The sequence below is a fragment of the Cajanus cajan genome, chromosome 9 (genome assembly GCF_000230855.2).
Source record: "Cajanus cajan strain Asha chromosome 9, NIPB_CcT2T_4, whole genome shotgun sequence".
NCBI lineage: Eukaryota > Viridiplantae > Streptophyta > Magnoliopsida > Fabales > Fabaceae > Cajanus > Cajanus cajan.
The window spans coordinates 14,131,866-14,203,954 of NC_138525.1; the positions used below are offsets into that span (position 1 = coordinate 14,131,866).

A 72,089-nucleotide genomic window follows, 5' to 3' on the forward strand; every position below is an offset into this window, starting at 1 on the left:
GCACTGAATGTATATGACCATTGCAGCGATATTAATGACAGAAACGGCGCGTGCTTCCTGTTTGTTTACTGTTACCAAAATATTTTGGCGGCTGTTACAATCATTTAATTCGAATTTTTCCTTGTGGGCTCATTTACCTTAGGCCCATTAAAACCCTTTTTACCTTGTGTGAAACTCATTTTTACCATTGTTTTTCTTCGCGCCCAAGCTTCTTTTGCTTTCTCTCTGCCTTTTCTCTAGATTTTCTTCTCCGGTGAATCCTGTGCTTTCTTCTCCGGCGAACCCTGCGTTCCTTCTCACAATCTTTACTCTTGTGACTCAATGGCCTCTTCTGCTGCTTCCAGCTCCGCTGCTGTGATCTCTACAACTTCTCCTGCTGCTGCCTCTACCTCTACTCCTGTCTTAGCCACAACCGCCGCGTCCACTATGGCCACTGTCGCTCCTACTCAGGGCACTCCTTTGCTCATTACCAATGCTCAGGTCCGCAAGGTTCAGGGGGGCGATGATACCTTCGTTCCTATCCCCGGCATGGAGGAGGCCAGTTTGAAGATATATCAATCTCAGGTACTTCTTCCTTTCTCCCTAGAGAATGGTTCTATCCATGCTTTTCTTGGTCCTTTTGCCGGTCAAAACAGCAAGAAGTTTGGTAATACCCTTCTTCCTGAAGACGCCACCACCATCCCTTTCATTTACTCACCCAAGATAGACCTAAATCTCTTTGCTGATACCACAAATTTTTTTAGAGCTTTTCCCCCTGTTAAAGAAAGGCATTTATCCTGGCTAACCCGTATAGAAGCCTCTATGTCTTCTGAATGGAAAGAGATAGGTATTTTTGAGTTTATCCAATTAGCCAAGTTTGACCTTCACCTTTTTGATCCTCAAATGCTCCTTTTTGCCATTTTCTTTTGGAATAGAGAAACTAGGGCTTTCGAGTTCCCTTGTGGTTTTGTTTGCCCCACTTTGCTCGACATTGCTGCTATAACAGGGTTACTGCCTCTTGGGGAGAGGTTTCATCTTAATGCTTTTGAGGAAGAAGTCTCGATCAAGGATATCTCGATCACCTGGGATAAAAAAACCTATCTGGCTTTCATTACTGCCCATATGGGACAACCTGGTACACCTGTTTCCTCTTCAGAGCACATTGCTTTTCTAATGTATTGGTTGTCGGCCTGTGTTTTCTGTACTCCTTCCCTCCAAGTCCCAAAATATTACTATGTTCTAGCTCAGGCCCTTCATCTGAAGAAAAAGATATGTTTGAGCAAGTTGCTTCTAGCTTCCCTATACGCATGCCTCGACGAAGCTTCTGAGAGTCTTTCTCGAGAGTCAGGGCCTCGAAATCTTTCCGGTCCATTATGGCTGCTCCAACTATGGCTCAACGCCATTCTCGAGAAGAGACTCTATTTACCTTCAACTCCAATTTCACTCTGTGAACTCGAAGGAGCTTGTTTGACTACCCTTACCCCACGGAAACGTCTGGTAGATAATTTTGAAAAATATATTAGAGCGTTTCTTAGTTTCACTGAGTTCACCGAAGATTTAGCCCCTTTTCTTCGACAAAATTTAATAGGTCCAGTCTGGCTACGTCAAAATAATCAGGTTGGGAGCATCAATCCTTCTTCAACTGACATTTGGTTTGGGTTCTTATCATGGGACGACATCTTCTCAGGCATGAGGCAAAAAGATGTTAGACTCTACCCTTACCAACCTCAGTTATTCGCTCGACAATTTGCGCTTTGTCAAATGAAGCCTCTTCCTCTTCGTCGCAAGGAAAGCATCGATGCAGATATTTGTGTCGACGAAGGGAATTATGAAGAAGTCCTCAATTTCATCCTTCGACCTGACAAAGAGCTCAAGCTTACACCCTCCATTTTTTCTCCTTCTTTTTTGGTTTCACAATGCTACCTTCGATGGTGGTGTTATTATGTTGTAGATAAACTCATCAATTTTGATGGTTTTTTGAAGAAGCTGATTAATTCTCCTCTCTCTTGTTCGCAGGGTCCTAAACAATCAGGTACTTTCAAGAATCAAATTATAATTTATCAATTCGAGCAATTTTTTAAAGTTTGTTATCGACCCGACAATGTGCATCGAACCATCTTTGATGCTTCTATCTCCTTATCGAAAATGGTACAAAGGAACATCCGCTCGAAAAGGGTAATAAACCCTCGAGGTAAAACCGTTTTCGAAAAATTTTGTCCAAAACATATACCTCATCTTCCAAATGCTCTTTTTGGTTTAGTTAAGCATTTATCTCACCCTCCATGGGTGAAAACACTCGACCCGTTTTACCTCGAGCGCAAGGAGATTCCCGTAAAAAATCGAGTTACCTATGCGCGATGTTCCGTGTATGATTTTCCTCGAGGCAAATGGTGGCCACTATGTTGGGTCAATAACGTTAACCCTCCTCCTGGTAAACAACTTTGGCCAAACCCTTAACTAAACATTCGATTTTGTACTTGTCTCATCTTTTTCCCTCAAATTTCGCAGATGTCATTCCTCAACGTGTTCCACAACATGTTGAGCCAACTCCTAACTGGGAAAGTGATGATGATGCCCAAAAACCATCATTGAAGGGTCGGAAAAGAAAGACTGCTTCTGAAAAAGCCACTCTTCGTTCTGAGGTACAGTTTTTTACTCACCATCTCTTTGAGCCTTTTCGATTAATTCTCTTCATTCATTTTATCTTTTCCTACTTTTCGTATTTCAGAATATCGAAATTTCTAAAGAAAAAAAAGTGGATTCAAGCAGTACTAAGACAGTAAGAGAGCTCTTTTACCTTGAATTTTCTTATCCCTTTAAATCCTACTCATTTTGTTTCCTTACTTTCAGGTTTCGACCACGAAGAAGCAGGATAAAGGAAAGGGAAAGTTGGTAGTTTCTCTTACTAAAAAAACTCAAAAACCTCCTACTGGGAAGCTTCTTCAAGATGCTATGAAATCAGTACCCAAGGTATTCAACCAATAATTTGTTTCCGACTGGATTTTTGTTAAATCTTTCTAACACTATTTACTCATCAGGGTATTGATATCATTGATGTTGATTCCTCTCGAGACATCTCGAGAAATATTCCTCCTGTCACTGAGGCGTCCCAACAGGTTTACTCACGTTCTTTCCTATTTCATCGTCTGGCTCGAGATTTGTTCAATAACCAAATGTTTATGATCTTCTCTTTTGTTTATAATTGGTCACGTCTCAGTTGAATGTTACCGAGATGGCTTCGATAATGGCCTCCATCCAAATTCCTCCTCAAATCAAAGAGGATAAGGTTCCCCAGTCGGAACCTTTAGTCAATGCAGAGACCTTGCACGACTCCGTTTAAGGTGATCCTTCTTTTGAGCTACAACCTCCCTTGAGTCCGAACAAGGGTATATTTCTTTCAACTTTACAACTTTATCATCATTTTTAATGAAACCTTCTAATATATTTTCTTTGTACAGGTTCGACTGAATCGCCTCGACCCTTCACAACTTCCCCTTCGACTCAAGGCGGGGTCACTTCTTCTGTCCAAGGTCTTTCGTCAATTCCTTCTCCGGACCTGGACTTGATGAGCTTTTTCGACGACGAAGATGAAGATATCAATAGTATCTTCAAGGTCTTGGATAATTGGACAAGTGGTCCTTTTGGGTCGGAGAAGGAGAAAGAGAAAACCGTCGAGCACGTCTTTGAGGTTCCTTCATATCAATCTTTGCTTGATTCTTTTCGAACAAAGGCATATGTTGATGATCTTGATCAGGCCTTCCTTATTCCTGAGTTCAAGACAGAGGTTGAACAAATGATGGACGATCTTTTATCTTACTCGAGCCTTCCTCCTGAGGTCCATTCTGAGTTGCAAGAGTTTGTCAAACCTTTTAGCCTCGCATGGGACCTTCGATCTCAATGGTCCACTTCCTTTCAAGAGGTAACCCATGTCGAGGTTGAAAGCGAAGAAGACCGTGCTAAACTCGAAAAGCTCCGAACTGACTTGCTTATGATCAAAGACTCAACGGCGGAAATGGTGTCTTCTCTGCAAAAATTACAACAAGAAGAGAAGGATATAGAAACCACCATCAAGTTTCTCCAACATGAGTTAGAGAAGGCTCGCTCGAAGAAAGATGCTATTAAGGTTCAAAGTCAAGAGATCAAGCAACGTCAAACGGGTCTCAAAGAGGAAGGCAAGGTTATCTCTTCTCGACTTGCGAAGACCTTAGAGCAGAAAAAACATTTGGAAGCTCAAAGTTCCTCTCGAAGAAAGCGTTTGGACGAGGCTTACAAGGCTTTCAATGATTTTAAATCAAAGTTTTGTAATAATTAGATTTCTTCTATTTACCCTTGAACAATCAATATTCTATCCTGTTATGAAAGCACTTTAAATATTTTCCATTTATTACTTTGCTTGCACTCGAATTTACTTCTTTGATCACATATGCATTACTTGAATATATTTGCTCGACTACAAAGGGACCTTCCCAATTATAAGACCATTTACCTAGATATCGAGATTTTTGCTCCATGGGAAGAATTACTTTTAACACCAAGTCACCCACTCGAAAACTACGTGCTTTGACTCTCTTATTGTATGATTTCTCGACTCTTTCCTTTTGTCGAACAATATTTTGCAACGCAATTAACCTTTCCTCCTCTAAAGAAATCAACTCATCATACATTAGATTCCAATAATCATCAGTAGGTAATTCATTCTGTTTCTGTATATGAATTGATTGTAAGTTAATATCAATAGGAAGGATAGCTTCATGCCCATACACTAACTTATATGGAGTAGTTTTTGTAGCATCTCTCGGAGAATTTCTATAGGCCCATAGTATTTGAACAAGAGTTTCATGCCAACTTCGAGGCCTATTTGATACGTGCTTTTTAATTAGCCTAATCACTACTTTGTTAGCTGCCTCGACTTGACCATTTGCTTGCGCATAATATGGTGTTGAAGTTATCAACTTAATCCCTCTAGATTCTGTATATTGAGCGACTTTTCGACCTGTGAAAACTGTACCTTGATCAGTTGTAATTGTTTGGGGAATCCCAAACCTTGTAATAATGTGATCTTCGATGAAATTAATTATGTCATTTTGCTCAACATCTTTTAAAGAAATAGCTTCAACCCATTTTGTAAAGTAATCTATGGCAACCAAAATATATTTGTGATTTTTCGAAGAAGGTGGGTGTATTTGTCCGATTAAATCCATTGCCCAACCCCGAAATGGCCAAGGTTTGATGATCGAATGCAACTCACTTGCTGGTACCTTTTGTATTGGTCCATGTTTTTGACACTCCTCACAACTTTTTGCGAATTCGATACAATCTTTAATCATAGTTAGCCAATATAAGCCTTTCCTTGACAAAACCCATTTCATCTTCTTTCCAGCTTGATGTGCTCCACAAATGCCTTCATGAATTTCTGCCATTGCTATATAACCTTCATGGTCTCCCAGACATTTGAACAAAACTCCGTCGAAGCCTCTTTTGTACAATTCATCGTTTAGTAAGAGATAATTGAGAGCTTGGAGTTTAATCTTCCTTTCGACCTTTATATTAGGATTTCGCAAGTATTCGATCAATTCGCTCCTCCAATCTTGTTGACTTGCTGAACCTATACTTAGAATTTCTCGATGGTCTAACACTTCACTTTCTGTATGAATCAGATATTCAAGACACTCTTTACTGATTTTATATCCAGAGGCTATCTGAGCCAATTCATTTGCAATAAGATTTGAGTCCCGAGGAATGTGTTGTAACTCTACTTCACCAAACGTGTCAAGTAACTGCACAGCTCGAGTCTTGAATTCAATTAATTTTTCATTTAAACACTTATACTCTCGAGTTAATTTTTTGATGACCAGTTGTGAATCTCCCCGAATTAATACATTTCGAGCACCTAATTCTTTGAGGATTTCGAGTCCTGTTATTAATGCTTGATACTCGGTTTCATTGTTCGAGTATCCTTTGTATGTCTTAAATGATAACTTAGTCGGGACCCCTCCGGGAGAGATGATTAAAAGACCTATTCCAGCGCCTAACTCGTGTTTCGAACCATCGAAATATAATTGCCAAGGCTTGGTGGTTAGGTAATTAACTTCTTCAGTTTCATTCGAATGATCTGCAAGAAAATCTGCAATTATTTGTCCTTTAGTTGCTTTTAGCGGCTCGAAAGTTAATGAGTATTCAGTTAACGCGAGTGCCCATTTACCGACTCGAGAATGTAACACAAGTTTACACAACATATATTTTATCACATTACTTCGACAAAGTATTACAACATCACGAGTCCTAATATAGTACTTCAACTTAGTACACGCAACATAAAGACTTAAACATAATTTCTCTAAAGGGGTATATCTAAGTTCTGCTCCTACTAACATTCGACTTAAATAGTAAATGACTCTCTCGATGCCATTTTCATCATCTTGCGCCAGCATGCCTGCAATAGTCGAATCATTAGCTGAAATGTACAACTTCAGTTGCTTCCCTTCAGAGATTGGTGCAAGTACTGGAGGATGAGCCAAGTAATCTTTGATATCATCGAACGCTTTCTGGTGCTCTTCATCCCATCAAAATTCTTGCTCCTTTTTTAAGCGTACAAGAGGAGAAAATACTTTAGTTTTACCAAACAAGTTCGATATGAATCTTCGTAGAAAGTTTACTTTACCTAGGAGAGATTGAAGTTCCTTCTTGTTCGATGGAGGTTTAGTCTCCATGATGGCTTTCGTCTTATTTCGATTAACTTCAATTCCTTTCTGGTGTATAACAAACCCCAGAAATTCTCCTGCAATTAGATCATGGAATATTAAATTCATTGCCCTCTGATAAGTAGCACCATCATTTTTTAGTCCAAATGGCATCATCACCCATTCATAGACGCCTAAGGCACCTGCAGCGGCATCTATCATAGTTTCAGCAACGGGCATAGGGTACTCATCCTTGGGAGTTGCCATGTTGAGATCTCGAAAGTCAATACAAACTCTGAGTTTTCCATTTTTCTTTATAACTGGCACTATATTCGAGATCCAGTCAGGGTATCTCGAAGTTCTGATGAAATTTGCCTTCAACAATCTCTCAATTTCCCCCTTGATTTTCTCGATTACTTCAGGAGCAAATCTTCGGGGACTTTGCTTCACGGGTTTCTTTCCTGGGATCATGGGTAGCCTATGCTCCACCAATTCTCGATCTAGTCCTGGCATTTCATCATAATCCCATGCAAAGCAATCTTTGTATTCATGCAACATTCGAATTATCTCCTCTTTCAGCTCCCCTTGCAAGAACTTGCTAATATAAGTGACTCGCTTATTCTCGACGGTTCCCAGATTAACCTCTTCGAGAGGATCTTGGGATTCTAACTTATGTTCTTCATTAGCGGCCTTTTCGAACCCCAAGGGTGAATCATCGAAAATACAGTCCAGTTTGAGTTCTAGCTCTTGCTCTTTACCTTCTTTTGTCTTCTCGACCTCTAGGTCTGTTTTTTCTTTTTTGCTTTTCATTTTTATCTGAGACTCCTTGGTCCCTTTGATTTTCTGTTTTTTGTTTTTCTTCATTCTTCTTTTCGATTTCGAAGTCTTTTCCCTTCCTCTTTTGTTTTCCTTTCCTTATTGACTCGAAATCCGTCTCCTCTTTCTTTTTTTGTTTTTCTTCGGCCAAAATGGCCGTGCTAACCTCATTGTCAAACTGATCTTTTGATCGGCCACATAGGCCGATATTCGAGCTAAGAAGCTCGAGTAAGGATCTTCTTCCTTCATTCATCCAGTGGAGCCGAATTCTTTTCGGCTCGAATCACAAATCCTCTCTTCACGTCCCAACAAAAGGTTTTCTTGACGCCTTCCTCTTCATCCATCACCCCAGAATTATAGGCGTCGAATGGTTTGGTCTTGGCAAATGTTGTCAGTTGTTGATCAGCAAAATACATGCCAACTTCATAAGTCTTCTGATCAGCCTCGAGAACCTCCAATCCTTCATCTTCATTCCAGAAGAAAATCCTCTGGTGAACCGTGGAAGGAACAGCACCTACCCCATGTATCCATTCTTGACCTAGCAGGACATTAAAATTCGCCTTCGATGGCGTCACTATAAACATAGTAGTCCTCTTCACACTCCCAATCTGCACATCCAACAAAATCATACCTTCAGGGTGTGAGGACTTTCTTGCGTAGTCCGAGATCATGATGTTGTGAGGCTTTAAATCAGCCAGAGATTTTCCAAACCTTTTCAACATTGTTTTGGGCAGGATATTCACAGCGGCGCCTCCATCGACTAAAACCTTATTCACCTCCTGCCCCTCAATCATCAAAGTTAGCAACAGGGGCTTGAGGTGTCCTTTCATTTCCTCGGTGGGAGAGTCAAACACAGCTGAATTGAATTTGGGTACGACCCTCGAGATTTGATTGACCCATATAATCTTGGACTCATAATTGGGGTCCTCGAAGACGTCTTCCTTGTTGATATCCTCTTGTTCATTCACGGATTCCATAGCACCAGCATACTCCGAAGGTAAAATGGAAACTACCCTGCAAATATCTTCGAGAGAATCCTTGAAACCGCTCGCGAAGCAGTCCGTTATCATGTCCTCATCGTCTTCGATGAACTTTCCGGAGGACTCCCCTTTTTGAGGAACTGGAATCGAAAAACGATTTCCCCCCATACCTTCAAAGGTTGCTTTTCGCATCCTTTGCTGCCTTCCCCATTGGGTTTTCGTTAAGTTGTTAAATGGCTGTCGGAAGCCACGTCCATATCCCCCAGCCGGAATTCTAACATTCCCAGTAGTCAAATTTGAAAATTTTCCTGCATTTCCATGCACCGGATTCCCACTGCCAGTCATTACTTGATTACCTCGACCCATAATAGGCCTTGGTGGTGCATTCCATCTTCCAACAGGTACATTCGCATTCGGCACAAAAGTATTTCCGAACCTAGATGAGTTATACATCTCCATCTTCCCAACAAGGGCATTATATTGTGGCATATGAACTTGCCTCATGGTCAAACCAGCATTCGACCTAACATTGGGTTTTGCCTTCTCACGCAGCTTTTCAGCTTTGTAATTCTTCATCATTTTTGACTCCTCGAAATCCTTAGCCGCTGCCCTATCGAAGACGGCACTGCATCGAGGACACAACATGACCTCTTTATCAGCCTCTTTTTTCTTCGACAGAAACTCCACCAGACTATCCCCTTCCTTTGGGTATATAGGTTCTTGCTCTTTAGCAAAGTCCTCCATTAACTCCTCGAGCTTCTCGTCAGAAATAGGTTCAATGCTATCATCGTCCTCAGCAGCGACATCCACCATGTTGATGGGCATCGAAACTGGTTCAACGTAGCCAGTATGGGCAGCAAATGGATCAACATCCACCTTCATTTCCTTTTCTTCAAAAGCCAGGCGACCATCAGTAATCGCCTTCTCGATGAAATCCCTGAAACACACACAACTGTTAGTCCAATGTCCATACATATTATGATATTTGAAGAATCTCTTTCCTTTTCTTTGCTCGAAAGGTGGAATTTTATGATTCTCTGGGAGTATAATCTGTTTATCTTTTAACAAGATATCGAATATCTTTTCTGCTTTACTCACATCAAAACTATATTTCTTAGTCGAATTCCCTTCTACATTATCTCCCGGTTTTAACATTTGACACCGATACGTAGGTCCAGGACGTAATTCTGCTAAGTTAATCTCGAACTCTTCACTCGAAACCTCACAGTTAGAATCCTCGCTAAGATCAGAATTTTCTAGATACGCTACCTTCTCCTTTCGAACAAATTTGTCAAATTTTCTTAACCTTTCTTTTTCTAACTTAATTTGTTCGATCATTCTTACCTTTTCAGCAAGCTGGGCCATATCCCTCAATTGTTCATTTACTAATTTCTTGCGTATCGAAAAATCTAGCCCTGTTGCTGCAATTCTAACTAATTCATGTTCAGGTATATTAGTATAGCATCGAGACTTCAATTGCCTGAACCTATTTAAATAGTCATCTAAAGTTTCATTATTTTGCCTTTTAATGTTCATTAGATCGACTATACTAACTTTCGTTTCCTCTTTAAAGAAATGTTCATGGAAGCTACCCTCTAACTGTACCCAAGTATGTATCGAATTAGGAGGTAAGGTGGTAAACCACGTAAAAGCATGCTTGGTCAAGGAACTATGGAAATACTTCATTTTCAAATATTCATTATTTGCTAAATCCCCACATTCGACCCCGTACCTAGCTATATGTTCGACTGTTGATTCAGTCAATTCTCCTGCGAATTTCGAGAACTTTGGTACTTTTACTCCTCGGGGTAGTTCTACCTGAGTTATATAATCCGGGAAGGCTGACACAAAGTGAAGACGCTCGTTTCGACCAACATCGAATCCGTGCCTATTCAGTATTCTTTCTACCATTTCGTCTAAGTTATCATTGGGATTCCTATTAGGTCGAACTACGTTCTGATGAAAATTTTCATGCCCCCCAGGGTTTTCCATTTCATTCAGGTTTGCACTCATTGCTCTCGAAGGAGGTTCATTACCGAATCTGTCCCCTATTTTGTTTATCAACTCGTACAGAGGAGTCATAATATTGTGCATTTGAGTTGACAACAAATTGACCATGTCATGATTACTATGATCCATTTGTTGTCGAAGGGCCATCATAGCTTGATTACTAATACCCGTAGGTACATAACTGCCTTGTCGAATTAAAGAACCCTCCTGACTTGTTCCTATATGCTGGTACGGGTCTTGCATAACAAAACCCATGCCATTCGGCCTAGGATTATATCCCTGTGGGGATACATGCATTTGTGAATTGGGTCCTATTAACGGTATTGGCATTTCGACATGCACAGGTTGAGTATTTCGCCAATTTTGTGGCATGCCCCAGGGGTATTCTCTAGTAACATTCACCAATTCTTGAGTGACACTATTTTGCCTAACATTGTTTTCGAGCAACACAGGAGGAGACGTTGCCCCCCTGGTCACATTGGTGGCACTATCAGGATTAGGGTTAGGTTGTTCTACATCTGCATTATTATGGTTTGTTTTTTGGTTATTAGACGTAGACATAGTTCTCTCACTCCTTAATCTCATGCAATTCACACACCTAAAACTAGTCCAATTATGTTCTGAATTAAACGCGTCCCACCGGGCGTGCCAATTTGTTTACGGTGAAAAACGTCGTTTAAGGGTTCTTTTTACTCGAACTAGCACGTAAATGGTTTCAATTTAGGATTTGTGATTTAAGAACAGGAAAAGGAGTGAACAACTTTAGTAATTATTTGTTTCTTAAGATTCTTCTATAATTAACAAGCAATAATTTTCACACTTATAAATGCTAAGATGAACAGAATGAATAATTAAGATACTTGCAATACAAATCATAGTTCAACTTGCATAATGTTCCAGAGTTACAATATCAAAGTAATATAACTACGTGATTAAAGGAAATAAATAAGAGAACTATGCTAATTCTACTCCTAAAAAGTAAAAGAAGAGTGGCCGAGAGTCAGTCATACCCAAAAACGATCTTGTGCATGAAAGCCATATGTATGTGTAGGCAGAGAGTGCTTCAGAAGTTAATTCAAGTATGAGTTTTTCCGACCTCTGTCACGGTCCGTAATCCTTGTATTTATAGAGCAATCAAGAGCGGTTAATTTTGTGCACGTACATCTCTAACTCATAACTGTTATCCACTATGCTTGCTACGTGGTCTTGAGTTATAACTTCCTTTAACCGTCCTCCCACGTTCATATTAACCTCTCGACCTACCTGTCCACACATATGTTAACTTCTCGATTTAGACGTTTGACCACCTTCATGTGACCATTGGTACTACACTTTCACTAGTTTTCGAGCACAACTCTTCTCGATCTCGAATATTTGCCACTGGAAAGTGTCCATCTTCATATCATTTTTCGAGGAATCTACATGATTGTTTCAACTTGTTTGTAGTTTTTCGAGTGGGTCCAACAATATTAGATCAATATATTTCTGCTATTGAGAGTCAATTTGAACAATTTTTAGAATATGAAACACATGTTTGGTTTTTTATTTGATTCAAATAAATTTAAAACTTTAGGGGAAGATGAATTGAAAAAATATTGTATCAAACTTGAAAAGATTTTGAGTTTTGATGACCATTCTGATATTGATGGTCTTGATTTATTTTCAGAATTAAAGTTATTCAAAGAAATTCTAATAAATGAAATTAACACACCATTAAAAATATTGAACTATATAAAAAAATCATGTTGTTTTTCAAATACATACATTGCTTATAGAATATTATTAACATTATATATATCTGTGTTGACTGCTGAAAGAAGTTTTTCAAAATTAAAATTGATTAAATCATATTTAAGATCAATTATACTATAAGATAAATTGAATGGTTAGCTATATTATCTATTGAAAGTGAGATGTTATAATTACTTCATTATAAAACTTTAATGAATAATTTTGAAACTCAAAAAGCGAGAAAAATAACATAAAAATTATTAAGCTATATTAACATAGGTCCCTCTCTTAATTTTTGCCTAAAGCCCCAAAATTCCTAGATACGACCCTGCACGAAAGCCGAGTAGTCTAAGAGTGCATACCAAATTTAGCCATCATAACATTTTTACTAGAAAGATATATTATTAGGGTCTCTTTCAGATAGTTGAGTCGCATAAGATACACCCTATGAACACAATAGATGAGACTGAGACTTCCCAAAATCCCCAAACTTTTATACATATAATAACGTGAAAACCATAACCTTAGGCAAGTTAAAAGTTGTTTTACTTTCCCACTGCGTAGTAATAACCATACTATAATGAGTATAGTGGCCTATTGGGTCGTTACATCCATAGTTTTAAAAACCGGACCGGTCATCGAACCGGTTAAGGTACTGGGTCAGTGGGTCAAAGGTTGAACCGGTGGGTCACTAGTTGAACCGCATGACTCGGTTTTTATTTATTTTTATTAAAAAAATATTCATATTAAATATATTTTATACTTATAAATTTTAATAAATTTATATCTTATTTTAAATTTCAATTTTTCTATCTTATTTAAAATTATTTTTATTTTTATTTTGTAAAAAATATATAAAAAATTACATATTAAATTGTATATTAATACAAATTAAAAATATAAATAATATGTACATATATAATATGCTTGCAATTGATATCACAAAATAATATATGTAATATTTACATATATATTATATTATTAAATATATAATATAAAATTAATAATATACTATAAAAGTTATTTAAGTTGTATATTATATAAACAAATACATTAGAACAAGTAGTTATTGTTATATTTAATAAGAATCTTTGTTCTTCTATTAAAAGATTCAATTTTCATTATTATTTTTGTGGTTTATGGTCCCTTAAAAAATAAAAAAAAATAAAAAAAATAAAAAATAAAAAAAAAGTGGTTGAACCGGTTTGACCCACCGGTTCACCGATTGAACCAGAAAATTGACCGGTTCAATCCGGTTTGAAACGGGTCGACTGCATAACCGATCCAACTTAAGGTTCGGACCGGCTGGACCACCGGTTCCCGGTCCAACCGGTCCGACCGGCCGGTTCGGTCCGGTTTTTTAAACACTGGTTACATCATATTATACTTAATATCATATATATTGAATTTCACATTATTTAAACATTTTTAGATATGTTATCAAAAAATAAATATTTACATATTTTTAAATATCATATTATACAATAAAATAAAGTGATGTAATGAATTATTAAATAATTTCATAATCATGTAAAATTTGATATATATGAACTTGAGATATCACATAATTTAATAGTTAGATCAATTCAATTTACATTATACATAAAGTTATTGAAAGTATAAGATTTGGTATAAGTTTTTAGACTTACACCTAATGTTAATGGGTTTTGATTCATACACACATACACTTATATAGGAGAGATTTACTTACTCAAAGAGAGTTTGAATATACTTGCTCAATATATATATATATATATATATATATATATATATATATATATATATATATATATAATTTTTCAAAAATCTATTAATTGAAATTATAATTTTATTTTATTTAAAAATTAACTAAATTTATATGTTCAAAAAGTTATATAAACATATTTGTTTATTATAAGTTTTAATTATAATACAATTTTTTTTATTCCAAACTATTTTTTCTGGTGATTTTTTTAATTATATAAATTAAAAATTTGTCTTATGCATTTCTCAAATCAAAATATTAATTATTTTTTTAAAAAAATTGTTTTTTGAACACAGTTGAATACATACTTTTTTTGTGAATACACAGTTGAAAATATTTATCTCCTAAATATATTTCTGTTTTTCTAAAATTTCGTCCTACGCACAGTTGAAAAGAAAAGAAAAAAACAGAATAAGAAAAAGAATATCTAGCTGTTTCTATACTTTATAGTTTTTAAAACTTAATAAAATTGGAATGAACATTTAACTATCGAGTAATGTAGATTTATTTTAAAAGTCTACGCTCTACTCAACGTCCACGGTCCATGCTCGATTAAATTTCTACAAAGACCAAATGTGTGTTCGTATTTGTATTTGAAACTTCAAACCCAATTGAGTCTGCAGTTGCAATCTTCCAATGGTGCTTAAAATTGATTGGTACCACTCGCTCTCACCTTTTATTCAAACTTCATTGTGGACTACTCCACCCTTTTGTGTTGGAAGATAGTAGTAAATTTAATTAAGAGAACAATTCCAAATGTTTCCAATACATATTTTAACATTGTTAATTTATTAAATAGATGAATTATTAAACATTATCTTAAACTATACTACCTTGTAGTTATAGATGCACTGATTTAGATATATATTATGATTATAATAATCGTACCTTATTTATAGACATACATTAGAAATAAAGTAACTTTAATTTTTTAAAAATGCGTGCAAGGAGTAAGAGAGAGACACTTTTGTCACCTATAACTAAAAGTCCCAATCACTCACCTGCAACTGCAACTGCAACTCAAGAGCGCACCCGCGCCTGAACGCACGCTTCGTCTCATTCACACGTGCCACAGAAGCGAGCGGGACCCCATGGTAGCCCCGTGAGGTCGCCCATACCGTATTGAATCATATGACCGGTCGCGGCAGTACCGTTTTAAAAAAATTGTCCACTTTATCGGGTCACACCAAACAGAGCAGAAAAAAAGTGAAATCAAATGAATATTGATTTCACGTCCGCTTCTGAACTTCGAACCCAAACCATTCAAACGCAGAAGATGAAGCTGAAGAACCTTGAAGAGAGTTAGTTACTGTGAGGCTTGGCTTCTCTCAGGAAACGTTCAGGGTAGTAACGGTGAGGGCCTACAATCTCAACCGTTAGTTTTTTCTAGCCGCCGTGGATGGGCCAATCTGCGTCCTCCGCTGCTGTCGCTAGCCGTCGCGAGAGGGACCAAGGCCAACGCTCCGTCAACGTCTCCAAGACCAGATCCGCCGCCTCGGTTTCGCCGATGGTAACTTATTCAGCCGGCGAAGAAGACAGCGAAAACCTTAGCGTCGAAGCAGTTACCGATGGAATTGCTGACTACATCTCCGATCTCCCGAACGAGTGCGTGGCTTCGGTGTTTCAGTTTCTCGGCTCCGCCGATCGTAACCGCTGCTCGCTCGTTTGCCGGCGGTGGCTGCAGATCGAAGGACAGAGCCGTCACCGGCTCTCGCTGAACGCTGAATCGGATCTCCTTCCGGCGATTCCGTCGCTCTTCTCTCGCTTCGATTCGGTGACGAAGCTCGCGCTGAAGTGCGACCGCAGATCCGTGAGCATAAAAGACGACGCGCTAGTGTTGATCTCGCAGCGGTGCCCTAACCTCACGCGCCTTAAGCTCCGCGCGTGCCGCGAGCTCACCGACGCCGGAATGGAAGCGTTTGCCAAAAACTGCAAGGGATTGAAGAAGCTCTCGTGCGGATCGTGCACGTTCGGATCCAAAGGCATGAACGCGGTGCTCGACAACTGCGCCGCGCTGGAGGAGCTCTCCGTGAAGCGCCTCCGCGGAATCACCGACGCGGCAGCGGCGGAGCCCATCGGTCCCGGCGCGGCTGTGTCGTCGCTCAGAACCGTGTGTCTGAAGGAGCTCTACAACGGCCAGTGTTTCGGAACGCTGATTCTCGGCGCGAAGAATCTGAAAACCTTGAAGCTTTTCCGGTGCTCCGGCGATTGGGACCGCCTCTTCCAACTGATGGCGGCTCGAGCCGCGAACATTGTTGAGGTCCACCTCGAGAGGCTTCAGATTAGCGACGTTGGATTGCAAGCAATCGCGAATTACTCGAGTCTGGAGATTCTGCATCTTGTAAAGACTACCGAATGTTCTGATATCGGACTTGTTGCTATTGCAGATAGGTGCAAGCTTCTGAGGAAGCTTCACATTGATGGATGGAAGGCGAATCGAATTGGCGATGAAGGGTTAATAGCTGTTGCAAAAGGTTGCCCTAATTTACTTGAACTAGTGCTTATTGGGGTTAACCCTACCAAAGCGAGTTTGGAAATGTTGGCGTCTAATTGCCAGAATCTTGAGCGTTTGGCTTTGTGTGGAAGTGATTCAGTTGGTGATCCTGAGATATCTTGCATTGCTGCTAAGTGTGTGGCGTTGAAAAAACTGTGTATTAAGAGTTGTCCTGTTTCTGATCACGGCATGGAGGCATTGGCGAGTGGTTGTCCCAATTTGGTAAAAGTGAAGGTTAAGAAGTGTAAGTTGGTTACCCCAGAGGGTGGGGATTGGTTGAGGAGGACTAGGGGTTCAATTGCTGTTAATTTAGATACCGGTGAGGCAGAGCTTCAGGAAGCGAGTGCTAGTGATGGAGGGGTACAGGATAATGGTCTGGAGTTTCCTCCAATGCCCGCCCAAATTGCGGCAGCGGCAGCCACCGCGTCTGGCAGCACAGCTCGGTCTAGTTCGTTCAAGTCAAGATTAGGGCTTTTGTCTGGGAGGAGTTTAGTGGCTAGCACTTTAAGAAGATGGTCGGGTGGTAGCACTAGTGCGCGCCATGGTTAGGGACTAGGCCAAATCCAGCCTGACTCTTTGACCATTTTTCATTGTTTTGTGTTGTATCATTTTATTTTCATATTTCTTGTACTTAAATTTGAATATGCCGTGTGATGTTTATTGCCTTTGGAATTGAAGCTTCACGGTTGAAGTGATGATCACATCGTTTTCTTTCTCTTTACAATTGTTGTTGGTGCTCTGCTCTGTTTGGTTAAACTAAGTTATGTGTCCCCTCGCTCATTCAGAGCATATCATATCTGATTCATGTCACATACACACACAGGGTAATACTACATGTTAAAAATATGGAAGTATATAAACTTGGTCACATGCGATTGTTTGTTTGCTTGTCTGTATATTTTAAACAGTCTTTCTCTGTTGAATTTTGTCAGGTTCACATTCATATTCACATTCCCTAGCCTAATACAGATAACTATGATTATGATTGGTGTATCTATGTTGCAAACTATAGTGTTGTGTCAGATGTTTGATATGGAATGGCAGCCAGAGAATATGCTTCGTTTTCTGTTTATATCTGTTGGGTGATTACAATAGTAAGAAAATATGACTGGAGAAAAAATGCTCTCTTGTATTTAGGTTTTTTCATTTTGCTTATGACACCTGTTTGGCTCTTTTGGGGTGCAACTGAGCGTATCCAGTCTAATCAAATATATCTAAGGCTTCTGATGAGTTTGACATGATTTGATTTATTTGGCAGCAAGCAGGTGACAATTTATTTGCATCCGTTGTCATTTTGGAAGACAAGGGCAAGTGATACTTAGCTGATTAAAAAAAGAAATCAATGAACTGCTTTTCATTGTTTAATGCACCCTGCCTTCCTCTGAGTTTCTCCTGCTAATTGTATAAATTAATTAGTTTATGCATAAATTATTTTTAATTATATAGAAGTTAAAAAAAAAAATTCTTGGAATTGTTCCAGAAGTAGTATACAAGAGACCCAAAATCGATGTAGTTTGAGTCTAGAGGTTAAAAGTCTCGAGGGTCTAGTGGGCTCTATATGTTGCATCCTTTATTTTGTTTGAAGAGTTTTTTTGGTTTCTCATGTAGATTACGTTGATTTATCATTTATATGTTTACCTTGTGCATTTTGTTGCCATTCTCTGGCCTAGTATTCCTCCTCCCCTTCCTCTTCTATGCACAGTTTAATGGGGGTGCTTTAACATGCGCTTGAGGTGAATTTCTAGATCATATTTTCGTGCCTTGATACATGTAGTCGGGACAATTTGTTTGAGGCCAACACATTCGTTAGAGCACCTCTAGCGAGGGGTGCTTATATTGTATCTTAAAAATAAGTAACGGTGCTTACAAGAAATTTTCAATGGAGTGATCTTACATGACAAGAGAAGATCCAATTTTTTTAGTTACGTTGCTTGAAGAACGAATGGTGCTTAGTACTATGAAATGTGAAATGGAGAGGTTTGATTGGTTCATCTGGATTCAAGGTGGAACGTGGACACAAATTTTGCAAACAACAACAGATGGGTCTCCCGCTTCTCCCTCATGGCCCACTCCCTTCACTTGCTCTCCTTCTCGGCCAGCTGGGGTCACGACCAATGGATGTCGACCTCCGGGGGCTGGTCGTCCAACTCGCGGGTCATGTGTGCACGCGAACCTCCGGGGTGAAGTCGATCGCATCAGTTGGGCACGAGGTCCTCTGGGCTAGTGTCCATGTCCTTAGTTGTGCACGCATCTTCGGGTGGCGTGGATCTCCTCAACCACGAGGGCCTCCTGGCCGGGCTGATCTCCTTAGTCGCGCGCACCTCCTGGCCAGGTCGATCTCCTCGGTCGTGCGCGAAGGTCTGGGCCGGCTGATCTCCTAATCTCCTCAATCGCGCGCGACGTTCAGGCTGGGGCCGATCTCCTCAACCGTGCACGCACACGTCTGGGGCGCCCAATCTCCTTAGCTGCACATGTGGACGTCCGGGCCAACCGATCTTGTTAGTCGTGCGCACGAACGTTCAGGCTGGCCAATCTCGTCAGACGTGCGCACCTCCGAGCTGGCCTGATCTTGTTAGTCGCGCGCTCCTCCGAGCGGTCATTGATGGTGAGGGTGGCAATGATGGATAAGGGTGAGGGTGAGAGACGCATGGAACGAGAGAGTCTTAGCATATATATGATAGTTTTATTTTAATCATAGGTGTAACCAGGGGTTAGAACCTTAGTTAGTCAGTGGGTCAATTGTTTGTTTTCATAACACACTTATATGTATATATAACAAATATAGTGTTATCAAATTAATAACAATGATATACAGAAAATATTTTCTCTTCTTATTTTCTTGCTGCGTTCTTTCTCCTCTTTGGTTCTTTCTTTTCACCTTTCATGGCTGATACCAATTATATGATGGTATCAGAGCTCTTATTTTGAAGAGCTCTGCTGCGCACGTTAATCTCCAAAAATCATCCTCCTTTTATCTTTTGATCGTTACTTCTCCCACTTTCGTCTCTCACAATATGAGCGATAAAGAAGATTCATCTCTCAATATACACAGTCCTTATTATCTCTATCCTGGAGAAAATCCAGCAGCAGCTTTGGTCTCTCCCGTTCTTGATTCATCCAATTACAACTCATGGAGTCGTTCTATGCTTACCGCTTTGAGTGCGAAGAACGAATCTGAATTCGTTGACGGCTTAATTCAAAGACCTATGTCAACAAACTCACAATATACAGCTTGGAAGAGGTGCAATAACATGGTGGTTTCATGGTTAGTTCATTCTGTTTCTCCCCTGATTAGACAAAGCATATTATGGATGGATAATGCACAAGAAATCTAGAAAGATTTAAAGTCACGATATTCCCAAGGAGATCTTTTGAGAATATCAGATTTACAACAAGAGATAGCTTCCATCAGGCAAGGTGACAGATCCATAACTGACTATTTTACTAGACTACGCATAATTTGGGATGAATTGGAAAGCTATAGACCCGATACTATGTGTGTGTGCAAAACAAAGTGTTCATGTAGTGCACTCGTCACTGTCTCAGAAAGAAAGAAACAAGATCGAGTTATGCAATTTCTTAGGGGATTGAATGATCAATTCAACATTGTTAGGTCCAATATTCTAATGATGGAACCATTGCCTAGTATTGATAAAGTCTTTTCTTATGTTGTTCAACAAGAAAGGCAAATAACTAGTAATGATCTGTTGGGAAATACTAGTATAATTAATGCAGCAAACACTAATTCATCAAATTCCCACCTTTCTTGCAATTTTTGTGGCAAAGATGGCCATATTGTTGACAGATGTTATGGGAAAAATGGTTTTCCTCAGAATTTTTCTTCTAAAGGAGGCAGAGCTGGCTCAGGAGGGTTTGGTCGAGGAAATTCAAATGGTAAAGGCACTAAGGTTTGTACTCACTGTGGTTTTACTAATCACACTGTTGATGAGTGTTATAAGAAGCACGGATATCCACCTAGGCACAAGTATCATAAATCAAATGGTTCATCAATAAACAATGCTAATGCTGTAAGGGCAGAAAATGGCAATACTGAAGCAACACAAAATCAAGATGCTCAAGATACAGATGTTCGATTGACTTCTAAACAATATAAAGACTTAATGGCAATATTACAACAGCAAGGAACCTCTCTTCAGGGTGACTCACATGTAAATCAGATTGGGACCATCACTATTCCTAAAAATGCACCTATAGGTAATATGTTATCAATTACTTGTTCTGTAAACAAGATGTGCAACAATGCTTGGATTTTGGACTCAGGTGCTATAGATCATGTTACTTCCTCTATCAATCTGTATTCTTCCTATAGAAAGATAAATCCTATTATTGTTAAACTTCTTACTGGTCATACGGTCACTGCAACACATGTCGGAATTGTTAAATTTTCTAATTCATTCTATCTTGAGGATGTTCTTTACATACCCACTTTTCAATTTAACCTGATTTCCATATCTAAGATGCTAATTTCCTTGCCTTGTAAGCTAACCTTTGTGGCCAATGATTGTTTCATTCAGGATATGCAAACACTGCAGAGGATTGGTACAGTTGAATTGGTGGAAGGTCTTTATAAGCTCACCATGGTTCCTACCCAGCCACATCAAAAATCTCCATCCAGTTCTGTTTTTCATAATAATTCAGTTTTATCATGTAATAAAGTAGCTATAGACCTTTGGCATTTTCGATTAGGCCATCCCTCTTTTGAAAGGTTACAATTGCTAAAGAAAACATACCCTTTACTTTCAGCTGATAAACAATTTGTATGTCAAACATGCCATCATGCTAAGCAAAGGAAAATTCCATTCCCTAATAGTGATTCTCGATGTCTTTCTCTTTTCTCTCTTATACATGTTGATATTTGGGGCCCTTGTCATGTTACTTCATTGACTGGTGATAAATACTTTCTTACCATAGTGGATGATTATTCTCGATATGTTTGGATATTTCTCATGAAATCTAAAGATGAAGCACAAACTCACTTAAAGTCTTTTGTCACTTTTGTTGAAAGACAATTTACCACCAAAGTTAAAATGATTCGGTCAAAATGGATCAGAATTCATCATGAAACAGTTTTATGCTGATTCTGGTATTATACACCAAACCTCATGTATTGAAACTCCACAGCAAAATGGAATTGTCGAAAGGAAACACCAACACTTACTCAATGTCACTAGATCCTTACTTTTTCAATCTAATTTGCCTCCTGTATTTTGGTCCTATGCCTTGAATCACTCAGCTACACTCATAAATTGTATGCCAACTCCATTTCTTAATAACAAAACCCCCTATGAAATGCTTTATGGACAACCTTATGATATTACCACTTTGAGAGTTTTTGGTTGTCTTTGCTTTCCTAGCATATTATCTGCAAACAGAAAGAAGCTAGATCCCAGGTCTATTACCTCTATTTTTCTAGTATTTAAACCGCATACAAAAGGGTATGTGACTTTTAATCTTAAGACTCGGGCTATTAATATTTCTAGACATGTAATTTTTTATGAAGACTATTTTCCATTCAATGCTCATAATCAACCTGATCCTATTACTATTCTACCTGTCCCTACAACCCCTTTCCCTGATGATATTGAATTACCTGATCCTGTTACTGATCATAATTCAGACCCTGTTGCCCCTACATATTCATCTCAGGCACCTAGAAGATCAGAAAGACAAATTCACAGGCCAGGCAAATATAAAGACTTCCATGTAACATATTCACCATCAACTGTTGCCAATCACTCCAAGTTGGTAGTCTCTATCCTTTAAATTCTGTCCTCTCATACAATAAACTATCATCTTCATATTATAAAGTCATTTTAGCTATAACTCAACAAGTTGAACCTAAGTCGTATGTTGAGGCCTCTAAAGATCCCAATTGGGTTGAAGCTATGAATTCTGAAATCAAAGCACTAGAATCTAACAACACCTGGATTCTTACTCAACTTCCTTCACATAAGGCTGCAATTGGTTGTAAATGGGTATATAAAATCAAGCATCGATCAGATGACTCTATAGAAAGGTATAAAGCAAGATTAGTAGCCAAAGGCTACACCCAGGTAGAAGGCCAAGATTATCTTGACACTTTTTCTCCAGTGGCTAAGTTGACTACGGTTAGATTGTTATTAGCTTTAGCTGCCATTAATAAGTGGCACTTAAAGCAACTAGATGTAAACAATGCATTTTTGCATGGTGATTTAAATGAAGAAATTTACATGACCATTCCGCAAAGAATGCATTCAATTCAATCAGGGCAAGTATGCAAACTTCAAAGGTCTTTGTATGGTTTAAAACAGGCCAGCAGACAGTGGTATGCAAGGTTATCTCATTTTTTAACTTCCCATGGATACAAACAATGTGCTTCTGATCACTCTTTATTTCTCAAACATCAATCTGATTCCATCACAGCCTTACTTGTTTATGTGGATGACATAGTGCTATCAGGAAATGATTTAAATGAGATTCACCACATCACACATCTTCTTGACGTAACGTTCAAAATTAAAGAACTTGGTGATTTGAAGTTTTTTCTAGGTTTTGAAGTTGCTCGAACTGCTACTGGAATTAATCTCTGTCAACGTAAATATGCCTTAGACATTCTAATTGATACTGGCATGCTTGGATCTAAACCAATATCCACTCCCTCTGATTACACAACAAGACTTCATCAAAACTCTGGTTTCCGTCTTTCAGCTGAAGATGCTACTTCTTATAGAAGGTTGATCGACAGATTGATTTACTTAACCAACACAAGACCTGACATTACTTTTGTTGTTCAACACTTGAGTCAACTTGTGGCTCAACCTACTTCTTCACATCAACAAGCTGCTAACAGAATTCTAAGATACATAAAAGGTTTCAATTCATCTAAAGGGGTTCAGTGATTCTGATTGGGCAGGGTGCATTGACACTAGAAGATCTATCACTGGTTTCTCCATCTATCTAGGGTCAACATTGATCTCTTGGAAGTCTAAGATGCAAGCCACTGTTTCCAAAAGTTCTTCTAAATCTGAGTATCGGGCACTTGCCAATGCCACTTGTGAACTGCAATGGCTTACATCTTTGCTCGTAGAATTTCAACTATTTTTTCACCATCCTGCTATGTTGTACTGTGATAACAAATCAGCACTTCACATTGCTACAAATCCTGTTTTTCATGAGCGAACAAAGCATATAGAAATTGACTGTCATATAGTTCGTGAGAAGGTGCAAGCTGGGATTCTGAAATTACTTCCTATTACCTTTGCAAACCAGCTTGCTGACATCTATACTAAATCTATGTTACCTAGTGCTTTTCAGTTTTTACAGTCCAAGCTAGGCATGTCTAATATCCATTCCTAGCTTGAGGGGGGATCTTAGCATATATATGATAGATTTATTTTAATCATAGGTGTAACCAGGGGTTAGAACCTTAGTTAGTCAGTGGGCCAATTGTTTGTTTTCATAACAAACTTATATGTATATATAACAGATATAGTGTTATCAAATTAATAACAATGATATACAGAAAATATTTTCTCTTCTTATTTTCTTGCTGCGTTCTTTCTCCTCTTTGGTTCTTTCTTTTCACCTTTCATGGTTGATACCAATTATATGAGAGAGAGAAGGGAAAGTGAGAGATAAGGGAAGTGAGAGATGTTGAGAGAAAAGGGAAAGTAGATGTTGAGAAAGTGAGACGTTAAAAGAATGAACAAAAGAAACCTCCGGAAAAAAAAAAGAAAAAAAAAAGAGAGAGAGAGACGTTGGAAAGTGGCCGTTGAGAGACGTTGGGAGAGACGTTGGAAGAAATTTGAACGTTGAATGGTTTGTGTTTATAAATTGACGTTCACTGTTCAGTTTACTTCAAAATTACTGTTCACAGGGCACTATTCACTTCAAAAAATTCACTATTCACATTCATTGTTCATTTGGAAAAAAATTCTCCTATTTTATTTTTATTCATCTGTAAAAAAATTTTTGTTCTAGCACATGGATCCCAATCAATATAATTTTCAAATTTATTTTAATTATTTACAAAACCAACCACCACCTCCACTCCCCTTCCGGTGAAAATTCTCAAAATCCTCAATTTTTTATATACCCACCACCACCACACTCAACCAATGATAATTCTCCGAATTCCCATTATTTTATGTATCCACCACCAATTCCAACCAATCCCAATATATTTTATAGGCCTTCAATATTTTTTGAAAGAGTTGTGGAGTCATTAGATCGGAAAACAGATTCACCAATTGGTTCAATATTTGAGTCTCAAGTTGGGCTAGAGAACATTACACTTGATGTAGTAGGATAACAAGGAGAAGAAATATGTACTCAAAAAAATTCACATGTAAGCTTTTCTTTCGAAGAGGATAATCTACTTATTCAATCATGGCTCAACATTTCGAAGGATCCAATTGTGGGAGTTGATCAAATTGGAAATAGTTTCTAGATAAGAATCAAAGAGAATTACAACAACAATTGCAATCAATTTCCAGAAAGGAATCCAGGTCTGTTAAAAAGTCATTGGTTTCGAATCAATAAAGCAATTCAATTATTTGTCGGATGTTATAAACAAGCTCGTGATAAAAAAAAGTGACAACTTAGAAAAAGACATCATGGCAAATGCATATAAAATTTACTCATAAGATGTAGGTGATAAATTCAATTTTGAGCATGCATGGCTATTATTAAGAGATGAGCCAACATGAAAATCTGAATCAATAGAGAGCTCTTCTAAAAGATCAAAGATCTCTAAATCTGGGCAATACTCAACGTCCTCTAACACATATGCAGCCAATGATTGTCAAGAATATGACTCAACAACACCAATGTCTCGTCCAATAGGTCAAAAAGCAGTGAAAAGAAAGAGTAAAGCAAAGGTTGGCAAAACATCTTCCGACAAAAAAGAGTTGGATAATATGACAAAAACAATGTTAGAAGAAGTGCTACAGTAAAGAAATTGGCTGAAGCGAAGAAGGCAGTTAACTTTAGTGCAATGTATGACATTCTCGTGAAGGACACATCTGGAATGATTGAGAAACTACTCAAAGATCATAAATTGGCTTGTATTTTTTTAGGTGCAAATTAGGAGAATAAAAATTATTGTAATTTTAATTTACGCAAATTAAATTAGTTTTATTGTAATTGAATTTAATTTGTTGTAACTTTATTTCTCACTTATGCATATGAAACTAGTCGTTATGCTACTAGCCGTTATGAAACTAGCCGTTATAAACTAGTCGTTGCAAACTAGCCATTTTTTATGACACTATATAATTGATACACATTTCGAGCATCTCATTATCAAAACCTACTTGAGTTATTTGTCTCAAAATTTATTTGTTGCTTCCTATTTTCTCTAAAGTTGACACTTTAGTTTTTTACAAAATGGATTCCAACAGATAATTTATTATGTAATTTTTTTTTGTTTCTCATATTTATATATTATTCATAATAATTAATTTTTTAAAAAATTTATCATAAAGTATAGTGTGAGTTGTCAAAAAGTGTAGTATGAGTTGTAAAAAAGTAAGGGTGCCTATAAACAATTTCTATTGGAGCAAAATTTGTAAAAATATAATATGAATTGCTTATGAATGACGTGGCAAAATGAGACCCATTTAAAATAGTTGAGAGTTGCTCATTGTAGATGCTCTCGAACATTTCAATTTATAAATTCTACAGACTGTGATTCATACATCGTGAGTGCAACAGTACACCCTATATATGTTATGGTGCATCAATGTACCATTCGGTTTACCTCTGTTACAAGTCAGAAATTATTTCACTCTTAAATGTATTAGGTGCTATTCTTTAAAGTATAAGCATACACTTACATGAAGAATTAAATTTTGATGCATGTTTTAGGTACTTTTGGTATTCATTTTCAATTAAAATTGAAGATTGAAAATTGAAGTTTCACCATGAGAATCTATGTTGATTCTTAATATAAATATTTATTATGCGTATAATGGATGAGAAGCTCCACAAACTCAACATTGTCCGCACCAATGCGTCAAGTCCGAGCTTGAATCATCCATTGATCATTTGCTCTGCGAGTTATTTGAAGTGCAATTGTAGAATCACCAAATCCACATGGGATCAATGTGAATTGTCACAGCTTTGAAATGTTTCTCTTGTTGCTTCTTGTAGAGGTTGAGGACGAAGAGTGTGTTTAGTTTCATGTTTTAACACTTAAACTCACGTTATGTTTTTATAGAAAGTTCTACCTCATTATTTGGCAACTCAATATGTCATTGAAATGAATGCTGCTATCTTCTAAACGTTAGCTTGAATATACCTGGAATCAGAACGACTCGTTTTGAAATCAGAACGAGCCGTTCTGAGTGCACTCTTGGTGTGTTAATTTTGCATCTGAAACGGGTCGTTCTAGATGCAAAATTAACACACTACGAGTACATCAGAACGGTCCATTCTGAAACTAGAATGGGCCGTTCTGGATTCAGAACGCCCGTTCCAGAACGTCAACTTGTTAAGTGGGACAATAGAATATTCTATATTATTTTTATTAAAAAAATATAATAATTTTGAAAAATATTTATTTACAGTAAAAAATTTAAAATTACTTATTTTTATAAAATACAATTGTCTTATAAATAGAGTGATAACTTTTCCTTTTTCTCTTTCTGTCTAAAGAAATATTTAAGTGTCATTTTATAATTTTTTGCAACTTATTTAAAATTAGAGAAATAAAATGATAAAAATTAATAGGATAAACATAATAAAATTATTAATTTGTTTTCTTTTAGTGTCCTCTAAATTTTTACACTCATTTAAAACAAAAATATTTTATATGTTATTTTGAATTAATTTAACGACGTATCATATAATTTTTAATTTTTTTTAAAAATTTTATAAATTTGATCTATACATGAAAAACTTTTTAATTTAACAATTAAATTTTTAAAAATTTAATATAGAATATTAATTATTAAGTAGAATAAATCTATCAAGACTTACTCTTGAAGTAAGTAAATTTTTTCTTCATTAACAATGAAGATAATTTTACCACAAAATAAAAAACAATTAAACAATAAAATAAAATATAAAAAAAATATTAATGTATTTATTATATTAGATATAACAAGATAATTAAAATATAATTAATAATATATAATTTATAAAATTATTAATCTTTTATATATAAAAAAAAAAGAATGAAAAAAATTTTAGTGGGGGCAAGTGCCCTCACTATGATTAACTTAGATCCGTCCCTGCATGTGGTTGTGTGGTGAAATGTTAGTCCTGTGTATCCTCTTCCTTTACTTTAGGTTGTACCTCCTCAAGAACAGGTTATTGTTGTTGGGCTACATCGTTAATGACTTCAAGAAAAAATACCATGTCATTTCATCATTTACTGTATAGTGTCAATTTGGTAGTAAGTGGTTCACTCCAATTTGACTAACAATGAAATAAAATCTGCTACCATTGTCTTTAGTGATACACTGCATTGTCTTTAATGATACACTATATAGTCCAACTATTTAGCAATTGAAGTTATCAATTTCCATTGACAATATTACCAAATCCAGTATTTGAAATGTTTTGTACCTTGAGTCTTTTTCCTTCCACGATTCACAATCGTGAACTATAATCATTGATCATTTGTGTTTGGTATTCTAGAACCAAAATGGTCCGTTCTGGTTGCACTCTTAGTGTGTTAATTTTGTACCTGGAACGGGCCGTTCCGGATGCAAAATTAACACACCAAGAGTGCATCCAGAACGGTCCGTTCTGGTTTCAGAACGGGTCGTTCTGGTTCCAGGTATTTTCAAGAAATTTGACATTCACGTGACATCCACCTATGCATCTACGTGGTATCCATGTGGCCAACAATTAATTCCGTTTAAATAATTTGGACGGAAGTCCGACATTGCAACCAATTAATTTATTAGGGACCAAATTGAGACAAAAAATAAAAGTGAGATTAAATTAAAACAAACAATTATTATAAGGAACTAAAATAGATTTTTAACCTTATTATTATTATTATTATTATAAATTAAGTATTAATAGTGTTTTAATTATGAAAATCAAATTATCTCTGATTTAATATATATTATCACACATAAAATAAATAGAATATATGGTGAATATATGTATTGATATGATATAAAAAAAAACATTTTTTATTCAAAATATTTAAATTGATAACATGAGCATAAAATATATGTCATGATATTCATTATTATTATTATTATTATTATTATTATATATTTATTAGGCAGAATGAATGTATGTAATATGCAAAAAATATTACGTCAATGAAACATTAATATTTCTCACTTCTGGTGAGGGGTAAGTCAATAAAATAAAAGAGATTGAACATTCTCCTTTGACAGTGTCTTTTAGACACATTTTAAGAATGTATGAAGAGTTTCTTTATTTATTAGTGTTTTCAAGACTACTTTGGTTCATGGTGATGTAAATAATATAAATGTTTGATAAAATACATGTTATAGAAGATGGATAATTAACCTTAAAATATTTGTCTTAAAAAATATGACTTTCTTCGAGAGACTTCTTCAGAGCTTTGTCTTGCAGGTTGCAACATCAATAGATGAAAGACTATCATATTGATAACGTGTTATAAAAAGAAAGAGAAAGTAGAGAGAGAACAAATAAGACAATATGAGACAGAAAAAAGAATTTGACTGGTATATTATCTTTGAAAGAGGATTAGCCTATTTATAAGTACATGTAATAACTGAATAATTACACAAAAATGAATAATACATAATAGAAATATAAATGGTAATAATTAATAGTGAATATTGACATCCACTAATTATTATTCATAACATACACTAAATTATATTTTTAGTTCTTCTATTTATTTTTAGGATCCAATTTAGTCCTATTATTTTTAAAAGGTTCAATTCGGTCCTTTAATTTTTTAAAAATGTTCAATGTTGTCATTTTTCCCAAATTGGTACTTACAATGTTAATGAAATTAAGTGAAAGGACAACATTGAAATTTTTTTTTTTCAAAATTAGAGAATCAAATTGAACATTTTAAAAATAGTGGGATCAAATTAAACATTAAAAGATTCTATTTGGTTATCTAATTTTCAAATGATGTTCAATGTTATTTTTTTATTGAATTTTATTAACGTCATTAATGTCAATTTTGATGGAAAGATAACATTAAACTTTTTAATAAATTAGAGGACCATATTGAATCTTAAAAATAAATAAAGGAACAAAAATATAATTTAACCAAAATAATATGAAAAACAGATGAAAAATTGGTTGATAAAGAATCAATATCTCAACATGAATAATAAATAAAACACTTTGATAAATGTATTTCAAGGCATGATATTTTAGCAATTTTTTTATAATAATAATAAAAGTTTTTCATTCTAATTCTCAACAATTTTTTTATAATAATTTAACAATGTTGTGACTTATTGTTAAACTTCAAGGTTTTGAATTCAAATCTTAATTTGTAGAAGAAAATATGCACAAAGTTTTGATAATGCCAAAGCATTGAAGAAAATAAAGGTCAAGTTAAAGCAAGCTGATCAAGAAGTAAGATCTCAAGTAATAACTAGATAAGTCTTGACTGCTTAGTTTAGTATGTAAAATGAACTTTTAGAATTTGCAAATTTGACTTGGCCATTAAAATAAGAATTTCAAGAAAACCTAAACTTAATACTTTTGAATATAAGAATAAGTTGTTTGAAAAGAAAGTAAAAAAAGTATTCAAAAGATTAAACAAAAATATTTTTAACTGGAAAATAGAAGCTCTTTATATCTTAAGTTTTCATAAGCCAAAACAAGTGACATGTTTCTGGTAATCGATTACTACTTGCTGTAATCGATTACCAGAGAAAGAAAACCTTTCAAAATGTTAAAATGCTCTCTGGTAATCGATTACCAGTGATTGTAATCGATTACCAGAAGAGAAATTTTCAAAATTCGAATTTGAATTATATAACGTTTCAAACATTTTGAACTTAAACCGTTGTAATCAATTACCAAGTCTTGTAATCGATTACTAGAGCCTATTTTCTGAAAAATTTTAGAGAGTTACAACTCTTCATGAAAAGACATAACTCAAGAAACAATTGTTTATAAATACATATAATTTTTCAGAGAAAAGTGACGAACTCTATTGTGAAAATCATTTACAAAAACTACTTGGCCAAAATCATTTGCAAACAATTATCTAAAGAGTTCATCAAGTTCTTAGAAAGTGTAATATCTACTCTTTAAAGAGAGTCATTCTGTAATATCCTGTTGACCTGTAAAGGAGAAAGGATTTTTCTCCTTTTTGATGTTTGAATCTCAACACAAGGAAAGGGAGTTCCGAGGTGTTGGAGGATTCATTTTCTTGTAAGGTTTACAAGAGTAGTGAAAATCTCAAGTGGGAAACTTGAGGACTGGATGTAGACAGGATTGACCAAACCAGTATAAAATCAAGTTTGCAATTCTTCTTTCCCTACACTTTTAATTTCTTGTTATTAATTATAATTGTGTAATTTACATCATCATTCATTCTTTACATACAAATTTGTCTAATAAAATAAATTGATAAAGAAGTAATTGAAAAAAATTTTATTATAAGAGGAAATTTAGTAAACTTAATTCACCTCCTCTTAAGTTAATTGAGGCTAAGGGATTAACATAATTTAATAGAAATATTAATTTTAAATTTTTTAATAATAAAATATTATAATGACCTATCAATTATAAAGACTATAATAGTTTACTATATATATATATATATATATATATATATATATATATATATATATATATATATATATATATATATATATTAAAATAGATATACCCGGAATATTGACTTGTAACAAACGTTATGTGATTTAGTGGGGTGTTTAAGTGAGCATTTGTAAAATTAATATTGAATGCAATTAATTTTAGTACAAATTCTGATTCAAAATCGAAATTTTGAAACCAAACATGTAAGCATATAAATAAAAATCATATTTTAGGTTTCAATCCGCCATCTCATAACTAATATTCATTTTTCTCCAAACCAATTAAAATATATATTCTTTAAAAAATTTATAATTAATGTATTTCAACAAATTAAAAAAACACATTTTATTTAAAGATATTTTAGTCTAAAAATAATTAATATATAAGACACTATGAATTAAATCTTACATAACTAAATAAACAATTGTTCAAAATTAAGTCTTATAAATACAAACATCAGTACTAAAAGTTATATTCTCCACCTATATCTAGTTATCTGTGAATAGTCCAATATCAAGTGAAACAAGTGAATAATATATGACTCGATGAACCCAAAAACAATAAATAAGACTCTAATACCATCCGAGAAATATAGATTTCGATATAATACAACCAAACAAAATCAATTTATCAAGAGTTAATCCTAACCCCACTTATATACGCCACTTTAATCAGATCACCAGCCGATGAGATAGATATTCATCAGGTTACTATGACCTAAAACCAAAAGCATTTTGCTGTGATATATTATTATAAAACATATTTCAATTACAGAATTGTTGCATCCCACAGGGAAAAAGTTTAAATGAGGAAAGAAAAAAAATACATGGCATCGCCCTTCTGATAGATTGGCCGGGAATAGAGAAAATCCTGCACAGAAAAATTAAAATTTGCGTGCTACAGCGCTCATGGCATAAGCCAGTGAATGCATATTCTTTAGCCCAAGGCAGTTTGGAAGGCGACTAAGGACTTCAACCAAAGTGAATAGTAAGCGAAACAATATGAAATCTCCAAGGTAAATTTATGTCGCGTATTAAGGCCGGTGTGAGAAACCATCGAGTGTTTTCTTTTACTCATTTTATGATTAAAAAAAAAAAAAAGAACTAAACCTTACAATCATGATAAGAAATTCTTACAAAGAACATTGATGCATCCTCTAAATTTAAGCTTGATAAATAGCGATAAACTAATAAGCTTAATAGTATCAGGTTCCAAAATAAAAATGATAATAATCACCTGTTAATTTTGCACTGCTGACTACCTTCAGATGGTCCACGTATCAGCAGTTGAAACTTGAGATAAGGTAATGTTCTATGAGTCGATTGAAGAGTGACAAAATTCTGCGTGTGGATTGGATGCAGTGACACCTGCTGAGAGTTGGCCAGGCTGAAGAGATATACACACCCGATTGGTCCCACTACTTCGTTTTCTTCTCCTTTTCAACCCGAGGATTTTGGTATGCTATTATCTGACTTAAGATGGTAAAATTTGTTGCGAAACCAATTACATAGCCCAATAGAACTTCAAAAGAACAAAGGAACGGTCACAATTATATGAAATAGTAAAGAAATAAATTTACAATGGGCAACACTTCTAGAGACACAAAAAAAGTGAAATGACTTTGAAAAGGCTAAGTATCAAGTCAAGGAGACAGAAGACATGATTTAAAAGAAAATTATAAGTTAAATCTCATAGACAATAATGGAAACAATAGGTAGGTGGCTTTCAATATTATCAACATATTTAAAAAGGAAACTCTTGAAAAGTAACAGTTTTTCTTAGCATGCATTAGGCCATTACATCATAAGTCAACATTTACACAAGTACATAAAAGCATTGAAACATGGAATCTTCTGCTCCTTAAGGCTTAAGAAAAGCAAGTCTATTCAGTAGATCATCCAAGGGATCTGTGTACCATATGTTACTTCATATAATATATAATATTTTATCATGTGCCACAGACTCATGGCTCATCCTTAAGAAAATCAGTGTCCTGTCTTGCACAGGGACCCACAATTTCTTGTGCAAGAAACCATAAATCTTGCTCTTATTTCTAAGAAAAGGAAGATACAAATCATAGCACTCAATACAATGTAGTCTTTAGCTACAAACAGTGGTTTAGTTTGTCTCTTAATTTCATAAGCAAAATTAAGAACAATTTCATATAAATGGGGAAAATACATACATGGAGAATAGCTTTTGGAAATTTGAACCATTTTTCAAACCATGAAAATTAAAAACAACAAACCACACCCCCTACAAGCAAAATAATTGAAGCACGAAAATCAGACTTGTTCTACCCCCTGTGCCAATTAAACACCTTTTGGGCATTAGCTTAACTTTGAAATTTAAAATACACTATAAACTCATCCAAAATCATAAAATACTACTGCGGGAGAAGTTAGAGAATATCAACATCCTAGAAGTACAAGAACCCAATACAAAGGGAAAAAGAAGCCAGATCATGAGAATTCCCCAGATTATTTTCAATGTCTGTGTGTGTGTGGCTTCTTTGCTTAAGATGTAAGACGTGGATTGAACAATTTAGTTTTACAGGAGAGGTTTCTGAAAGAGGAGGGGTGAGGTAAAGAATTATCAAGACAATAACAGGGAATGAAAGTTTATGAGAGCAATGCTAGAGATTGAGAATAAAACAGGCAAAACAGAAAGATAGCTACTCACTTTCTATCTGTCAAAGTGTTTTTCACAAAAAATGCAGACAGAAAAACATAATAGCTGGTGAGGTTTGTTAAATTTTCAGTGAAGCTATTGAAGAGGATTTTTGACATTGCTACTAAATGAATTTGGTTGATTACAAGATTGCTACTTTGAAATCACGTTGTTTCAAAGGAAATTTTTTGAAAAATATCTTCAAATGGTTTTCACTTTTCTGTTGTCAAAATTGAGATACAGACATCTTCAAATTGTTTCCACTATTCTGTTGTCAAAATTGAAGATAAATGTTTCTAAAATCAGTAATTAATGGTCCTAACTCCTCAGTGTTAAGAGACTATTTGGTTTGAAAAAATGTTTTCAATTTTCAACTTCTAATAAATAATTATAAAAATGTCACCGTTTATGATGATTTTTTATTTTAAGATTCATATAGAAAACTGTGAAAACAAAGTGACATTTTGTGAAAACAAGAAATGAAAATAGAGAATGTTTTCTTAAACCAAACAAGCCCTATGTCTCAAAACAAATAAGCACTACAATTAACACCAAAAACTGTGTTAATATTCATTGACAATGATGACAACAACAGAAGACATGATGAAAACAAATTACGAAGCAAGCCTACCAGTTTTGGGTGCATTTTCTTGGATGGTGGTGAATACTCTAACTGCAACGACATAAAAAAATATATATATAAGTATGCAAACAACACAAACATTAACCTAAATCTTATTTTATTAAAGTCACAATGGCTTACCCATCGAACCTCCGACATTCATAAAACAAGTTAAGAAGCTGAGTTCCCCTGTACTTTTGTTCTGCTCAAACATAGTTACAAATGATGAATAAGAATGGTGAAAACAACTTTGCAACAAACTTCATCAAATGAAACATTTTAAATAAAAAACAACTATGAATAATCTAGAGGCAATAATACAACTTTTCTTCTTTTAGCATAACCACATCAAGAGAATTCAAAGCATCCTAGCCTTTCATCACATAGAAGCAGCAAAAGCACCTATTTTTCTTGAAAATGCATGTAGGAAGGAAATTATGGCATGCTCAAAAACCAAGTTTCTTGTATGTAATTAGTGTTAAGTAAGACATTCGCATACAATGAAAGAACCCATTTACTCATTACCTAAGAGGAAATAAGTAGCTATTCTGACTGCAGATTCAAATATTGTACATGCAAGTACTAAAAAAATAAGTTTATCAGTGTCATGACAACTAGGTATCTTTTCCAATATACAGAACAGGCCTTTATTAATCCACTTACAGAAAAGTTTTGCCATATTTGTGGGATCCTCGCAAAGAGAAAGATTGCATGCTGGGATGCCTGCAAAAGATCATATCCACATCAAGAAACTATTAAGCAGTGAGAACCTTGTAACCAATGTAATCATAAAACAAAGGCTAAAATGTTCAACATCATGAATGGAATACAAAATATCATAGTTATCAATCTTGGATAGTGGTGTAGCGTGGTGTGGACGACCCCCAAAAAAGGGATAGTGAGATGAACACTATCCTAATATTTTTTTTGATATATATATACAGGGGACTTATCCAGTGAGAAAGCCATTTTTATGAGTGAGAAGTAAATCTAGACCAGACAACCATGCATGAATGGTAAAGATTTAATGTTATGTGACCACTTAAGAAGTTGTGTGATTTTTAAAAATCTCACATGACTTCCAGCGTGTTTGGAAAATCCTTTTTTTAACGAAAACGTAAAAACACACTTTCCAAAGCACCAAAATACAAAGCAACTATTTCTATCTTTTCCGTTCAACATACGTTTGTAAAATTTTAACAATAAAACAAACACACACTTCATTGTTTGAATCTTGATCATTCATGATAAGATCTAGAGGTCAACATTTATTCCTCTCCATCTAAAGAAAGACCCTCTCACTAGACAAACTTCCTATTTATATATATGCTTAATAACAGCAAGAGTCAAGTAATATAAAAGAAAAACCTACATGAAAGAAAGAATGTAAAACAAAACATAGACCCCTCTTTGACATGAATAGAACACACCCTAAAGGATGTGAACAATATAGAGACCAGAGAACATCATTTCAGAGTTCCAGTGTGGGTTGGCCGGAAAGTCATCCAGATGTTATGGGTTGGCTGGAAACTACACTGAAATGCCATGAGTTGGCCATAAACACAGCTGGGAGCTGTGTCAGATGGTTTGCGTTGAAGGGAGAAGAAACCAGCATTATTTAGCCTTCAAAGTGGAAAAATAGGATCAGATAAAATAAAAGTGGTGGCCTCCCCCTTTTATTGAAACTAGTATCTTCCACAAATGGTGCAATAACAGCCATGATTCAACCCACTCTAGGTGAAACAGTGAACTGCGATTCAATGGATTCAACAGAGCAGCCCATAGCAGCAATGCTTTTTCAATGCTGCTATAGCGGCACTATAGGGTGCGATTGACTGGTATGCAACAGATTCTTTTAGAAATAAATATAAAACCATTAGCAAATCTTCACCTAACAACTTATGCTTTACGAATATTCCACTCATGAAATGGTATCAAAGCCTCTACCACCAAGTGGTCTATAGTTCAATCCTTGCTACCCTCATTCTTCAAATAAACAACGTTTATTGTGCATTTCATGCTTCAAGCTCAGAATCTTGTGAGTGCCAATACTTGATATAAGGGGAGTGTATTAGATTGGGATTTTATAAGACTTTTTTAGCTAAAAAGAGTCTTGTAGATTTTAAAAGACTATAGGAATTTATTGACTTTTAAGATTTTTTAAAAAGACTTTGTAGGAATGTAATGACTTTTAAGATTTTTTTTAAAAGACTTTTTTAATCAAGATTTTGTAATATGAATTTTAATCGATTTGTATCTTAAGATTTGAAAGGATTTTATCAGATTTCAAAGGACAATATTGATTTTTAAAAAAAGTACAATTAATTAAAAAAAAAAAAAAACAAATGACAAGGTTTGAATAAAGAAAATAAAAATCAAGATTTTGTAATATAGATTTTGATGAATTTGTATCTTAAGATTTGAAAGGATTTTATTAGATTTCAAAGGACAATATGAATTTTTAAAAAACAATACAATTAATAAATAAAAAAAACATAAATGACAAGGTTTGAATAAAGAAAATAAAATCAATAAATTTTTCAATCTTTTAATAAACAATTGATTCTGTTTTCATGTCTTTTTAAGTAACATTTCTCTACATATAATCCTCTATGCCTTTATATTTTATCATTCATACTATTGAATTTGAACAATATGTTCAAATTTATGCTATTCATTAACAAGTAGGATTGTCAAAGTATATTTTTAATACATGTTTAAAAAATTGATATTTCAATATTAAATTTTATTGAAAATAAACATTTGTTAAATTTTCACAATATATAATATAAATAATTAATAATTAAAATACAAATATTGATAAATTATACATCAATATTGATAGATAAAAATGTAACTAATAAAATATTGATAGATAAAAAACGATAGGAGAAAATATAGAGAGAAGAAGAAGAAGAAGAAATAAATGAGAGATGAACAAAAAGAGAAAGAAAATATGAGATAGAAAAGACATGAGAATAGAGAGAGAGAGAGAGAGTAAAGAGAAGATGAGAGAGAGAGAGAGTAAAGAGAATATGAGAGAGAGAGAGGAAAAAGAGAGAAGCAAAAAAGGTGAGAGAGAGAAAAAAAAAAAAGGCAAGGAGAAATAAACGAAAAACAAAAGTCATGCAAAATCTCAAATGTTTTTGAGATAGTTGGATAATTGAATTATATGTGAATTCTACTAAAAAGTCTCACAAAATCTATCATTCAAAATAATCCATTAAAATTTTTATGTTTTTGAGTACCGGCAGACTTTTTTTAAATGAAAAAAGGTCTTAATTAAATAATACTATATTTTAATGTACTACTAAAAAATTCTTATTGTCTTTAATTGAATACCGTTAGATTTTGATGTATTCTTAATTGTCTTAGTTGAATACATCATGACTTTTTTATATTAAAAAAAGTCTTGATTGAATACTAGAAGACTTTTTTATAATAAAAAAAAAGTCTTTTAAATTCTTTGAAATCTCAATCCAATACACTCCCTTAAATTAAATATAAAACATATTTTCATCTAACAACTTAAACTTTTGGCATAGTTGGTTCGTGACAGAATTAGTTAGAGAAAAATTTCAGCAGCATAAGTAAATGAATTTTCAACATAAAGTTGTTACTCACATACAGAGCTTCAAAGAGGAGAGGATCAATTTGACCAGCTAAGACAGTGGGTGCTACAGCACAATATCTGAAAACCAAAGCGTCAAGGAAATGATCGAGTATATTCAATTATATTGCTTAAAACCAGAATAAAAGCCCAGTTTTCAGCTAGTGAGTAGGATACAGCAATGCCCGGATCCATGTTATTGTCTTCAGAGGTCGAGAATAGTAGTAGATTACAGAAACCAATACTAAAGCTGTATCAAAAAATAGAGAGGAAGAAGCAGTTAGCTAACTCCAAGAAAATGGAAGCATGACATAGCTATATGCCTAACAAAAATAGATCAGTACAACTTGCATGATCTAAAGCCTATGATACTTGTGCAAGTACTAATTTCAGAAAATCACACAAAATTAGTCAAAATCATTATCAAAATGAGGTAGCACAAAAAAGTCTAGATAGGACTCTACCAGGCAATAAAGAAGGTTTGCAAAGAAAGATTCAAACATGGCCAATTGACCAGCTCTTGTGTAATAAACCAGGACAGGAGACTGTTCAAAATAATTTTGATTTAACTTTTAAGAAAAAGATATCCAGACAAAGGCATGTTTAGCTTTATAGTGCAAGCTAAAACATTTCAGATTATGTGATCTTCCAGACTACATCTCTTAGGAATTCCAATTATCAACTATTAAAATATAACTTTCCAGTGACAACTACCAGAAAATCGACCCCCAAAATGCATTCCTTGACCAAAAGCCCATTAAGAATCTTGTGGGCTAACAAGGCTCATAAACTTAAACTCATACTAAACTCTGGCCTAAAACACTACACACAAATCAGAAACTGCAAAATAAAATAAAATATCTAGAGTTACAACAATGACCATGCTACTAAATATTTTCTTTCACACCTCTCCTAAATCACAAAATAAGGGTAAGTAACATATTTTGAAAACAAGCATGATAGTTTTGATTATCCCACGTCCAAATCCTCTTAGTTAGACTCAAGTAGTGAAAATTGGGAAAGCGCCTATTTTTGTGTATCAAAAGTCAAGCTTATGCAGTGGCAGAGGCAAGAGGTAGTAGGGTCCAAAAGAAATATGGTTCACAAAAGCAAACTCAATGGTGTAGCCTATGGACATCGATGACTTTACTTTAACTTGCCAAGATAATGAAATAATAATAGATAAACTATATTACACCAATAAATCCAGCCCTGATCTCAACCCAATTCAAAAGAGCATGACATAATATAATCATTGTATGGAAGCACGACCATCGAAGAAGAAGAACAAGAAGGAGAAGAAAAAAACGCTAAAATGACACGAAATCTGATAACATGAAAGGATACAAATGAATCTAATTGGATATAAGTGATGAATTTTGGACACCCAAGTAAATAAAACACCCCCATTAACTTCCATAAATTCTGTTTATCTCTTTCTTCTTATCTCACATGTCATCAATCATATCAATCGCTTATCTCTCATCTCTTCTCGTCTCTTCCTATCTCTATCAAGGTGTAGACACCTCCTGGGTGTCCAAAATTATTTTTTTTTCTATAATCATCACTCTTAATTATATTCATACACTTCCTGTTTTATGTCAAACCCTAAACACCATACATAGTATAAGTCTGATATTCTTTAAAACAACACACATCATAATTTGGTGCTAGGGAATTTCGTCCTATACATCAGTTCCGGGTGGAGGAAAAACAGAGAACAAAAAATAAGCAAAATCGGTTAGCGCACCTTGGATCAAAAGAAACAACAACTCTCCGTAAGCCGAAAACGGAAGGCCTTTGCTGAGGCAGTAAGCCAAGGCGATGGTATATCCAACAACTTCAAGCTCGAAGGATATCATGCTAAGACCTCTCACACTCTGATGCTTCAGAATCTTCAAAATCTGAAAAATTAAAGCGAAGGCGAACACGACTGTTCCGAATTCATAAGAAAACCCTAACGCTAACGGAAAATCTAGCAGGAAACGGAATTATGAAATAAAAGGGAAAATCAAATGAGACGGTGCCTGAGGGAGCTTGACGGTGGTGGAAGCGGCGACGATGGCGTAACCGAGAAGTTTGGAAATGAGAGGGAGCAAGCAATCCTTGTCGGGAAAGTTGCCGTTGCGGAGGGATCCCACGGCGCAGCTCAGATCAATCCCTAGATATTCCATCCTTCGATCTCAACAAAATGCTTCGTTTAGTAGCGATTTTGTTTTCTTATGTGAAAGGGTTTATAGACTAACTGATGTTTTTGTTTGTTTGAGTTTTCTTCGCTCGGTTTGGTTGATTGTTCTTTCATATACAATGATTTTGATAGAAGTAGATTAAAATAACTATATTTACTAAAAAAGAAAAACAAAAAAAAACAGAAAAACAAAAAACACTACGTGTTTACACCATATTAAAAGAAAAAAATTAATAATTATTCATAAATAATTTTAGAGTAAAATAAGAATCTGCGATTATTTATGAGTAGTTTCTTTAATAAAATAAATATAAAAAAATATTAATATGAAGAAAATAGTTTTAAAAAATTATAGAAAATAAATAAATATTAAAATAAAAATTAATAATAATTATTAAAATGAATATGGATTTATTTACTTGAAGGTTGAATATGTTTTTGAATTCGATTAAATACAGTTTTAGTTATTTTTAATAAAAGAATTAATATTTTAATATTTATATTTCATAAGTTAAATATTTATTATATATAACTAAATTTTATAGTAATATATATGAGTTAAATATTTATTATATATAAGTAAATTTTATAATAAATTATTTATATAAAATACGAAAATGATGTATCTTCCGAAAGTATTATCCAAAATACATTCCGATACAGGGTATTAATTAATAATTTAAATATTGTAACGTAATAAGTTGGTTCAGAGTTAGTGAATGCTAGAGGGAATAATATATAAGGCTTTCTCTGAGAAACAGAGTCTCATAAGTTCAATCTCAAAGAAAGTTTTAGAGAGGGGTTTTGGGTCTGTGAGCACCTTTCTCTTTCAAATTTCTCTATTTGATTTTTTTTCTTCTCTAGATCACTAATCTCTTATATCTTTTCTTGGAATTCAGGCTAGAAAGCTTGTTTTTTGAGGATTGAAGTCTGCAGGTTGAGCTTCAGGGGAAATTCTTCTTCTTTTCAATTCTTGGTAGTCTTGAGCCAATTTTCAGGTGAGGGAAGTTAGAATGTAGGTTGTTTTCGGGGTTTCGGGCAAAAATGGGGTTTTTGGTGATTTTGATGTATTAGATGGATGCATGTTGAATCTGAGATTGTTTTTGAATTGTATGAAGTCTATGTATTATGTTTCATGGACTGCATGTGGCTGGATCTTCTGATTTTCAGGTTTTGGATAGAAATTCTAAGTTTTGGGGGTGCTGTTTGAATTTGTGTCGGGCACATATTCTTAGCGTCAGACGTGCATTCATCAGAGGCAGTCATTGCCTAATCATGTCGGGCGTGAGGAGAGCTACGCTAGGCACGATATCAGATGGTGACTCTATGGAGTATTTTATTGATATGGCGTCGGGCGTAGGGTGGGTGCGCTGGGCGTGGAGACCCTTGGAAGTCTCTATCTAAATGAAGTCGGGCGTGGTGATTTTACGCCAAGCGTGGGAGAGTCTTAGAGCTCTTGAGTTGAATTTAGGCCAGGCGCAAGCTGATATGTGTCGAGCGTGAGTATGCTTGTTGTTATAATTGAGAATGATGCTTGCGCATGTTTAAAGTTGAAGTTGGATCATGTATGTATGATATATGATGTGTAGTGATTTATGATTCATACATATAATTAGTAATGATATATATGAATGCTTAAACATGATATGATACGTGTGTATGTTTATATGAGGATGATATTGATCATAGTGGTAGATTGACCATGTATGATGTATGATGCATTGTTGCATATGATGCCTTATAGCATGTATCTAGCCTAGGACTTGAGGAGAGGGAAATTGTTTTTGAACTGGAAAAGCTCACATAGAGTCTCCTGAGAGTGGTGCTTGGATAGGCCATTAATTAGATGAAAATGGTGCTTTGATAGACCACTGGTTTGGGTGAGTCTCCTCTAAGTTAAGGGAATGAGGTTAAGGGTTATTCCCTTAACCAAGTACTAGGGAAGGTGTGTGGTTCCTTACGAATAGTCAGTGGGCGAACTCCACAAGTGACTTAGTAATGCATGTCAAGGTCGTGGTAAGCCTGTATCCAGTAGTACTATACTTGACGATGGAACCGGACTTCCAAGTGTGTAAGTGACATCATCCAAGTAAACCCGAGTGAGGATTTATATCCCGGTTTGTTGTGATCGAGCGGGCGTATTGGGCGTGAAAACGGTTGGGAGGTTTTGGTAGGATGAGATGTCATTTATACTGCTCTGTTGTTAAGGAGATCTCCTAGGTAAATGCGTGACGATGCATTAGAAGATTGATATGCCTTGATATATGTCATGAGTTGCATTTATTGCATGATTGCTATTATGTTGAAGTGTATGGTGTTTGACTTCATGATTGGTGAGTTGATGATTGACTGAGATGAAAGTCCATTTTGCACTTGATTGGATGAATATGTAATATAGATTATTAGTTTGTACTTGTGTGGTTGTTTATTGAACTCTAACTTACCCTTCTATTTCTGTGTGGATGGACTATGATGATCATACCGTGTATGAGAACAGGTTAAGGTTAGGTTAGAGCTGGTGTTGTGACCGTTGCGGGAGGTGGAGTTTTGTTCTAGTATCAGAGTTACCATCTTGGGTAACTATTTGATTGTGCTTGACCGACACTAGAAGAGTATTATTATTTTGGATGACTGTATATATATATATTATTATATTTGTGCATAGAAACATAGTTTATTATAACTTTCTACATGTATGTATTTGGTTATCCAGTTTAATATCTTCTCTTAGTTTACTAGTATAATTAGCATGATTCTTCTAAGTATAGGAACCATGACAAGTCGTTACAAATATAATATAAATTTTACTATGCATTCTGATGATATTTCGGTTACAACTTTTGGAGTATTTAGCAACACTCATATAAATATTATATGTGAATGTATAAGTTATATTTGAAAATTGGATAAATAAATATTTTTAATCTTTATATTATCTCTATTTTTATTTTTTAAATTTTAAATATTTATAATTTGTTTATTTTTAAATTTCTATCTTTATTTTTTATTTTAAAATAAATATATGGAGACAAGTACCTCATATTATTATTTTATATATACCATTATTAATAAATATAGTATAGTATAATTTATTCTGTCTAGATTTGAATATGAGCAAAAGATTTGATGAATATTAAACCTCAATATAAGTAAATTTCAATTAATTTTATCATATTTAATGTCTTTAACTCTAAAAAACATACATTGAACTAAATCTTTTACCTAGTGATTATAAGATTTATCTTTGAGAGATTGACTAATTTTTTTGTTGTCAACTTTGTAACATTGTATAGACAATATTTATGGGGAAAAAAAATCTACATTGAATTGAAATTATATTCTTAACTGCTTTTTTTTTTATTTTTATATCAAACTTTAATGAAGGATGATATAAAAAATAATTAAAATTAATAAAATTAGATGATGTTAGGTAACTTTCTTCATTAATTTATTCTGTAATTGAGCCTGGAGATAAACATAAATTTTACAATAGTCATTAGATTTAATAAAATTTAATATATTTAATTATATTTAATAAATAATTAAATTACTCTCATTAATAATATTTATTACTCCTTTTCATTTCCTTATTATAAATATGACGTAAGAAGAAAAAATAGATTCTATTTTAATTTTTCAGCATACTAATTTTTTTCAATTTATATCAAAATATATTTTTTATTTATCAAAATTACAATGACAATATTAGAGTTCATATCTTCTATATATTATTCCCAATTTTTATCGTTAAATTGATCATAATAGTTCTAAAAATATGTTCAAATATTATTGTTGTATTGTATCATTTATAATAAATAAAATTAATTTTATAAAATTAATACATTTATTTATTAGTTGTTTTTAGTATATGTGAAAAAAATTAGGATGAAATTATTTACGAGATAGAAGAAATACTTGGATATTAATATAGCACTTAATGTTTGCATAAAAAAAATAATTTAGCACTTAACGTTATCGGTGTATTATTCTTATGAATAGATAAATAAATATTTTTATTTAGATAATATTAAATATTGTATTTATTAATTATAACATATTTATTAAATTTAATAATCAAAATATAAAATTATTAAATATATGACTTTTCAATTTTACAAGATATCTCACTCTTTTTCTTTCTTTATTTATATATATATATATATATATATATATATGTATGTATGTATATTGAAATGATAGAAATAGTTAGATATTAAATAACATAATAATATCATTAAAAATTTATATTGATACTTTTAAATTGGTTTCGATTGGGATGCAATCAAAGTCTCACATCATTGAAACAAGAGGATGAACGTGAATTTATATATTCTCTATTGATATAGAGACCTTTTGGGTGATGTCCAAAAGCAAAATCGTGAGGGCTTAGGCCCAAAGCGGACAATATCTCACCAATGTAATTCCTAGTGCACAACTAGTGGTATCAGACCATCTCCGATGGTCTGCTCGGGTGACTGACTCGAAAAATATGATGACTAGTAGGTGAATCCAAGTTTGGGATCCCTTGTGTCGAAAGTAGGCCACCATATTATCCGTGGTTTCTCCTGCAGGAGAGGGGGTAAACCGTGGTCCTTTATTTGAGGGGAGAATTGTTGGGATGCAAGTAAAGTCCCATGGATCCTAAGATGGTCTGATCAGGTGACTGGCTCGACGAGTATGATGACTGGTAGGTGGATCCAAGTTTGGGATCGCTTGTGTCGAAAGTAAGCCACCATATTATTCGTGGTTTCTCCTGTAGGGGAGGGGGTAAACCGTGGTCCTTTGTTTGAGGGGAGAATTGTTAGGATGCAAGCAAAGTCCCACATCATTCAAACAAGAGGATGGACATGAGTCCATTGGTAGATAAGTAAGTAATGTCCAAAAGCAAAATCGTGAAAGCTTCAACCCTAGTGCACAACAGTTCCTACTATTCTAATGAATTGGTGGGAAACATATGTTCGATTCTGATTGCGAGTAAAAACTTTTTAAACCAATAACAATCGCAACATTATAAATAAGATTAATCTTTAATCCTGTGAGGTAGAGAACACGTGATAGAACCAAATAAAATTGGTCCCTATTCAAGAATAATCTAAAAATAAAAAAATTATGGATAAATATTTAAAATTTCTAATTATTTTATTTAATCTTCTAAAATTAACCACTACATAATACCAGTGGGTTTAAATCATAGTGTTCCACTGTGACACACAAAATCCCAACAGGAGCAGGGTTATTAAACAGGATAAAGAATAAAAGAGAAATAAAGAAAAACGGAGGGTTAAACGGGAAAAAGAATAAAACAGAAAGAAAAAAGAAAGGAAAAAAAAAAACTCATCCATTCATTTTATGATTTTAAAAACAATAAATCATTAAATCTAACGATTGAAGTATAATATTCCATAGTTGGAGACATTCTTAACTCTGCCACCGTAGCCTTCCCCTTACTTCCATGGACTTTTCTTTAGCTTTTAATCTTTCGTGGACCAACTTGCACCTATCTTGCGTTTTCAAGGACAAATTTGATAATTTAACCGATATTTTTATTAATTATTAAAATATAAATTAAATACAATATTAAAAGAATAAAAAAAGTCGAACAATAAAAGTATATGATGTTATAGTAATTTCCTTGACATAAAGAATGGAAGTTTTTTATTTTCACAAAGAAAATTCAAGAATAAGATTATTAAAAAATAAATTGAAACAAATTGTCTCCCGAGAGTGACATAATTAGTTAAATTTCTTTATTCTTATTAGTTAGAATCTCGGATTGAATTTGACTTCTTCGTATTTTATATCCTTATACATGAACTTGCACCGAAGATGAGACAGAGTAAGCGATCTCATAATCTTACCAAAAATTAATTAAAGTTTAGAGTTTAACACATCTCGTGGCCGAGACTATTAAGGTAGGGAACCTTTTACCTCACTCACACTCAACATCATGCAACCTACACTTGACGTAGATTTGATAGAGACCCCTAGATCTTCATGTATGGTGTGGCAAAGTCTCATGCCTAACCTCATTTCAAGTAGAAAATCTTTATCTGACTCACACCTAACATCACCATACTAGTGTCTGACGTCGTCTAGGCAGAGAATTTTGACTTGGTCACGCTGGATGCCACTCAACCAAGGGCTTTATGTCACTAAGTCAGAGACATTTCTCTATCCTCACGCCTAACACCATTCAAACCATGCTAAACATGACCAAGTTATAGACTTCTCCTTAACTCACGCTCGATGCCACCAATCCCACGCTTGGTGTGAGTGAGAGAAAAAACTTCCAACATGAACCATGCCTGATGCCATGAAAGCACACTCAACACGAAAGTGAAATTTGTACTTGGTAGAATCACAATTTTGCTCAATCCACTTGAAACACAACCAAAACCAAACATGCAACACAAGATTTCGTTCCTACTCAATACAAGTAACTCATCTCCAACAAAATTAACGACATGTAGCAACTCACATGCCAAAATCACCCAAATCCCTTCAACATGCATCATCAACTCAAGCTTTACCACCATAAGAATTTTAATCCAATTCATCAACTCAGTCATAACTTAATGAGCAAATCAACAATATACAACCTCAAAAATCATCAAATAACAATTATAGCTTCCCTTACCTAGGAATCAAAGTCAACTAGTGAAAGAGAAGAATAAAACTCTTAAAAACCACAATATGCCTCTAAGTGGATCAACAAGCTTGATTTGAGGTTCTACTGACCTGAATCAACAACACAACAAGAATGAGGCTCCATGGAAAACTCACCCTCAAAAGAGAAGGGTTAAGGAAGAAGAGAACTCATGGACCAAAGCTTCTCTCTCAAACTTTTTTGAAAAAGTGAACTTATAAAGCTCACTTCTAAAGAAAAGTTTTATATACTTTACTCTTATAAGTTCAACTTGACCTTTGCTCAAAGATACTCTTAAACAATTAAAGACTCATAGAGTGTGTTTGGATAGGAAATTTAAATAATGTATTTATTTGAAGAATTTAAAATTTCTTGAGGTGAAATGCTTTATTTGGATGAGAAATTTACAAAGAATTAGAAAATCTAAACATTTGTGAAATTTCTTAAAATAGTAGAATTTCAAATTCTTCCAAAAAAAGTAAGAATTTGAAATTCTTCATATTTGTTTTTCTTATTTCACTTATATATTTTATCTTATATGTAATGACCTGCCATAGTCACCACACTCTGTGGAATCACTAACACTAGCAACTGAAGCTAAGTTACTAGAATGTACAAGATTAATAAAGAAAATATACCATACATATAAGTATCATGAGTATATAAGAAGAAATCAAACAAATATAAACATGATATATATATACAGTCATCCCAAAATAATCCTACATCCTAGTATTGGTCAAGCACACCTATACAAGGTACATCAGTAGTACCACCATCAAACACAAAAAATCACAATCCCTATCCGTATCAGCTCCTCAAGCCTAGCTTTGATCTACTCTCATACAACGTATGATCATCATAGTCTAACCACCATGGAAACAGAAAGGGTAAACTAGAGTTTAAAAATATAAATACATATAGAAACAAGTCTATCATATACAACAACATACCAGATATCCTGTATGAAAGTAATCACATCACAACCAAGCATATATCTCACCCAATCATGTCCCAAAAGACATCAAATGCACATGAACACATCTCAACATACATCATATGCAAACACATTGACTAATGCATCGTCACGCATTCACCTACGGAGATCTCCTAACAACATGAGTAGTCTAAGTGATTTCCACCCTACTGAACCAACCCAATTGTTTTCACGCCTAAAGAGTCGACTCGATCACAACAAAATGAGATACCAATCCCTCCTCTGGTTTTTCGGGTCTCATCACTTACACTAGGAAAATCTGGTTCCACCGTCAAGAGTAGTACAGCTGGGTATAGGCTTACCACGATCTTGACATGCATTACCAAGTCACATATGGAATTCACCCACTGATTATCCTCAAGGAACCATGCAACCCTTCCAGGTACTTGGTTAGGGGTTGTAGCCCTTGACCTCCTACCTTACTCAACCACTAACTAAGGATTTGGAGGAGACTCAACACACCTAAAAACCTACTCCAAGAGACACACCTACTCAAGGAGGGTTTTCTAAATAGTGGCCTACCCAAGCACCACTCCAAGATACCCTATGTGGGATCTTCAGTTTTCAAAATAATTTTCTTTCCTCAAATCCTAAGTTAGCCATCATGCTATAATGCCACATAATATTCTTAGCACCCACACCTTACCATACATCTACTATATACATTACATCCAGTCAATGCATATAGAGATCAACCACATCAATCATGTACAACATACCAATGCTTCACAATTCACACAATAATAGCATATCAATCATATAAAGCATATCAATCATATAAAGCATATCAATGCTCATCATCATCATCATCATCATCATCATCATCCTATAACACACAACATGCAATAGATACAAGCATTCTATTCATGTTCACCAATTTTACCCATCATACAACATGTATCACATGCAATTTATCAAAATCACATATTTCTACACAGACAACCTTCACCTAAAATAACGCACATGGAGTTATACTACTCCAATAATTCTCATCCTTATCTCATATGAAAGATAAGAAGATTTCCTACAACTCTCATGAAGACACCCAGTCCTAATGCCATCATCTTCCTTGTTAAAAATTGTAAAAACCGCAACCATTCTCCTAAATGCTGACAGCTTGACCTTTTCTCACTAAAAAGGTCATAACTGGAGCTCTAGATCTCATTTTTGAGTGATTCCAGCGTCATTAGAAATCTAACATCCAAGGCTACAACTTTCATGAAGGCATCAAGACCCAATTCGGTCATCTACACTCACCGCTGTAGCGCTCAAATCAGCACTTTAGCTTTGGATTTCTGCCAGCTTAGTTTCCTTTCCATAGTCATGGCTGTGAATCCACGACCATGGCTGCAAGTTTCTGCCAGTCCAATTTTTTTCCACAGCCATGGCTGCAAGTCTCTACCACTTCATTTTTACCCTCCACAGCCATGGCTGCAAAACCACATGTCATGGCTGCAAGTCTCTACCATCACGTTTTTCACTCCCACGGCTATGGCTGTGAATCCACGGCTATGGCTGCAGGTTTCTACAAGTTCATTTTACCTCCACGACTATAGTTGTGAATCCACGACTATGGTTGTGAGTTTCTAAAAGTTTGTTTTTCCTCCACGACTATAGTTGTGAATCCACGACTATGGTTGTGGGTCTCAGAATTTCATAAACCCTATGGATTTCACCTTCGCTTTCACTCAAATCCTCCGTGAACCTGCAATCCAAGGAGACTCAATCCATGCTACAACTCAAATGCAACACTACCAATCACATGCAACTCAAAAACATCAAGAATCACAACATGCATGCATTAAGAACAACCACAAGGTGTCAGCTTTCAACATGCAACCAACCTTAGATCCATCCCCAAAACTCAAAATTTCCAAGAATTCAGTTAATATTATGTTGCAATTCAAACAACAACTCAAGATTCTAGCTTCCCTTACCTCAATCTCAAGCTCTACGAGGAAGAAGAAGAGAAGAACGGAGGAGAAGAATGGAGAAGGAAAATCCATGCAACTCCAGTGCTCAAAGTCCTCAACTTCCCCTATTGCTCAATACCTTGGTGAATCAAAATGAGAGGATAAGTTGAGCAATAAAGAAACATCAAGAGTGAAATGGTTTTTCAGCCCAACAAGTGAAGGTAAGTGCGTGAAAGAAGAAAAGAAAAAATGAAAAAAGAAAAAAGAGTAAAAAGATTTGGATCTCACATTATCTCTTCATTCCTTCAATTGTTGAATATTTAAAAATATTTTAAAATTATTAATATTATCTAATATTAATTTTAAAAATTATTATATATTTTAAAATTAATTAATATTTATTTTTATAAAATTTAATTTAAAAATCTCAACATATTAACATATTTTTAAAATCATTTATCATAAAATCAAATTACTATATCTAAACTAATCTTCACTCATCATTGTTTGGCTTACAAACTTACAATTGCATGCTAGTATCGCAAAATATCGTATTGTTTAATGAAATTATAACTTTAAATGTTATACAACGTGCACAACTCAGGCCTTCAAAAACAGCACAGCAAAATACACATGAAAAGAACATCGCAGTAAAATAGACTTTTTAATTTAATTTTTGCATTAAGTGCGACACATAATTAAACTAACCAATTTCGAAATAATTATTTCACCAAACGTGAGTTGTCAAACTTGGACAATGGAACATTGGAAGGAGGAACTGGAGAAAATTGGGTGGACACGTCATGTAACAGGCGAGAGGGTAGATTTTTGGGCCCAGATTTGGGGTAGCTGCAAGCAATGCAAGTCCATTAAGTTGCCCAGCCTATGGGGTGCATCAGCATCACCCACTTCTTGGTTTATTTAGCCTGGTCCATGACCATGCATTAAAGGAACCATCATCTTCTTTTCATGGTCATATTAATTTTTCCAATAGCCAAATTTATTTTTGATGACGAGTGATGACCTAGATCTTTCTTGCACAGGAGTTTCGGTTGTCTTGTGGTCCAATTCCAAGTGAAGCACTCAACCTCTCAACCTTGTACGTCCTCACTCATATTTAACCCTTTTCTTCCTTAATATATATATATATATATATATATCCGTTTAATAACTCATATTTTACATCAAATTTCAATAGTCTAACCGTTGAATTAAAAATTCTTAATACATAAATTAAATTTACAAATTTTAAAAAATTTAAAATTATTTGATACTTCATTTTATTAATTCAAATCAATGTATAAAATGATTTTATAATTATTCGTTAATTTGAATTACTAAAATAAAGTATAAAATAATTTTTAAATTTCTTAAAAATTTGCAGACCAACTTTAAATTCAACAGTTAAATCATGATATAAAATATAAATTATTAAATAGAATAAGTCCTAAAATAAACGAATCCCTCCTCTCTCTATATATATATATATATTCTCTCAAAAAATTGTGTTTTTTCTTTTCATTTTGAAAATATTTTGTTTGAGATTTCTTTTGAAATTACATAATTATTATAGATTTTTCCAACAAATATTTTAATTAATTTATTTATTTCTAAAATAAAAAGGCAAAAACATGATAGTTGGGTTGGGAGAAAGACTGTACGGTAGTTTGAGAGTTAATTTCGGAAACTAAAATCCGTACACCGCGCATCTTATAATATCTCTTCATCCCATAATACATATTATGTAAGAAAAGAAAAATTAAGTCTCAAAATAAATATTATTTTAATTTTTTACAATAGTTTTGATTACCTCTTTTTTATTTATACTCTTAATAATTTTCTTTAGAAAATTGTTGTTGTGTTATATCATTTATAATAAATAAAATTAATAACATGATAAATTTTATAATTTTTTATCTGTTTATTGATTGTTCTTAATCCGTGTAAAAACAATTAGGACGGTAGTATAAAATGTAAGAAATACTCTTAGAGTGTATTGTTTCATAGATTAAAATTTTATTCTTGAAAATGTAAACATGAATGTAATACCCACTCGTTTGTTGGAGTTTCGAAAAATTATACCGAATATAGTGAATTCCTGAAAAGGTTATATTATCATGCTTTGTTACATTTCAATTATTATGATGAGGGGCGAGAAAAGTGATATATTTCCAGAAAAATATTAGAAGTTATTTTGTAAATGATTGTAACTTATCTTTTTACTTGTTTTTATTTAAATTATTTTAAAATTTAAAAAATATTCTCAGAGATATTAAAAAGTAATCGAACACATTTTTAAATACCCAAAAATAATATTGCTGGAAATAAAATTTCTAGGAATGTAATATTATATCTTGAAACATCCCATAAGTAATATAACATAAAATCATTGATATTTCTTTATTTCATAATTAAATTATTTTTTAATAATTCATATATGATATAGTATCAGAACTTCTAATAAGATCTAGTGGTTCAAAATTCTCCTTACATGTTAAAAATGAGTTTAATTTTGTGGTGGGTTATGGAATTTGTTTTATACTATTTCTAATTCATGCCTAAAAAGTGATGAAAAGACTAAAAAAACTAATAAATCCATGATAAAATCCTTTCATAATGCAATTTTTATTCCATTTTTTTCCCGATAAATGGATGAAGGTAGGGATTGAAGAATCAAATGGTATGGTTCTTTTACTGATAAAAAAATGGTATAGCTCTTGTCAAAATAAAAATAAAATAAAATAATAAATGGTATATTTCTTTTTGTTAGTAAATCGGACGATAGAAACATGACTATTACTTTTCCATTAGTGGTTGTTACATTAATTGTTATTTCATTTATTTTATCAATCATTGTACCTTATGTAATTGCTCTCCTTATGGTTGGTTGAGTAATAAAAATTTTGTACTATACTATTGGTATTTCTAGCAGGTATATATTACACTTCCATATAATTCCTGATGTTGTCGATAAATAAAAATAAATAAAATCATTCTATTTTTTAAATAAATATTATAAAAATTAATAAACTTATCATATATCATAATTTGTGACAAAATATTAGTATAAGACACTTTTACCATTAGTGCATTTTAACTAAATTATGAAATTATAATGTAAATCTTTTCATATCTCTTTTGCGAGTTAATCATTTATACTCTGTTAGTGAAAAAATTTTACACTGACAATCAATCATATCTTTTAATAGTGTCATGTCATTTTCTTATTTAATTAAATAAAAATAAAATAATTTAAAAGATATGATTGATTGTGAGTGTAAAAAACTTTACACTAACAGTGTATGAATGATTAATTCCTGTTTTGCTTAATAGTTTTGGCTTTCAAGATAATTAGAATATTTATGACTATCATAAATTGCTGAAATGAACTGCGTTTGATATGGAACATACTTGCAAAAGAGACAAGGAGATAGCCTAGACGATGTAACAGGGCAGTCCAATAGTTTATGGCGTGTTTGGATTTTGACAAAATCGCAGAAGTTTTAAAGAATAAATTTTAGCTAATTGTGATAAGGACTTTCTCTACAATACAAGCATCTAACTAAATCATCATCATTATTACTACGTTTTGCATGATGTCATTTGACACAATTTTCTTAATGTACTCGTGCATTATTGAGCAAGTAAGTTGAAACCTCGTTTTTTTTTTACCGTTTCAGCAGCATAAGTAGAGGCAACATTTTCGTAAATTCTGCACCATTTCACACATACTGTGATCATTATTCAGCATGAATAACATTACAAAAGTGAAAACAAAGTTTCCATAAAAGAAAGTGGAAGAACTAACCTGTTTAGGTTGAATAGGATGATTATAAACGATAAAACTCTATTTGTGTAACGCAGTTAGACATCCAAAATTCGAATCCGAAACTTTTAGTTAAACCAAAATTATATAAATAGGATGATTATACACGATAAAACTTTTAGTAAAATTCGAATAGGATGACTCTTGAAGTACTGGCCCTGGACGTCTATAAATAGGTACGTGGAGAGGGTTCCCAAAGATACGCATTTGTTGCTTGCTCCGAGCCGAAGTCATCTGAGTTGGTGCGCAAATATTTTTCAACAGCGATAGGTCAAGTTCAACAATCAGGTACGTGATGGCAAATTTAAATGTTGTTCATATTAACTCCTCCGGGGATGAAGGGGAATCTAGGCTGAGAGCGACACCGGACCGAGACGTCGCGTCAGCATCGGCTTCGAACGGGGAAGATCATGCCGAGTCCGCTTCAGGGTCCTCCCGGTCGCAGAGTGGGAGTGCTTCTTCTTCGGCTATAGCGTCCGATGATCATCCAAGCCGGGGAGGTGGATCGTCAAGGACTTTTGCTCCTATATCGACCCCTGGTATTCGTGGGTGCACGGTGAGGTTGGTAGCGTGTACTCTCGATATACTGACAAAAAGTCTCTTGTGAACTTTGTATCGGCTGTGAAATTCTTAAATTTTCCCGAGGATGAGGAACCCTCTGCCATTTTCTTCCAGCCGTGCCGAGGTGATGGGGGGCCAAACCCAGACTTCGTGTACTTGAGCCGAGGGTCGTCCAAATACGATTTCTTTTACGTATACGATTATATGTTTCAGGACTTGAAGATATCCCTTCCTTTTGATGATTATTTCATGGGTATACTTCGGCTTCTTAACGTGGCACCGAGTCAACTTCATCCCAACACCTGGGCCGTCATGCAAGGGTTTAGACAGTTGTACCTGGCTCTCGGCCTCCAGCCTACCCCATACCTATTCTTATATTTTTACTCATCTCGGCCTACTAAGAAGGCTAAATGGTTGTCATTGATTCGGCACAGTGATTGCTTGCTAGAACCCTTTACCACTTCTTATAAGAAATTCAAAGAGGGGTCCATGAAGGTGATGATTCGACCAGAGACGGGAAATAAATATTTCTTTGATGCCGAAGGAAACTCTCCTTTTCCGTTGTACTGGACTCGAAAGCCGAGGAAGTATGACACGGTGTCCAAGTCTCGCATGTCCCCGGAGGAGAGATCCAGCTTGAATTTTTTGGAGAAGTTGCCTCGGCCTTTACCATGTCGTCCTCTGGTCCGATTGTTTGAATCGGCCGACGTAGTTGAAGAACTGATTGGTATAGTACCTTTCTTACTTGTTTAAATTCTTGCGTTATCATTGATTTTGACTAATGATGTGCATGTATAATGACGGATCATGGAGATGACGATCTGGACATCCATACGCTGATCCGGAACCAAGTGGCTGCGACCACTGGGAACAAGGCCCCGGCCGGCGTGCGCGGGAATCAGCCAACTGTCCAAGGTGGCGGGGCGGGACCAACTGTCAGGCCGAAGAAGCCCACTCGGCCTCAGCCTGAAAAAAGAAGGTCTGACTCAAGAGCCGAGGAAGAGAGCCGTCGGACTAAGCAGCGCCGAGTGGCCGGTCCTGCTATGCCAGAAGGCTTGGCTGCGCCAAGTTTCTTAGCCGGCAATGTTAATGCTCAGGATTTTCTGAGTCAAGACTTGACTTCCGAGGCAGGTCAAGGGATGCTGAGCCGTATGACTGTGACTCAGAAATGGAGCTTCTTCTGTGAGTTCCAAGTACGCGCCGTGGCCATGGCGCAAAGTATCGTCATGGAGCCGAACGGCGAGGCCGATGGACTGCGTCGGCAGCTTGCTGAGCAAGAGAAGTCTCTTCGAGAGACGCTGGCGGCGCTGACTGACGCCCAAACGACCAACAACAAATTCCAGGCCGAAATGGACCGCCGGGGGCGAACCGCCGACGACCTTGCCTTGGAGGTTCAGCGTCTCGAACTTGCCCTGAAGAATGAGACTGAGAAGGTTGCCGCTCTAGGGAAGGAGCTGGATGCTGAGAAAGTTGCTTTCGGGGCTTACAGGGAGAAGGCACGCAACAAAGTCCTCACTCAGCATCAGGCGGGCTTTGCTCAGGCGGCTCGGCAAGCCAGCTACTTTGGGGACTTTCCCCCCGACTTCCATTTGGACATGACCAAGGATTTCTACCAAGGGAAGTTGGTGGACCTGGCTTCTATTCCAGCCGGCCAGCCAGCCGATGAAGAAGCCCCGGCGCGGCCAACTGGGCCAAATGAGGAGGAAACGGCGTACGAGGAGGTTGTGCCTGAGGATGGCCCGGTTCAGGGGGAACCGGAAGTAGGGTCTTAAGCTTCTTTTTCTTTCATGTATTAATGGGCCGATAGTGCCCTTTTTGAATGTACGCTTGGCCGATAGTGCCTTTTTTGTTAATGAATTTACTTTTGTCGTCACATATTGATGTAACTGTTGGTCTTCATAAAAACGCAAGTGATGTAAGCCGCTTCCTTGTCCGAGAGACATCTCGGGAAGGAATACTAATTAAAGCCACGTCCTTGGCCGAGAGTCATCTTGGGAGGGAAGACTTGAAAAAATAATTAAAGCCACATCCTTGGCCGAGAGACATCTCGGGAGGGAAGACTTGAAAATAATTAAAGTCACATCCTTGGCCGAGAGACATCTCGGTAGGGAAGACTTGAAAATAATTAAAGCCACATCCTTGGCCGAGAGACATCTCGGGAGGGAAGACTTGAAAATAGTTGCGAACAAATATCTGACAATATGAAGTGTAAAATGTATTCATTAATAAACTGATGCCTCGTTAAAAACCTTGCCGACCAAAAACCCCTTTTCACGTTCTTATAAGGGGGAAAAAGATTAGTCAAGGAAAAGAGTGCATCGTGATACAATTACATTGTTTAGGCATAACAAAAACTAATTCAACTGTAGTATGTCTTCAAGTGGGTAGAATTCCAGGTTCTTGGGATGACTTTGCCGGACAGTTCTTCCAGCTTGTATGCTCCGTTGTGTAATGCATGTCGTATCCGGAACGGTCCGTCCCAATTGGCAGATAGCTTTCCTTCGGAAGGGTTACGCCTGGCCGACCCGGTTGCTCGCCAGACGAGATCACCTTCATGAAATGTCCTCGGCTTTAAATTGGAATTAAAGCGCCTGCTCATGCGTTGTTTGCATGCTTCGACCACAATTTGTGCCTTCTCTCGTACCTCATCTAGGACATCAAGCTCAGACCGGAGCGAGTCATTGTTGGATTCTTCATGAAAGTGCTGTCGTCGGAATGAGGGTTCTCCTACCTCAACCGGAATCATTGCGTCTGCGCCGTACGTCAGGCAAAAGGGTGTGTCTTTGGTTGTTGATTGTGGTGTACATCGGTATGCCCAAAGGATTTCCGGTAATTCGTCGGCCCATCCTCCTTTCGCCGCACCGAGACGCTTTTTGAGCTCAGTAAGTATAACCTTGTTTGCTGCTTCGGCTTGCCCGTTTGACTGGGGATGCTCGACTGAGGTGAACTGGTGCCGAATGCCAAGGTTTTCAAGGAAAGTGTTAAACCTCTTGTCAGTGAATTGGAGGTCGTTGTCCGAAATGATGGCATACGAGATTCCGAATCGGGTAACCAGATTTTTCCAGACGAACTTCTGGACATTGGTTGTGGAGATGCAGGCAAGCGGTTCGGCTTCTATCCACTTTGTAAAATAATCTACTGCAACCAGGAGAAATTTGACTTGCCCTTTTGCCACGGGGAAAGGCCCAAGTACATCGATTCCCCACAAGGAGAATGGCCACGGGGAGTTGATGCTGTGTAACTCGGCAGCCGAGGCGTGGATAAGGTTCCCATGCTTTTGACATTGCACACATTTCTTGACGAACTTGGCGCAATCTTTTTTTAGAGTCGGCCAATAATAACCAGCTCTCAAAACTTTAGCCGCCATGGTTCGTCCGCCCGAGTGGGAACCACATATGCCCTCATGTATTTCTCGTAAGACGTAATCGGCTTGATGGGTGTCAATACATTTGAGTAACGGGGTGGAAAATCCTCGCTGATACAGCTCGTTAGCCACTACTGAATACCGAGCCGCTTGCGTTCGCAATTTTTTAGCGTCCAACGGGTCGGTTGGTGCCTCCCCTCGGACGATGAAATTCTGGATGGCAGTCATCCAGGTCGGTGCCTCAGTATCGGTTGCCATGCACTCTCCCATCACACTAGGAGAGGGAATCTCGAGGTGAATGGTTGTTCGTAATTGCCCTGGCTTTCGGCTGCTGGCGAGCCGAGCTAACTGATCGGCCCGTTCATTATTGTTACGCAGGACGTGTCGTATCTGTACCTCGGTGAAATCATCCTTGAGCTTCTAGAAGAGGTGATAGTATTGTAACAAGTTGGAGTCCTTGACTTGAAAATTATTGTTGACCTGTTCGGCCACGATCTTAGAGTCGGTCCAACATACGATTCTCTTGACACCCATTTCGGTTGCTAACCGCATCCCGGCCAGCAATGCTTCATATTCCGCTTGGTTGTTAGAGGCTCGGAAGCCGAAACGGAGGATTGTTCTACGGTGATGCCGGAGGGACTAGCTAGAATTATCCTTGCCCCACTTCCTTGGGCGTTAGAGGAACCGTCAACATGCATGGTCCACGGCTCGTTCTCAAAACAACCCGGGGGAGTGAGCTCGTTAACAAAGTTGGCTAAATGCTGTGACTTGAGGGGGCCCCTTGCTTCGAAAGACACATCAAACTCGGAAAGCTCAACCGACCATGCCATCATTCGGCCGACAATTTATAGTTTTCTTAGGACTTTCGCGATAGGACAGTCAGTTCGAACAACGATCTTATGACTTTGGAAATACTGCCTGAGCCGTCGGGCAGTATAAATGAGCCCCAGGGCTACTTTTCTATCAGTTGGTAGCGCCGTTCGGCATCTTGTAATGTCCGACTAATGAAATACACCATTTGTTGTTCATCTTGCCTCTCTTGAATCAGAACGACATTGATTGAGGTGCCGGATACGGCTAAATAGACAACCATGTTGAGGTTGGCAACTGGCTTGGAAAGGACCGGAGGTGCGCTAAGACGTTCCTTGAAATGTTGGAATGACGCCTCACACTTCGGGGTCCATTTGAACCGCTCAGTCTTCTTCAATAAGAGAAGGATAGGCCTAGCTATCTCGGCCAGGCAAGGGAGGAACCGAGAGAGGGAGGTGAGCCGGCCTGCCAACTTTTGAACCTCCTTCAGAGTACTTGGACTTTTCATATCTAGAATGGCTTGGCACTTGTCAGGATTTGCCTCAATGCCTCGGCTGGACAGCATGAATCCCAAAAATTTACCGCCTGAGACCCCGAACACACACTTCTCGGGGTTGAGCCTCATTTGGTGGTGCCGAAGTGCCTGAAACACCTCGGCCAAGTCTTGTGCATGTGCTGATACGGTACTTGACTTCACCACCATGTCATCGACATACACCTCCATGCTTCGGCCAATGTGATTATTGAAAATTTTGTTCATTAACCTCTGATAGGTAGCTCCGGCGTTTTTTAATCCGAAGGGCATCACTCGATAGCAGTAATTAGCCGTTTCGGTGATGGACGCAGTTTTCTCCTCGTCTTGGGGGTGCATACGGATCTGATTGTATCCGGAATATGCGTCCAGAAATGACTAAAATCTGTGACCAGATGCCCCATCCACAAGCCGATCAATATTTGGTAGGGGGTAGGCGTCCTTTGGGCACGCCTTGTTTAAGTTGGTGTAATCGGTGCACATGCGCCATTTCCCATTCGGCTTCTTTACCATGACTACATTGGCTAACCAGGTTGTATAATGCACCTCTCAGATGAACCGAGCATCTAACAGCTTGCCAACCTCCGCCTCAATTATCGCCTTCCTTTCCTCTCCGGCCTTCTGACGCCGTTGGGCAATCGGCCTTGCCTCCTTGCTTACTGATAGCTTATGGCAAAGAAAGTTGGGGTCAATGCCGGGCATATCAGACGGGCACCAAGCGAATAAGTCATTGTTTTCAAGGACCACTTGCTTGAGGGTCAGGCGCTCTTGTTCGGATAAATTGGTCCCCAGGTAGGTGACTTGGGCTTCGGACATCCCCACCCGGAAGGGTTGCTTATCTTCAATAGGCTCGACCCTCTCATCTTGATCAATCCGGGGGTCGAGATCGATGGCCGAATGCTGTGATACCGAATGCACCCCTGTTGATTTTGTTGCTTCGGGCTTCATTTCCGGTAATCGCAAACTAGCAAAGTAGCATTCTCGCGCGGTTTTTTGATCAGCGTGGACCGTGATTACTCGCCCTGAGTCGGCTGGAAACTTCATAGCCAGGTGTGGAGTGGAGACGATTGCACCGAGCCGATTTAAGGACGGCCGTCCAAGCAAAATGTTGTAGGACGTGTTGGCGTGCACCACCACATATTTGACCGAAACGTCTCTGTACTCGGTTCCTTCAAAACGAAACCGGGTTGACAACTTGATATACCCTTTTGTTTTGACTCTTTCTCCTAAAAATCCTACCAAGGGTTCATCGTAGGGAATCAGTTCGGCCTCCGGGATGCCTAATTGTTTGAACGTGTTCCAATAAAGGATATCGGCTGAGCTTCCCTGATCCACCAATGTCTTGCGCACAATGCAGTTGTGAATTTCCACACTAATTACCATGGGATCATCTTGGTATGGGTCGATACCTTTGAAGTCGGCCTCGGTGAAAGTTATGGTGGGTAAACGGCGACGAACAGTTTCGACGGCATGCACGTGACGAACGGCCCGTAGGTGTCTACGCTGCACCGATGAAGACGAACCACTGCCGACAAAACCGCCAGCGATGGTGTTGATGACTCGCCGAGGCTACGCTGAAGGCTCTTCTCGCCTTTCTCTAGACCGACTGCGTTCTCGATATGAACGACTTCTGTCCTTCTTTGTTTGGCCTGATCGTCCCGTCGCGACCGGTGGGTGTTCCGGGATGAGTGCGGGCGGTCAATAAAACCCTGCGGCTGTCCTTGCTTGATTAGATCTTCAATTTTATCCTTCAAGGCCGCGCATTCCTCCGTTGAATGCCCTCGATTGCGGTGATACCTGCAAGATTTCGTTGTATCGGCCCTAGGAGGGGTCGAAGCTCGTTTCGGGACGGACAGTACCTCCGAGGCCAATGCTTGCTCTAGCACTGCCGACCGACTAGTATTGAGCGGTGTGTATTGTGAATACCTTGGGCCACGAGGGGGCCTCTCGCGGGGTGCTAATTCTTTCGGACGGCTCCGAAAATTGTTTTCAGTCGGCTTTTCAGGCCTAGCTGCGGTCTCTGTTCTGGCTTGATTGCGGAACTCCGCTAGTTCCTCCATTTGCATGTATTTATCGGCTCGTCGCCGCAAGTCATCCATATCAGTCGGCAGTTTTTTGCAGATGCTGTTGGCAAAGGGACCAGGTTTTAAGGTAGTTGTGAGATGATGTAGAGCTACAGCAGGGTTCAGGTCTCGGATTTCGAGAGCCGCTTTGTTGAATCGGCTCATGAACGTTCGAAGAGACTCCTTTTTCTCTTGGCGAATGCTAACTAATGCCAACGAGGTCAGCTGATGAGGACGGCTGGTGGCGAACTGGATTGTGAACTGGGAGGCCAACGAGCCGAACGAGTCGACAGAATTGGCTGGGAGTCGGGTAAACCAGCTTAGCGCTCGTCCCTTCAACGATGTCGGAAAGATTCGGCATAACGCGGCGTCGTCAGTGGTGCTTAGGGTAACCTGTGTCAAGAACACATCCACGTGCTCATCTGGGTCAGTGGTACCATCGTACTTGTCCAAGGGCAAGGACTTCCAATGGTCCAGAAGTGCCGACTGCATGATATTCGGGGTAAAGGGGTGTCGATGTACTCCGGTCGGTATTGGTTGTATCGGTCGGCTGACTGAAGCATGGACGGCTGGGGTAGCCATAGAAGTGTGAGGGGTAGAGGTGTGATAGCCGTGTGAATGGAACGACCCTTGAGTGTGGGTCGTCTCAGAGGGTTTCCACGTGGGATCTCGGTACTGGTTTTTGAGGGCAGCATTCTCCTCTCTCAATGCGGCCATCTCGACAGCATCTCTCTCTCTTTGCTGTTTCATGGCGGCCATTTCTTCCTTCATTTGACGTATCATTTCGGTGAAGTTTGTCTCCTCTACCGTTTCGGCCCCGGACTGGTGCTCATCTTCAGATTGGTGCTCTTCAACATTAGTCTTCCTCGTCTTCACCATGATTCTCTTCAGTGCTATGCTCTATTTGTTTTTGCAGTTCTCTCGGTTCGGCCCCACGGTGGGCGTCAAAATGTACCTGTCTGAGGGTACACTCGTAGTCTTCTGTGGGGAAGGGCCGGTCGAGAGCTTCAGATATATACTTCGGAGAAGGGGGAGGTACCTGCAAAAGGCACTTCGACGCCCAAGTCAGTATAAGCACGATTTCTCACAATAATTAATGAACAGTGACGTACCTCGATATAAGTGACCTATTTATACTATTACAGGTGGGCCTTGTCAGTAGTGGGCCTCTCCTAATCTTACCAAATTAGGTAATACAGCCCTAATCAGCCAATTGTGTCTTAATCATGTGCTTACCGCTATTAACCATGATCAGTATTATAATCCTTGCTTTGTTCTTCGACATATCGCCGAATCGACAGGGTAAGGCTATGTTGATCGTCTCGGCCGTTGGCCAGGCCGATACATATTTGATGTTGTTCCATTCGGCTGGCATTTGGCTGAACCGATATACAATATAGATACGTATTATGATTCCCACTCGTGTCGGCCTTGCGCCGAGCCGACACTAGTATAACAATGCCCTCGGCCTTCGGTTACAGACCATGCCGATGGTAACGTCAAGACTGGGTAGTCTAGTTTGCATGGGTATCTGACGAAACGGCACGTGTTGGTCCACGTGACCGATAGGGTCCTCCCGGTACAGAACACATTTTTAAATACCCAAAAATAATATTGCTGGAAATAAAATTTCTAGGAATGTAATATTATATCTTGAAACATCCCATAAGTAATATAACATAAAATCATTGATATTTCTTTATTTCATAATTAAATTATTTTTTTAATAATTCATATATGATATAGTATCAGAACTTCTAATAAGATCTAGTGGTTCAAAATTCTCCTTACATGTTAAAAATGAGTTTAATTTTGTGGTTGGTTATGGAATTTTTTTTATACTATTTCTAATTCATGCCTAAAAAGTGATGAAAAGACTTAAAAAACTAATAAATCCATGACAAAATCCTTTCATAATACAATTTTTATTCCATTTTTTTTTCCGATAAATGGATGAAGGTAGGGATTGAAGAATCAAATGGTATGGTTCTTTTACTGATAAAAAAATGGTATAGCTCTTGTCAAAATAAAAATAAAATAAAATAATAAATGGTATATTTCTTTTTGTTAGTAAATCGGACGATAGAAACATGACTATTACTTTTCCATTAGTGGTTGTTACATTAATTGTTATTTCATTTATTTTATCAATCATTGTACCTTATGTAATTGCTCTCCTTATGGTTGGTTGAGTAATAAAAATTTTGTACTATACTATTGGTATTTCTAGCAGGTATATATTACACTTCCATATAATTCCTGATGTTGTCGATAAATAAAAATAAATAAAATCATTCTATTTTTTAAATAAATATTATAAAAATTAATAAACTTATCATATATCATAATTTGTGACAAAATATTAGTATAAGATACTTTTACCATTAGTGCATTTTAACTAAATTCTGAAATTATAATGTAAATCTTTTCATATCTCTTTTGCGAGTTAATCACTTATACTCTGTTAGTGTAAAAAAAATTTACACTGACAATCAATCATATCTTTTAATAGTGCCATGTCATTTTCTTATTTAATTAAATAAAAATAAAATAATTTAAAAAATATGATTGATTGTGAGTGTAAAAAACTTTACACTGACAGTGTATGAATGATTAATTCCTGTTTTGCTTAATAGTTTTGGCTTTCAAGATAATTAGAATATTTATGACTATCATAAATTGCTGAAATGAACTGCGTTTGATATGGAACATACTTGCAAAAGAGACAAGGAGATAGCCTAGACGATGTAACAGGGCAGTCCAATAATTTATGGCGTGTTTGGATTTTGACAAAATCGCAGAAGTTTTAAAGAATAAATTTTAGCTAATTGTGATAAGGACTTTCTCTACAATACAAGCATCTAACTAAATCATCATCATTATTACTACGTTTTGCATGATGTCATTTGACACAATTTTCTTAATGTACTCGTGCATTATTGAGCAAGTAAGTTGAAACCTCGTTTTTTTTTTACCGTTTCAGCAGCATAAGTAGAGGCAACATTTTCGTAAACTCTGCACCATTTCACACATACTGTGATCATTATTCAGCATGAATAACATTACAAAAGTGAAAACAAAGTTTCCATAAAAGAAAGTGGAAGAACTAACCTGTTTAGGTTGAATAGGATGATTATACACGATAAAACTCTATTTGTGTAACGCAGTTAGACATCCAAAATTCGAATCCGAAACTTTTAGTTAAACCAAAATTACTCAATGCCAGTTAATTCATGCACACGGTGATTAATGCAAGAGCTTAGTAAATGGAAATATCAAATCAAACTATATAACCAATGCATTTGAAGGATATTTAAATTATAGATATGTTCCTCACCAGTTACCAAGCAGAAAGGGAAATGTCCTGGTCCCACTCCAAAATTACAACTACACCAACTCTCAATATTGGTGCTAACTTGGGACACTCTTTTGGTGGTGTCCAACTGCAAGTTGCAAGCGGGTACCATTCACAATATACTGTTTGCATATTTTGGCCTTTATAACCAACCTTTCTGCCCCCTACCTTCTCTCCCCACTCTTTGGACAATGGAAAGTGGATTACCCTTCCTTGACTGTCTCCTACAGCACACTCTCAGAAGCATTTGCTCTTTTCCCACTTCCCCAACTTCTTCTAAGTGGGTGTATGCTGTTTTCTGGAGGATAGTACCCAGAAACTTCCCTCCACCTAGGTAAGTAATTCAACAAAACTTACATACAATTTTGTAAACATTTTGCGTGTGATTTTCTAATCAGAATTAGAGTCTAATATCAGAATCTATGTTCACATTTAATGGAAACTTTTATTATGCATGTTATTGAAGTGCAACTCTATTTAATTTTGATTGAAAAGCAATACTAAGTTTTGTCCATGTAATTTAACAACATATAAAGAATAATGTGTGAGAAAATGAACCACGTGTTATCACCACCTAGGTAAGTATAGGGAATTTGAGTGTGTACATGTTATGTGGATGTTTGTTTAATGTTTAATTACTTCGCTGCAGGTGGGAATTTGGAGGGACAGCTCTTGATCGCTCAAAGGGAAATAAAAGAAACTGGCAAGTTTGATGGAACTGTGATAAAACAAGGACACTTTTACATGAACATAACATTTTGTGGTATTTGAAATAATGTTTTTTTTTCTTTGTTAGGATCCTTGTATGGGAAGATGGGTTCTGCGATTTTAATGAATGTGAACAAGGGAGGAGTGGATACCTGAACCACAGGTTTGGACCTGACGTATTCTTCAAAATGTCTCATGAGGTTTATAGTTATGGAGAAGGGTGAGATTGACATTGCTCCACTTTTACATATTTAAGAAAAGAAAGTTCATTTCCTTTTCCATTGCTTTGAGAAAAAAGTGTAGAGTATTCTTATTTGATATCCACATTTTGCAGATTACTGGGGAAAGTGGCTGCGGATAATAGTCACAAGTGGGTTTATAGAGACACTCACAGTGGGTGTGAACCTAACTACATTGGTGCGTGGAATTCTTCAATCGATCATGTAAGAGAAGTAGCTATTTTAATAAAAATAAGGACAAAAAGTTCTTCACAGTCTGTCCCTCTGTACTTAAATCTAAATCACTTGTTCTTTTTTAATATATAATTTAACATTTAATCTTAACAGCAACCAAGGACGTGGGAGTTTCAGTTAAATTCAGGTATTCAGGTTAGTATATTCATTCACAGGAAAATCAAAGGGTTCAGAAACTCAAAGTTTACATCAATTTTTTTTTTTTTTTGTCTATATAAGTTGATATTACTTATTCATTTTGGCAGACTATTGCTGTCATTGCTGTCAGAGAAGGCCTAGTACAACTTGGTTCATTTAACAAGGTCTTGTTCTTTCTGTCCCTCCAAATATTATTTCTACATTTTGTTCAAAATCTTGCGACTAACTCGGGTTCTTCAGATTGCTGAAGATCTCAATTTGGTGGTCAACATTCAAAGGAAGTTCAGCTACCTCCACAGCATACCAGGTGCATTTTCCATCCAAAGACCACACCTACCCATTCAGCCTCCATGCATTGCCAAAACCAATAATCACCACATGATGGAAAGCAATGAAAAGACTCTATCTACCTATAACAACAACAACCAAGTAACAAGGGTCAATGCATTGCATGAGGAAAGGTCCAGCTTCTTTTCCATGTTAGCCATCAACTTGGGTAGGAATCCACCACCCCAAAATGGAACAACAACAACACAACAAGGGTCACCTCTTTGGTCACCTCCTTGGTCACCTCCACCTTCCTTGCCAAACATGTCTTGCAGCTTTGGAGCTATGCTGTCAAAGCTTCCATCTGTAACTCCTTCCAATAATCATGCTCAAGTTCCTCAAATCAATAGGATTAACACCACAGGCCACAAGCTGAAGATTGAGGAGTTCAGATTTCATTTTGCTGACGATGAAAGGAAAAGTACTAACAACACATTCTTTTAACACGCTCCGACTTACTTAAAATTTATTGGAAATCACAAAATTTGGTGGATCTCACTCTTACCTATTGAGCCACCCTAACAATTTCGTAGTTTTCAATAAATCTTAAGATATTAAAGTGTGTTCGAAAAAATGTGTTTGAGAGTGTTATGGGTGAACAATGGAATCTTAATTTGAGAATGACCATAATCACCCCTTGGATTTAGTATTTAGCTTTGTAATAATTGACGTTTATGACAGTGAGAGATGGTTATATTTCTTTATAGCAGCATGAGGTGAGGTATATAGGTGGAAAGTTTATGGTCATAACTATGGATTTACTACTTTCGCTTTTGCGTATTAATGCTAAATATTATGCAGTGCAGATATAATTTGATGATGCTACTTCATTTGTGCACTACATTTCAGCTTTCTCTGTCATGTGAAAGGACGTTGATGTTGCCTTAACACCTCGCGACCAAGTTGTTGGCTGTGGACTGTGGATGATATTTTTGCTTTTTAATGATTGCAAAATGGTTACAGCAAGCCAATAATTGAAAATTAAAATTAAAAAAGAAGAAATAAAAATCTTTTCCAATAATAGACATTAATAAGTCTCATCATAAACTAATTATCTCCCTTAGTTTTCAATATTTATGATTTACAATAATTATATCCTTTAAGTATATATGTAATTAAAATGTTTCATACTTAAGTAGGTAAATAAGAAAAAGTGTTTACTAGAACTCAGAAGAGATATTAATCTTTTGAATAAATTTTGCGTACTAGAAAGAGATTAATCTTTTCAGCTGAAAAATACCCTGACCACTCAAAAAATATAAATTAACTAAATAAAAAATCTAAATTATTAGGTGAAGATATGTGATTCAGACACAACACATTTCTTATCCCTTTCTTGGCACAAGTCTTTTAGACTCAAAATAAACCAACGTATGAGTTTTAAACAATTATATAAAGATATAAATGATTTTAGAGTAAACACTCGCTTTCTTTCTTGAATTTGGAACACGTTTATATATTAGTTTTTAAAATTAAGAAATTGTTAAATGAGTTGCTAAAAATATAATTTGACAATTACATTCATCTAAAATTAAAAAATATAAAACTGAAATGATCATATTGATATATATTCAGAGACTAAAATAATAGTAAATAATTAAATTTAATGATTTATTTGACAATTACATAGTTTTAGAAACTAACATCACAATATTTTTCAAATGCAAAGATTAAAGTGGGTGGTTGTGCTCTTGATTCAGCTTATATTTTTTGACAACAACCTTGATAGAGGCATGTTAAATACAAATTTTGCAGTGATTGTTTAACCTATGATGGCCTGCAGGAAGAAAGATAAACTTAGGGGGGCTGGATTGCATTTTGGAAGTGAGGCTGGACCTTGTGTCAGGCCTATCCGTCTAAAGTGAGGTGTCCCATGTAGTGGGCTGGTATTGAAAACGAAATGAAAGAGATGAGTGATAACTCAAGTCTGCATCAAGCAGCTGTTCAAGGTAACAATTAGTATTTTGCCCCTGGTCCCCCAACACCACCTTTTTCTGCTAAAATTCTTAGCTATATATAAATATACAGATTTTTTTTGAGTTGCTTCATTAGGAAACAACTAAAAAAATTGTCAATCGATCAGATAACTCAGTGTGTGTTTAGAAATTCGTTAGAATTAGTTGATCGCAAATCTTACACTTTCAGATATATAAACGGAAAAGCAATGGATCGAGTTAAACAGTTCAATCGAAAAGAATAGTAATTCAAACTCAATAAATATATTAGAAGAATCATATATGGTTAAATTCTTAAATCATCTTTATGTTAGGTATGGATAGGCTACCCTTAACGCTTTACCATATATAAAGGTTTTGTAAATTATTGTTGTAGCATTACCTTTGAAGTTGGTGTTTTTATCTGTTTAAGTGCTATTGTGATGTTTTGTATTAAGTGACTCTAAAATTCGAAGATTTTTAGTGAGTTTAGATAGTTTAAAGAGTTTTTTTTTTTTTTTTTTTTTTTTTTTTTTTTTTTTTTTTTTTATAGAGGCCTGATTTGATTCTAAGAGTAAGATTTATAAGGTTTGTATTTAGAATAAAGCTTCATAACTTCAAGTTTTTAGAATCTTAGAGAGAAAATTTTAGATAGACAAACTTTGGTCTTTGTACTCTTTCTTCCTTGAATTGTCTCTTCTCCAAGATTTCTTCTTCTTCTTAGTTGATTTTAGGTTGTTTGTTGTGATTCAGGTTGTGGATATCTTGAATCAAATTCGTGAAGTGTATAGAACCTTATTTCCCTCCTCTTTTACCTTAGTTCCGTGCTACTCATAGGTAAAGGAAGTCACTACAAGAAATTTCGAAATTACAGACGACCAAAATTCGTGGGTAATCCAAAAAATTTGTGGGTAACACTTCATTTTCGACGGATTACAGACGGACAATAATCCGTCGGTAAATTGCTTGTCTGAAACATTTACCAACGGATTATAATCCATGGGTAACTTTTCGACGGAATTACCCATGGATTTTTCAGACGGAATTACCCACGAATTTTATCTGTGGGTATTGTTGATAATATTTTTAAAAAATTATTTTAAAATTATATTAAATAACACTCTTATTGAAGGCAACATCTCTCATATCTGACCTTTCAACAGTTCCACTCCACGACATCTCACTCAACTCCTCATTGGTCAGAACCCTTCACCGATCAGAACCCTCCATGAATAACCCATGCAACTCCTCATTGGTCAGAACCCTTCACCGATCAGAACCCTCCATGAATAACCTTTTTTGAGATATTCATCCGCTTTTAGGATCAAAGTTTGACCCTAGAAACCAATACATGAGACTTTTCAGCATGCCTTATCGTCAGTCACACATTTTCCTAGAAAACTTCTAGAAGGTCACCCATCCCTAAATTACCCCATGTTAAGCACGCTTAACTGTGAAGTTCTTAAAGAATAAGCTACCAAAGAGTAAATGCATCTCATTGGTATAAATAATACAAATTAATTCATTTAAGTCACCTTTAACTATAGAATCTCATACTTGTACAATCTTTGGATCTCTCTCATTCTAATATATTTCACAAATTACAATATAATATAATACTATAATTTTTTGTAAATTAAAAATATTAATATTTTAGTCTGTGTATTTCACAAGTTACCTTTTTATTATATATAATTAAAATTTATAATAAATTATATATAAAAATAAATATTATAGTTAAATCAATAAATTATAATTAAAATTTGTATAAATATATATTAAATTAAAATTAGTAACAAATCAAAGAATAATTAACTTCTATATATAAAACAAAAATGTCTTTCTTGTGTTTAACTAAAAGAATTTGATATATTTTTAAATTTTTTTTATCTAATTTAATTTTTATTTATCATTATTCCTTACAAATTAATTTTGTTATTTTTAACATAAATTATTAATAAAAAATAATTACCCACAGATTTATCCGTCGATAATTACCCACAGATCAATCTGTAGGTAATTTCATGGGTAAATATCTAATTTAATTTTTATTTATCATAATTACTTATAAATTAATTTTAATATTTTTAACATAAATTATTAATAAAAAATAACTAACCACGGATACATCTGTTGGTAATTCCATAGGTAATTATCTAATTTAATTTTTATTTGTCATAATTACTTATAAATTAATTTTATTATTTTTGACATAAATTATTAATAAAAATAATTACCAACAAATTTTTAATAAAAATAATTACCAACAATTTTATTAATAAAAAATAATTACCTTTCTTGGACCATAGCATTTTTAAAGACATTTCTTTAACTAGAAGAATTTATATATTTTTTTATTTTTTATCTAATTTAATTTATATTTATCATTATTACTGAAAATTAATTTTTCATTTTTAACAAAAACTATTAATAAAAATTAATTACCGAGAGATTTATCCGTGGATAATTCCGTGGGAAATTATCTAATTTAATTTTTATTTATCATAATTACTTATGAATTAATTTTACAATTTAAACATAAATTATTAATAAAAAAAAACAATTACCCACGGATTTATATCCATGGGTAATTATCTAATTTAATTTTTATTTATCATAATTATTTAGGAATTAATTTTATTATTTTTAAAATAAATTATTAATAAAATATAATTATCTTTCTTGTGCCATAACATTTTTAAAGACATTTCTTTAACTAGAAAAATTTTATATATTATTAATTTTATTTTATCTAATTTAATTTATATTTATCATTATTACTTAAAAATTAATTTTACATTTTTAGCGAAAGCTATTAATAAAAATTAATTACCGACGGATTTATCCGTGGGTAATTACCCACGGATTTATATCCATGGGTAATTACCCACGGATAAATCCGTCGGTAATCATCCACGGATACATCCGTGGATAATTTCATGGGAAAGTATCTAATTTAATTTTTATTTTTCATAATTACTTATGAATTAATTTTACATTTTTAACATAAATTATTAATAAAAAAAATAATTACCCACGAATTTATATCCGTGAGTAATTATCTAATTTAATTTTTATTTATCATAATTATTTAGGAATTAATTTTATTATTTTTAAAATAAATTATTAATAAAATATAATTATCTTTCTTGTTCCATAACATTTTTAAAGACATTTATTTAACTAGAAAAATTTTATATATTTTTATTTTTTTTATCTAATTTAATTTATATTTATCATTATTACTTAAAAATTAATTTTACATTTTTAACAAAAATTATTAATAAAAATTAATTACCCACCGATTTATATCCATGGGTAATTACCCACGAATTTATTTCTGTGGGTAATTACCCACGGATAAATCTGTCGGTAATTTCGTGAAAAATTATCTAATTTAATTTTTATTTATCAAAGTTACTTATGAATTAATTTTACATTTTTAACATAAATTATTAATAAAAAATAATTACCCACAGATTTATAATTGTGGGTAATTATCTAATTTAATTTTTATTTATCATAATTACGTAGAATTTAATTTTATTAGTTTTAAAATAAATTATTAATAAAAAATAATTATCTTTCTTGTGCCATAGCATTTTTAAAAACATTTCTTTAACTAGAAGAATTTTATATATTTTTAATTTTTTTATCTAATTTAGTTTTTATTTATCATTATTACTTATAAATTAATTTTACATTTTTAACATAAATTATTAATATAAAATAGTTACCCACAGATTTATATCTGTGGGTAATTACTCACTGATATAAATCTGTGGGTAACATCCATCTGAAATTACATATGAAAAAAATCCGTGGGTAACATCCATCTGAAATTACATATGAAAAAAATTCGTGGGTAATATCCATCGGAATCGTTTATATTTCAGACGGACATATATTCGTCAGAAAAATCCGTCGGTAATGTCATTTTTTAGACAGATATTTTTTCGTGGAAAAAAGTCCGTCGGTAATGAGTGTTTTTTTTTGTAGTGAGTTGTAATTCTTGCTTAATGGAGTTGTTGAGTTGTTGAATTGATTATGAGTTGAAAGTTGTAAGAATTTTTTAGATTCATAGTTGTGTGGATTAATTTTCGAAGGGGGTTTCTTGTTGACATTGAGTTTCTAGTGTTCTTGATGAGGGAAAAAAGATTTGACGAA

General features: G+C 35.3%; 5 protein-coding genes across 5 annotated transcripts; 3 read left to right on the top strand and 2 right to left on the bottom strand.

Moving 5' to 3' along the window:
• The first annotated feature begins 15,089 nt into the window (after positions 1 to 15,089).
• On the top strand, positions 15,090 to 17,135 carry LOC109814207 (F-box protein At1g47056-like). Its single transcript, XM_020378575.3, has one exon. It carries the CDS (start codon positions 15,340 to 15,342, stop codon positions 16,981 to 16,983), a length of 1,644 nt encoding a protein of 547 aa, XP_020234164.2. The 5' UTR covers positions 15,090 to 15,339; the 3' UTR covers positions 16,984 to 17,135.
• Positions 17,136 to 19,928: 2,793 nt separating this feature from the next.
• On the top strand, positions 19,929 to 21,533 carry LOC145951955 (uncharacterized). Its single transcript, XM_083064164.1, has one exon. The coding sequence runs from the start codon at positions 19,929 to 19,931 to the stop codon at positions 21,531 to 21,533; it is 1,605 nt and encodes a 534-aa protein (XP_082920290.1).
• A 10,370-nt stretch (positions 21,534 to 31,903) lies between these two features.
• Positions 31,904 to 40,383, bottom strand: LOC109814208 (Mannose-P-dolichol utilization defect 1 protein). The gene is made up of 8 exons (XM_020378576.3): positions 40,115 to 40,383; positions 39,838 to 39,991; positions 38,265 to 38,337; positions 38,102 to 38,168; positions 35,141 to 35,200; positions 34,619 to 34,679; positions 34,487 to 34,528; positions 31,904 to 32,706 (listed from the first exon to the last, which is right to left on the bottom strand). Exons 1-8 carry the CDS (start codon positions 40,259 to 40,261, stop codon positions 32,603 to 32,605), a joined length of 708 nt encoding a protein of 235 aa, XP_020234165.1. The 5' UTR covers positions 40,262 to 40,383; the 3' UTR covers positions 31,904 to 32,602.
• A 19,090-nt stretch (positions 40,384 to 59,473) lies between these two features.
• Positions 59,474 to 60,307, bottom strand: LOC145951956 (uncharacterized). The gene has a single exon (XM_083064165.1). It carries the CDS (start codon positions 60,305 to 60,307, stop codon positions 59,474 to 59,476), a length of 834 nt encoding a protein of 277 aa, XP_082920291.1.
• A 4,112-nt stretch (positions 60,308 to 64,419) lies between these two features.
• On the top strand, positions 64,420 to 66,813 carry LOC109814216 (protein RICE SALT SENSITIVE 3). Its single transcript, XM_020378586.3, has 7 exons — positions 64,420 to 64,676; positions 64,992 to 65,045; positions 65,139 to 65,270; positions 65,385 to 65,493; positions 65,617 to 65,658; positions 65,769 to 65,825; positions 65,902 to 66,813. Exons 1-7 carry the CDS (start codon positions 64,534 to 64,536, stop codon positions 66,430 to 66,432), a joined length of 1,068 nt encoding a protein of 355 aa, XP_020234175.2. The 5' UTR covers positions 64,420 to 64,533; the 3' UTR covers positions 66,433 to 66,813.
• Positions 66,814 to 72,089: the final 5,276 nt, after the last annotated feature.

What these genes read in the sequence shown, in the direction of transcription:
- LOC109814207 (XM_020378575.3), top strand. Translation starts at nt 15,340, where the DNA reads ATGGGCCAATCTGCGTCCTCCGCTGCTGTCGCTAGCCGTCGCGAGAGG.
- LOC145951955 (XM_083064164.1), top strand. Translation starts at nt 19,929, where the DNA reads ATGTGTGTGTGCAAAACAAAGTGTTCATGTAGTGCACTCGTCACTGTC.
- LOC109814208 (XM_020378576.3), bottom strand. Translation starts at nt 40,261, where the DNA reads ATGGAATATCTAGGGATTGATCTGAGCTGCGCCGTGGGATCCCTCCGC. An exon ending in GTTGTTTCTTTTGATCCAAG is followed by an intron (nt 38,338 to 39,837) that starts GTGCGCTAACCG and finishes TTTTTGATACAG; the next exon opens with CTTTAGTATTGGTTTCTGTA. An exon ending in GAATGTCGGAGGTTCGATGG is followed by an intron (nt 34,529 to 34,618) that starts GTAAGCCATTGT and finishes ATGTCGTTGCAG; the next exon opens with TTAGAGTATTCACCACCATC.
- LOC145951956 (XM_083064165.1), bottom strand. Translation starts at nt 60,307, where the DNA reads ATGGTAATTAGTGTGGAAATTCACAACTGCATTGTGCGCAAGACATTG.
- LOC109814216 (XM_020378586.3), top strand. Translation starts at nt 64,534, where the DNA reads ATGGAAAGTGGATTACCCTTCCTTGACTGTCTCCTACAGCACACTCTC. An exon ending in GGAATTCTTCAATCGATCAT is followed by an intron (nt 65,494 to 65,616) that starts GTAAGAGAAGTA and finishes TAATCTTAACAG; the next exon opens with CAACCAAGGACGTGGGAGTT. An exon ending in AGTTAAATTCAGGTATTCAG is followed by an intron (nt 65,659 to 65,768) that starts GTTAGTATATTC and finishes TCATTTTGGCAG; the next exon opens with ACTATTGCTGTCATTGCTGT.